The sequence below is a fragment of the Vicia villosa genome, unplaced genomic scaffold (assembly GCF_029867415.1).
Source record: "Vicia villosa cultivar HV-30 ecotype Madison, WI unplaced genomic scaffold, Vvil1.0 ctg.000506F_1_1, whole genome shotgun sequence".
Classification (NCBI taxonomy): domain Eukaryota; kingdom Viridiplantae; phylum Streptophyta; class Magnoliopsida; order Fabales; family Fabaceae; genus Vicia; species Vicia villosa.
Window position 1 is genome coordinate 125821 of NW_026705241.1, and position 72089 is coordinate 197909.

Genomic DNA, 72089 nt, shown 5'->3' on the forward strand with positions numbered 1-72089 from the left:
AAAAAGTTGAAATCTACTACTACATGACGATAAAACAACTTGTCTTTTCTAATAAAATTAAAACACAAATAAATTAAAATCTTCTCAAACACAAGTAATTAAAACTGGTAAGTTATATGGTTGCAAATTTCATGTGGTAACTAGTAACATACTCGTGCGTCTGTTCGAGTATACAAAAATTAGTGTAGTATTATAGAAAATTCTTTGCCCACCTCCCAACCTTTTAGGTCACCTCTGGTGAAAAACCACATATACCCCTGACTTCGGAAATGCATTTCCGAAATGCAAGAAAAAGGTGTTTTCGGAGATGCATCTCCGAAAGCGCCTTTTTTTTTTCTTCAAAATTTGACATATTTCGGAAATGCATTTTCGAAAACACCATTTCGGAAGTTCATTTCTGAAATATTGCGCGTTTTACAGATTAAGCAAAACAACCCCCTCCCCCATTCATTTACCCTAATTCAACATCAAACACAACCCTAGAGAAATTTTGTGCAAACACTTCCAAGGCTACATCAAAGGCTCCAATAACCTTGCTATACTACATTTAAAAGCCCTCCAATCTCTTCAATCGGTAAACATTTCGAGTTTTAGATCTATGATTAAAATTCATATTAAGGTGTTTACAAATAGCAAAAAATGTACTAGGTTAGGTTGGTACTGATATTTAGGTTGTTTAGAATGATTAAACATAGTTTTGAAGTTTGTTTTTGGGGTCTGCCATGGAAGTTGCAGAAAACTTCCTCGCAGGGGTGTTTTGGAAGTTCATTTCCGAAAACACCTCCATTCCCAGTTTCGGAAATGAACTTCCGAATTGTATCAAAAGTGCAGTTTTTTTTAGTTCTTTATGTTGTCTCGCATATTAATCGATTTCAATTGTTTTCAGGAACATGTCAGGCAACCAAGCACGCATCAGACAGGGTAGAGAGACCCAGACTGCGTCGGCTAGACGCGGGCGGGCGGCGGCGCAGCTGGCGTCGACACAGGGACGAGGGCAGGGCCGGGTACGACGTGTGCGAGTTCCCGTGGAGATGGACGAGAGTACCTCTACATCTGGATCGAGGAGTCGTCTGGCTCGGGTATCTTCTTCCCGCCAGCGAGAGGAGGAGGAGGAGGTGGCAGTGCCATACCACGAGGCGAAGGAGGTACTGGATGTTGACCCTCCACTCGGGGAGGAGGATGAGCAGGAGGAGGGCTACCCGGGAGGGCCCATTGACACTTCCGTGCTACTTACCTACCGCGAGCACGTCGCTCGGCGTATCTGGGAGGGAGAGATATTTTTTATAATTTGCCCGACTATATTATTTAACCGTTTATAATTTAGACGTTTATTCAATATTTTCTTAACGGTCTATTAACATACTTTTTTATTTGTTTTTTTGTAACAGGAGAGAGAGCCGTTGAAAATGGTGAACCACGCCCGGAAGGTTTTCAGTCTGTTTAAACCGAATGCCGAGTGATTTAACGACGCGTTGAAAGCTTCAGGGCTTAGTGGGCTCTGCTTGACGGGGTATTCCACCATCAGCCACAGCATGCAGGGGGCCTTTGTGGAGCGGTGGCACAAGGAGACGTCTTCTTTCCACTTACCAATTGGGGAGATGACGATCACCTTGCATGATGTGCAATGTCTTCTCCACCTGCCGATCAGGGGGCCCTGTTGCACCACTCCCGAATCCAAAGGATCGAAGCCAGTGAGTGGATGGCGCTCTATTTGGGTATGGAGCCCGAAGTTGCTGACTTTGAGTGCATCACGACCTGTGGGCCTCATATCAGGTTCACCATACTGAGCACTTATTTCGAGCACCACCTGGTGGCGGCGGCCGAAGTCGAGGATGCGGGTGACGACCTATTTACACATTATCACCGTGGCTGCACTCTCCGGTGCTGGTACATGCATGTGGTAGGCGCTGCGATCTTTGTGGACAAGAGTGTGAGGTACGTCGACGTGACCTACCTCCGCTACTTCATGGACTTGACCACCGTTCACCAGTGGAACTGGGGGGCAGATACTCTGGCATACCTATACCAGAAGCTGAATGAGGCCTCCAACTGGAGGACGAGGCAGTTGACCGGATCCTGCACACTACTTACGGTACGTTTCATTTTAATTGTTTCGTATTTATTTATGTTTCGTATTTATTTTTAATACATTATCGTGTTTGTATTTCAGAGCTGGATCATCTTTTACTTCTCCCGCATCCACGGCTTCCACATTGATCCTGAGTACGATGATGCCATGCCCAGGGCCGCCAGATACGTTCTCTAGAGGGGGAACAATGCAGTGGGATCATACCGTGGGTACCTGGACCGCACGATGCATGATGACGTCACTTGGAGGCCATTCAGCGACTACACTCATATTGTCCCCTTTGACGGCATATCTTTATATTCTGGTTGGTTGGCATGCGGGACCAGCACCATGGTTCGGTATCTCCCTGAGCGGTGCATGCGCCAGTTCGGATTTGTGCAGATGATACCCATGTCACCTTTTGAGGCTGCTCCCGACACAGTGACCCGAGTGCAGCTCACTGCCATATTTGAGGATTGGGAGCATCATGTGGTACCGGAGGAGTATCGTCGCATTCGGGTCATCCAGGACTGGCACAATGTGGAGGGATACGTCACATGGTTCTATCGGGTGTCACATCCTCTGCTGACACCCGACGCTCCCGGCGTTCCTAGGCCAGCACACGAGGAAATCCTGGAGAACCAGCAGGCCGAGGATGACCACGCCATTGATCTCCTGCCGATCTGCCAGCGGATAGAGATGCTTGGGCGGGACGGGTTGGATCGAGGTGTCGTTCATCAGGGCGGTCCAGAGGCAGTCGCCGTGATGGAGATGATCGTCACTGATGCGGGCCGTGCGGCGGCATACAGGTGGCAGAGGAGGTCCTAGGGAGAGAGGGTTAGGCATACCCAGTAGTCGGGTTTATTTTTTTTGTTTTCGGATTGTATCTTTCGCACACTATTATTATTTGGATTTGAATCGGCTTGTATATATTACTATTTTTATCATATTAGTATTTTATGTTGATATGTCGTTTATTTTGTTATGCGTTTTCGTAAAATTAAAAATACGGGACTGTTAAGAAAAACAAAAAAAAACACAGTTTCTGCATAATTCGGAAGTTCTTTTCCGAAACCCCCCAAAATCTGAAAAAATGTGTTTTCGGAAGTGCATCTTCGAAAACACCCTCTATTTGGTGTTTTCGGAGATGCACTTCCGAAGTCTGAAAAATTTTAAAAAAAAAAAACTTCGGAAATGCATTTCCGAAGCAGGGGTAAAGTGGGGTTTTTGCTGGGGGTGACCTCCATAGGGAGGTGGGTAAAGAAATTTTCAGTATTATTTGTCTTAGCATAACACGTCGAGAGATCACATATTTTATCTATATTTAGTCAATTCATACTATAACCACAAATTCATTAGGATGTGGGAATAGACTGGGCCGAGGTAGGCTTTGCCAAGCCTAAGCCTGACCTGCCAAAACAACCAAAGTCTAAGCCAGACCTGTAATCTATCATATGCTTATTTTTAGGCTTGAGTCTGGCCTTTTCGAATGTCTGATTAACCTACTTAAAAGTCTATTTCTTATAGACATATGTAAATATGTAATTCAAATAATGTTTAAATAGACTACTAAACTAAAAAACCAATGAAACTAAAAGTTTGTTTGCATTGACTTATCTTAACTTACCTATTATCATAAATTGTGAGATTATTACAACTTATGACATTATTCGTAAGGTGTTTTCATCTTATTTTCATATGTTCTTAAAGATAACTAAGTTTTATTTAAGTATTTTAATTCAAATTACAAAATATAACATAATGATAATAAAAAAGAATATTAATATTCATTTAAATAGACCGGCCTGATAGGCTTAACAGGTTTTTTTTATGGCATGAGGTCTAGCCTTTTAAATTAAATAGGCTTGTAAAAAGTCTATGTCTTTTTTATTTTAAAAAAAATCTGACCTAATCTAGGTTAGACCGTAGGCCCTAGAGCTGTCAATATAGGCTACTCGGCCCTAAACGGGCCGGCTAATATGGGCTCGAGATTTACTATCCGAGCCCGGCCCTAGATGGACTTCGGGCTATCCAGTCCTAAATGTGCTTTTTTATTTAAAAAATTAAAACAAAATCTCCATAATATTTAATATAAATAAAATTAAGAATTATGTTATTTTAAACATAATATATTTTTAAGTACTATATTATCTCTTATAAATACTATAATGTGTTTCTAAATACAATATATATCTAAATTGTATAAAATAATACTTGAATATTTATTATAAAAGAAAAAGAACCTGAAAAATATGGACTTTCATTTTAAGGCTCAAGCCTATGATTTTTTGGGCCTGACGGGCCGGCCCATATGAGCTCTAATTTTAATATGTTGCTTTGATGTTTATGACGTATATATGCTGCCTTTTGATTCAGCTTCTAATCTAATGGTCAAAAAAATTTAAAGGAATAAAATAAAAATATGAAAACTGTATTGAAAAGCAATCAATGGTAAATATTTGTGCAGAGGAGAGGATCCAGATTCTTAATAGTATTAGACAACAATATACATTATCGTAAATCTAATATATCACCTGATGACAAATCATATCAATATGGATTGTCATTCATTCATCATCATTTGCAAGAGGTGACATATCATTCTCATATATGCCAACGAAGAAGCACATGCTGACATTAACATTTTGTAGAGTCACAATCTAATTAACATTAAACACTTTTTCAATCACATGTTGTATATGGCAAAATTAACAAAAAAATTTAAACCAAACAGCCATATGGTAGTTCTAATAGACGAACTTCTACAAATCTAAAAATCTCAATTCAAACAAGTGACCATATGATCAATGGTTGGAATCTAATATGTCATAAACATCAAAGCAACATATTAAACAGCATAATGACTAAAAACAAAATGATTTCATTAACAAATGAAACACATAAAGTTACAAAGACAATAGCATTACTTTGCTTAGTATACATTGAATAATTCTCTGCCACTTGAGAGGTGCCTAATCTACGTTATCCACACATAACAAAAAGGATTAAATAAAACCTAACACCTAACATCTAGGCTTTCTTTGGGGATTTCTTGGCCTTAGATGGAGACTTGGGAGTACTAGCAGCAGTCTTTTCAGTCCTCTTAGGCAAAAGCACAGGGTTAATGTTAGGAAGAACACCACCATGAGCAATAGTAACACCAGCAAGCAACTTTCCAAGCTCTTCATCATTCCTAATAGCCAACAACAAATGCCTTGGACTAATACTCTTCTTCTTGTTATCACGTGCTGCATTTCCAGCCAACTCAAGAACCTGAACATCAAATAAATTTCAAAATTAGGGTTCAGATTCAATTTCACAAAATTCCAACTTAGTAGCATTGAAATACTGAAACCGAAGAGAGTTAATTTACCTCAGCGGCAAGATATTCAAGAACGGCAGCTAGGTAAACAGGAGCGCCAGTACCAACACGCTGAGCGTATCTACCTTTCTTCAAGAACCGGCCGATTCTTCCGACGGGGAACTGAAGTCCGGCTCTGACGGATCTTGTGACGGACTTCTTCCTTGGTCCTCCTCCTTTCCTTCCTCCTGCTCCTTTCTTCACCTTTGTGCTTGCGTCCATTTTGAAATGAGAAAATTAGCTTCTCGCTGTGAATTCGGTTTACTGTAAAAAATGCTGAGAAATGGAGATGTTGAGATAGAATTTGAATATGTGTTGACAATGTTTTATACTTCCATGGTGATTATAAGGATATTGCTCCGAAAGCAAATCCACCGTTAGATTAGAAACTATATTGCTTATCTATGGCTCACTCTCACTGACGTGGCGATCCATGTCTCCTATAACTGACCAATGAGAACCAGTTACGCGGTCTCGACTTTTTTATTATTAAAATTGGCTTTTTGAATTTATTTACTTTTATACGAGTATAAATTAGGCTGGATTCTTGCACTCTGTAAAATTTTGTCGGTAGAATTCAATTTATTAGGATTGTGTAACATAACAGCATCTCCAAATGCATGTTGTTTAGTGTATACGTGGAGGTAGAGCTGTCAAAATGGGCCAAAGCCTATGGGCCGAAAATAATTAGGACTTGGGCCTTATTTTTCGAGCCCATTTATATCCAGACCTTTTTAAGTCCGGCCCTAAAAAGCCTAAAAAATATGGGCCGGCCCGTATGGGCCATGTATAACCCGCCAGCCCGAAAAAAATTAAATTTTTTAATATAACTATAAATTATTCTTTCCTAATTCATAAAGGTATGCTATAAGCAACTTGCGTATTATGTATTTTAATTTATTTTTAGTATTATAAAGGTATAAATATCAAACAAAAGTTGATGGTTTGACTTAATTTCAAACTAAAAGGTTTCATCCTAATATAATTATGTAGACAGTATAGAAAAGACAGCTTGATATATTCTAATTAAAAATAAGGTTGAAATGAGATTTAAAAAGTTATGATGTAATTTTTTATGGTAGCATAGAGTTATAATTGTTATAAAATTTTATAACAGTTTGTTGTTATGATTGTTATAAAATTATAATTGTCATGAATATTTATATCTTAAAATTTGTTGGAACAAGTTATTTAATTTTGTGTGCAAAATTAAATATAATTTCTGATGTATTTTGAATAGATGAAATTAAGTTAATATGTTGTTTAATATTTTAATTGTAATTTATATAGATTATTTAGAAATCGTAATTTTAGATATGAAAATTGATATATATATATATATATATATATATATATATATATATATATATATATATATATATATATATATATATATATATATATATATATATAAAGTATCATTGCATGCAATTGTATGGTTATTAGAAAAATAAGGAGAAAATTTTATTTTTTTTAGAAATAGGCCCGTTTAGGTCCGTGGCCTATTTAGGGCCGGGTAGCCCGCAGTCCAGATAGGGCTGGACCTGGATATTGAAAATGGAGCCCATTTAAAAATGGGCTTTTAGCCTATTTTGACAGCTCTACATGGAGGTAATGGTGTCCTAAAGCTGTTCCCTTGGACTAAGGATTTTACTCCTTCTACCCTAAAGCAGACATCTGCTCAGGTGTGGATAAGGATCCATGGTCTCTCCCAAGAGTACTGGAGACCACGCATCCTCTTTACAATAGCAAGCAGCATAGGTACGCCTATTTGTATTGATTCTGCATCCACTAAATCGGTTTTTGATAGACCTTTTGGGCATTATGTTCGTGTGCTTGTTGACCTGGACCTTACGAAGGATCTGAGCTATAAGATTCTTGTGGAGAGGGTAGGGTTTGCTTTCTTTGTTGATATTGACTATGAAAAGATTCCGGCGTTTTGTAATTTTTGTAAATGCATTGGGCATTCTCTCGACAACTGCAAAAGAAAGGATCTTACCTTAGGTAAAGACAAGGAAAACATACAAAGACAAGAGAAACATATTTACATCCCTACAGGGAAGAAACTTAGCACAGGTGAGAACTCCAAAAGCAATCCGGAATCCCAGGTGGCTATGGGGGATAATGGAGCGAGGCCTGCACCTATTTCAACTCCTATTATTGACTGCAACACAGAGGTTCCTCCAGATAGCTCTAATGATAGAAATGAAGACTGTAATACCGATCCTATATTAGTTCCTGTTCTCTCTGGTGCTACTCACAGGCTCTCTGCAGATAGGGAGGAATCCTCTGATGGGGAGTTTGTTGATGCTACACAGATGGTGAATTTTGTTCCAGAAACACAATTAGATGAAAGATTTAAGAACCAAGTCACAAATTTTCTTCATGAGTCTTGGAATAACATGGCTGATTTGGATGACCCCGGGGTGGACTTGTTTCAGCAATAAGACTTCCAGTTGGTTACAAGCAAAAAGAAGAAAAACAAAAAGGCAATCTCTGCAGGTAATACTAGACATTTGTCTAGTACTAAAAATCTTTCCCTATGAAGAGCATCTTCTGGAACATCAGAGGTATTGCCAATGGCTCATCTAGATTGGCTTTGAAAAGACTCATTCAGTGTAACTCACCTGACTTTGTCTTCATTGCTGAACCGTGGATGGACTTTGACAACTTCCATCAAAGATGGTTACACAGGTTTGATCTAAAGCCTTTTGCGTTTAATGAAAGAGTAGGCTTGTTACCTAATCTTTGGTGCTTTTGTAAGTCTTCTCTTAATCCTAATATTATTTTAATTGATGACCAGCATGTTTCTTTCTCTATAGATATTAATAATAAAGTGTTTGGTTTCTCTGTCATTTATGCTTCTACCTGTTATATCTCTAGAAGGACTTTGTGGACTAATCTTAACAGAATTCTGGTTAATAATAAGAACCCCTGGTCTTTTATTGGCGATTTCAATGCCATTATTAGTGTGGATGAGTACAAGGGTTCTAACTCTCCTGCTAGCATCCCTATGCAGGATTTCTTTAATTGGACTGACACTAATCACTTAATCCATTTACCTACTTCTGGAAATTTGTTTACTTGGAGTAATGGCAGAAAAGGAAGACACCTTACCGAAAAACGCTTGGATAGAGTCATTTGCAATTTAGATCTTATGGACAGCTGCAGTAATGTGGTTTGTCACACTCTTTCCAAACTTAAGTCTGATCACTACCCGCTGCTGTATTCTTGCATCTTGGATAAAGTTCAGGTTAAGTCTCAATTTAAGTTCCTTAAGATGTGGACTCTTCATGATGATTGCGAGAGAATTATAAAAGATTCTTGGAATATTAAATTGTATGGCTGTCCCATGTATATCCTTGATAGGAAGTTGAGAATTCTCAAATCTAAACTAAAAGATTGGAACAGAGGGACCTTCGGGGATGTTAAGGCTAATGTGGTTGTGGCTGAAAAGGCTCTTAAGGATATCCAAAATCTCATCAGTATTAGGGGATATACTGATGATTTACAATCTGTGGAGGTCAAAGCGCAATATAAGCTGGAGAAAGCTCTGATTTTTGAGGAGGAATTTTGGAGAGAGAAAGCTAATATCAAATGGCATTCTGATGGGGATAGAAACACCAAGTTCTTCCATACTTATGCTAAAATCAGAAGAAAAAGCAGCCTTATTACCTCTCTAAACATTGATGATGTTGTCTCTACTGACCATAATGTTATTGAATCCCACTTAATTAATCACTTTACTAATCTTTTCAACAAAGATGTTTCTTTTCAGGATACAGGATTGGTGGAGAGAGTCATTCCAAATTTGGTCAATGATCACACTAATGCCATGCTTGCTGCTATTCCAAGTGTTGAGGAAATAAAACATGCTGTGATGAATCTCAAGTCTGACTCCTCCCCTGGCCCGGATGGTTTTGGTGCCCTCTTCTTCCAGAAATACTGGAATATCATTAATAAGGATGTGGTTCTGGCTGTTGAGCAATTTTTTCTGCAGGATTGGATGCTCCCTAATTATAATTCTAACACAATTGTTCTTATTCCTAAGCAAAATGAACCTAACACTCTTAACCATTTTAGACCTATTGCTCTTGCTAACTTTAAATTCAAAATCATATCTAAAATAATTGCTGACAGATTAGCCTCGATCCTTCCTTATTTGATCTCCAAAGAACAAAACGGTTTTATCTTGGGCAGGAACATCAAAGATAGCATTTGTTTAACCTCTGAGGCCATAAACATCCTTGGAAACAAAGGCTACAGTGGGAATGTGGCTTTAAAAATAGACATTTCCAAGGCTTTTGATACTTTAAATTGGGAGTTTCTCATTAAGACTCTTCAATGTTTTGGCTTTAGCTGTAAATTTTGTAATTGGATCACTACCATGCTAAGCTCTGCTAATCTTTCCATTGGGGTGAATGGTAAACAGGCTGGGTTCTTTAAATGCTCCAATGGCGTGAGACAAGGAGATCCTTTGTCTCCTCTGCTTTTCTGTATTGCTGAGGAAGTCCTTAGCAGGGGGATTTCTCATTTAGTTGATTCTAATCAAATTAACCTTGTCAAAGCTTCTAGGAATTCTTTTGTGCCCTCTCACACTCTTTATGCTGATGATATCATGATTTTTTGCAGGGGTGACCAAAAATCCATTAAATCCATTGATAATCTGTTGAAGGAATATGCTGTGAACTCTGGCCAAGTCTGCAACAATTCAAAATCCCTCATTTATGCTGGGGGCATGTCTGCTGCTAGACATAAGATCTTAGCTGATTTGTTGGGTTTTGCCATGGCCAATCCTCCTTTTATTTACCTTGGGGCTCCTATATTTGTAGGAAGACCTAAAGCTAATTACTTCTCTTTTATTGCAGATAAAATCAAGGTAAAATTAGCTCATTGGAAGGCATGCTTGCTGTCCATGGCTGGGAGGCTGCTCCTGATTAAAGTTGTTATTCATAGTATGCTCACGCACTGCATTACTGTTTACAATTGGCCTGCTTCTATTGTGAATCAAATCAGCAAATGGACGAGAAATTTTCTTTGGAGTGGAAATTTGGAGCAACGGAAACTTGTCACTGTTGCTTGGAAAGAGTGCTGCAAAAGTATGAAGGAGGGAGGTCTAGGAATTAAGTCTCTGTTCTCCTACAATCAGGCTTCCAACTTGCACCTGTGCTGGAATTTTGTGAAAGAAAACCAGAGCTGGTGTTCTCTCCTTGCTTCAAGGATTAAAAGGAAGAATAGGATCATTAAATACCACATTAAGTCCTCCTTATGGACGAGCATTAAGGACTGCTATGAGACAGTCTTAGATAATTCCAAATGGATTATTGGAGATGGATCTAAGATAAACTTCTGGCTGGATTCTTGGTTAGATGAACCTCTAGCTGCAAAGTTTAATATTCCTGTGGAGTTTCATAAGCACTTCAAAGTGAAGGTTAAAGATTGGTTGGCTGGCAAGGAGTGGTGCATCCCTAACAATGTTATGACTGCCTATCCGAATCTCTTGCATCTGATTTCCAAAATTAAAATTCCAGATGCGGACATTGATGACAGTATCATTTGGAAAGCAACTAGTAATGGTGATCTGAGTTTGAAACAAGCCTATGGCAGTGTCGATAAGAGTAATCAGGTGGTTCCTTGGGCTACTTTCATTTGGAACAATCATGTGCCTCCAGCTTATGCTATGGTGGTCTGGAAGACGATTTACAATAGGCTGCCAACCGATGACAATTTCACTATTAGAGGTTTATATGGCCCTTCTATTTGCTCTTTGTGTGGTGCCAATCCGGAATCCACATCTCACATTTTTTTGAATGTCGATATGTTATTCACATTTGGAACTGGCTGCTTGAGAAACTTCATTTTGCAGGGGCTGTTCGCAACTTTAATGACTGTTGGGACCTTATGCGTATTAATAGGTCTCCTCAAGCTAAAGTGGTTATGACGTCGTCCATTTGCAGCTTGTTTTACCATGTTTGGAGAGCTAGAAATGTTAAAAGATTTGAAGGAAAGATTATTCACTGGAAAACGTGCATCTCTCATATCGTGGCTCGGGCTAAATGGGTGGGGGACCATACCGTATGCTGTTCTTCTAATTCTATCTGCTGCTTCTCTTTTTTGAAAGGTATGAATGTTACCATTCATCCTAGAGGGCACTCTGCTCCTCTGGAGGTTTTATGGTGTCCCCCCTAAGGGATGGATCAAAGCTAATATTGATGGCGTGGTGCGTGGGAATCCGGTTCTTATGGCTTGTGGTGGCATTTTCCGGGATGATACTGCTGGGCATCTTGGAAGTTTTTGTGACTATATGGGAGAGGGAAGTGCTGAGTTAGCAGAGTTTTGGGCAGCTATGCTAGCTATCGAGTTGGCGGAAGTGAGAGGTTGGAAAAAGTTATGGATTGAATCTGACGGTATGCTTGTTGTCTCTGCTTTCTCCAACCCTGCCCTTGTTCCTTGGAGAATTAGATCTCGTTGGCTTTGTTGTCTTGCTTATACTCATAACATTGAGTTTATGGTTTCTCATGTTTACCGGGAAGCCAATTTTTGTGCTGATTCCCTAGCGAACTTTGGGCATTCGTGTAGAGTTTTTTGTTGGTTTGGCTATCTTCCCTCTATTTTAGTGAAGGATTTTAATTTAGACAGGGATGGTACCCCTAGGCTTAGGCTCTTATCTTAAGGGGTCTTGGTTTGGTCCCCCTTGTGTTCTTTGTAATCCTTCTTTCTCTTTTTTTGGTTATATGAAATTTTCTGTTTAAAAAAAAAAAAGTGTGTTGTCTATTATTAAAGGAAAAATAAAATATTGTTAACTAGTGAAATCAAATATTCCCTCCGTCTCAAATTATTTGTCACAGTAACTTACTTCGCACAGATTAGAAAACAATAATGAATAAAACAGAGAACGATAATTTTATCAAATTATCCTGATTAATTATTGGTATATTCGAAATAACATTAATATTAAGTGAAAAAATAATAAATTAAGAGTATTTATTATAATGTACAATTGAAAGATTAAATATAAAATTGAATTGATAATATACAGTGACAAATATTTTAGAATAAATTTTTTTCTTTAAATATAACATTTATTTTAGGATAAAGCGAGTATAAATTAGTAGTGTGAAATACAAATTGTTTATTATAATTATCAATCGAACAAAATAAAATAAAAACTGATATAAAAATTCTTTAAATGTAATACGACAAGTTAAACCCACAAGAAATAACTTAAACAATCAAAATTATTTTCCCTTTGGATATGTTTTTAGTAATTTGAGATCGTTGAAAAATGGTTTTTGTATGGTGAAAATGTTTACTTAAAAAGATTTATTTTTTTTAAATATCGGTCAACAAGCATAATCCTCTTATTTACATGCAAAGTGTTTTATTTTAAAAATTAAATTTTCTTATCATTTATTTTATTAAAATGTTAATAATTAATAATAATATTATTCCGTAAAGGGATTAGAGATGATCGGAAAGAGCAAGTTCATTGTCTGTTACGCCAGTTTGTTGTTTTTATGCAGTGAACAGGAGACTGACTTGCAAACATATTACTTCAATATTCAAATCAGTAAGAGAATGAGAAAATAGAGGTTGAACATAAAGAATTTAAATATTTGTGTGGTGACGCGTTTTCCTCTTTAAATAGGGGAAATAGTTGATGCATTGGTATATTTTCAACAATTAGTAAGGGTGACGTGGAAGGTGAACGGCGTTCATAGCACCTTCCAAATCTTTCGTTTACTGGATATGACACCCATTTCTCAAATACGTCGCTAACGTCTTGGATAAATAGCATAAAGTGTATAAGCATACTAAGTGACAGGTGTCAAGTCCACAATGGTTCAGAGATGTAGTCACGGGAAAATTAATCATACTCTCTTGAATAATAGGAGATTAATTGTCTCTTTCTCGCGCTCTCTTTGAGCGGTTGGTGTAAGTAGAGTTGTCAAAATGAGCTATCTGATTCTAAATGGATTGGCTTTGACGAGATTCAAACTTTTCAGAGTCGGACCAAAAGAGCACTATTGTAATATGAACTCAAGAATTACTACCTGAGCTCGACCATAAACAAGCTTCAGGCTACCCGACCCTAAACAGGCTATTTCTTAAAATTAATTTTAAACAAAAATTAAAAGAAAATCCCATAGATAAAATGTATTATTTTAAATATAATATATTTGTAAGTACTATATTATTTTTAAAATTTTTTTTTATAATATATTCTTAAATACAATATGAATCAAAATTGTATAAAATAATAATATTCAAATATTTAACATCAAGACTAATAGATATTATAGAATATGAGGAAATTGTGACGTAAAATAAAGAAGTACTAAATGTTAATTAGATTATATTAATGTATAGTATTTAAACGGGAAATATTGAATAGAATAGATATAAAATATAGTGAGGTGACAAAAATAAATGTGTTGTTTTGGAGTGAGATAATATAAAAAAATATTTTTTAATTTATAGTTATGCAGCCCTAATGGGCTACCTGCGGCCCATATGGGTTAGTCCTAATGGACAACAGACTTTTTAGGGCTGGACTAAAAAAGTCCTGAAAAATATGGGCTCTAATGGTTGGAGACGTAGATTTCCTATTTCCGGGTATCAAATGGTCCTGTGGTTAGTAGAATATTCTAAAAGTTTAGTAAATAGTTGATATGAATTTGGGTCGTTTTCACCTTATGGTGGTCGGATCCATGAAGGCATGGTCGGATCGAGATAGACATGACTGGCCAAGAAATATATATATATATATATATATATATATATATATATATATATATATATATATATATATATATATATATATATATATATATATATATATATATATATATATGTTTCAGAATCAAAACTAGTTGAAAATTGGTGGTTTTGGCGGATAAAAACAGGTCTAAGCTTCTGATGTCGAGCAGAAAAGGCCGACCTATAAGGTTCTTACTCCAATGCTTAAATAAGTATGTGGAGGAGAATAGTAAATACAATTTGAATTTGAAATTGTGTACATGAATTCGTCGCGCGTACTCTTTATATAGTATGTCGGTTATAACCGGGGACATATCCATGCATTACATATTGGTGTGGCTAAACATGAAAGAAAGTATGAACTAAATTATTTTGAAAATAATTTTTTTTAAGGAAGTACATTTACAATGAAAATCGCCTACTATCAATTTCTTGAAAATGAGATAAAGTAACATCTTTGTTAATTTTTCCAAGACAATCATTTAACGATTGATAACTTATTTTGTTACATAGTTGACTCTTTGCAAACTTCATTGCTAAAAAACACATTTCACGCTTGCAGTTTCTATAGGCAAGACTAAAGCCAACTTCAGAAGCTTATAAATTATATCAAATGTGTTGCACTTATTTGTTTCCACAAGTTTTGCACTTATTTGAAGAAGAATCCTAGATGTGGTTTGTTGTTCCATAGATCATCCAAACTTCAAATCCTAGGATACTTAAATGCAGACTGGGCTGGATGTATTGATACAATAAAATCGACACCAGGTTATTGTTTTTTCTTAGGATCGTCACTCATATCCTAGAAAGCCAAGAAACAACAAATTGTGTCGAGAAGCTCATTTAAAGTCGAGTATAGAGCTCGGGCTCAACTACTTTTGAACTGGTTTGGCTCCTATATGCGTTGAGAGGCTTACATGTTACATGCTCCAAGCCTCCAGTTTTGTATTGTGATAATCAAAGTGCACTTCACAGAACATCAAATCTAGTTTCTCACGAAAGAACGCAACATCTTGAGATAGATTGTCACTTGAGGCGTGAGAAAGTTCAACAAGGATTGTTGAGATTATTGTCAATCCCTCACAAGAACAACATGCCGATTTTCTTACAAAACCATTACAACCAACAAAGTCCGAATCATTTGTATCCAAGCTTGGCATGATAGATATTTATCATGCTTGAGCTTGAGGAAGGGTGTTAGAAAGTATGAAGATTAAGCTTGAGGAAGGGTGTTAGCATTATCAGATACATTACTTGTTAATCAAGCAATCAATAAACTTGCCACTTTGGGAAATTCTGGATTTGTAATTTAGTTACAGTTAGTTAGAACTTTCTGTTTTAAGTAACTTGTTTGTTAGTTGGTTAGAGAGCTTGTATATATAGTTGGTTGTAGTTTCTTTGAGACTTTGAGCTAAATCAATGCAATAACAGTTTATTCTCCATTTTATGTCTCATCTTCTTCATGCATTCATGGATTCCCTCAATGCATTCTCTAATATTCTAACAGCATGTTCTTCCAAGACTTTGGTAGGTTGGTTATCTTCTACATCTACCAAATTAGCCCACGATTCTTTGAGGAATCTCTCATGAGAGTTGGCCACCAGAGGTTGAGAGCCAAATTCCTCGTTGTCCTTGACATTGAACTGAGTAGCATCCACTAATTCTAAGGCTTCAAAACTAGAGTCACCATCAAGGCTCTCATTGTCTTGAATATGGTCTATACAATTGACCTCACCTTGGTCAACTTAAAGGACAGACATAGGTCTCTTGCAAAGTGGTATTCAAAGTTTCTTTCTCAGATATTTATCTATTAATTATCCTGCTTTGGCACATAAACTTGTTTGAGTTTAGGTTCTCTTTTAGATGTACCTTCATTCATATCCTTAACAGGAATGATTTTTTTGCGTGTCACAAGGTGACAAAAGATATATGAAGAAATTATATGATAATACTTTTGAAATTTTATAGATATCACGAGTTTTTTAAGAAGTATTATTTAATACATAAATAAGAGAAACCAAGTCCTGAATAATGCATGGTACAATAACAATCACACTCACATCAAGCAACATTCAGATAGATAGAGAGCATAGTAAGCATATGCATTTTATTTAGTTGCTGCCAATATTTAAATGGCCAAGTACACCAGAAAGTGTGAAAACACTCACACATGGATATGCACCAGTATAATATAATATTTATTCACTTGATTGGCTAGTGAAAGCGTATCTTGAAGTCCAGTAATTCTTTATATCTTCAGCAGTTCTTCCAGGAATTCTTCCAGCAATTAATGGCCACCTGATAAGGAATATATTATATTCAAAACTAGTATTATTTAATTATACAAAAGAAATATAATATAATATATATTAAACATATACTAACTAAATTACCTATCTCCTAGTAGTTTATACATCCTGATGATAAGAGCTTCCTCGTCTTGGGAAAATTCAGTCATGGAATTTACTTGAGTAATACTACTGGAATTGGAATTGGATTGATCTGCTAGAAATTTTAAAAATATTTATCTTTCGAAATAAATTTCCAAACATAAAACCCTAGGGTGAGTTCGGATCCAAAAAGGTACGTACCTATGGAAGAATCAGCAGGAACTTCCTTAGAGGTTTGTTCCATGTTGGCCATATATAACAAGTGCGAGGTTTTGGTGAGTAAAATATATTTGCAGATGAGGAGGGGCTAATACTAATAGATAGGTGGCACTAATATAGGGCAAGTAATATGAATGATCAATGGTATAGAAGAGTACACTAGTGTGAAGAATGGGTGGTGTGGAGGGTGGGAGCAAAGTAAAGTAAAGAAAAGACTGAAGGTTGGGGTTGACTGTTTAACTTTGTTCCTATAGGTAGTTGCACATGATTGTTGGATGAATAATATTACTTTTTTATTAGTAGTTAGGAAGTTGCTTGCTTAGTCGGTGTTTTGCCATTAAAATGTGTTGAAGAGTAATTTTTTTAGGGATATATATATATATATATATATATATATATATATATATATATATATATATATATATATATATATATATATATATATATATATATATCCTCTTAATCTCAACTATTGTAGTAGTTTTTGTTTTTATTTGTTTATAAGTGAATACTAAATGATCTATTCCTTCAGTTTCCTTAAAAATTAAGAGATGACATAATCAGATTTTACTATAAAAGCACTCGTTAAACAGATTTTACCACAATCCTAACTTATGCGTCGCTGCCCCAAACTCGCACGCATCATTCTTTTGGATGGATTGCAAGAGAAAAAATTTCAATGTTCTTCTATCCTTGAACAAAACATTTTTCTACCATTGCAATTTATCTCACATTATGATGTTGATGTTGTATTTTTAGAACAACTCTCTGTTAAAGAATATTAGAAAAGTTCTATATAATACATTGCAAGTGCAGAAAATCATTTCTGCTTCCAGGTTAAATAAAGAAGGTTGTTCAACCTTTGAAAAGATATATGCAACAAAATCTGGAATTGGCGATGATAATGAATCTGAATTTTTTTAATATTCTGTGTAAATAATGTAATGTTTAAAAAAATAGATATTATTCACTCCAGTTTTATTCTAAAATTGAGGGACTTACTTATTTTATTTTACTATTTAAAATAGAAAGTATGTTTTTCCTTAGTTTTTTTTAACAACCGAGAAATATGTTACATAACTACAATCTCTACCCTACATTCTTAAAGGAATAACACTCAAGATATTGTCAAGATATTAATCCACAACAAACTATCTACATCCACCAATATATATATATCTTTCTTGTGAAAGCATTTGCCTTGATAATATTTGCTCAAGATAATGAAATTTTGGAACTTGAAAAAGCTTGGAAAAGTTCTCAATGATGGATTGAAAATGGAGAAAAAACATTTTCATTGTTTGGAACTGATATTTTCTTACTTTGAGCAAATAGCTCTTTAAAAGTTGGTTGATTGCAGTCCATAGAAATTTAAAATAATGAGCATAAAATATATTAAATAGGATCTGAATTAGAGCAAAGATGTGTTGTTCTCCAAGAACAACAACTACTATGATAACACTACATTTGTTTAGTAATGTAATTTAATATTCTATGTAAACAATGTAATGTTAAAAAAAACTTATACATATTTTACCTCGATTTTTGTCAGAAACTGAGAGTATTATTTTGGCGTGATAATTTAGAATATTAATTACCGTCCTTAAACAAATTTGTGTCATCTATTTCATGAGTATCAACGCTGTAGACACTTCCATTAGTGATTTGTGTGAAACTTGACATACATTCATTATAAAAGCATTCTGAATATTAAAATTGTTAATGAAACATATAACATAGAAATTTTAAAGAGTAAGAAACTCGATAAAGTTCTCTACGATAGATTGCGAGAGCAGAAAATAAAGTGTGTTTAAGGTTTGTGTTCTTCAATAATCAATTTTTTGACGATGTTCTTCAATAATAATGTATTCATTCTTTTAACTAACCCTTTTCTTGTTTTACATCAGAAATAGATAAATGCAAAAGGGATCTGAAATATGTTGCATCTAACATTTATCTTCTCTGACATTTTCAATAAAACGAGGATCCAAACATCTGATCTTCACCAACAGTGATGACGATGAATCTAATTTAAAATCTATTTTATATATTTACAGAAATATTTTGTGTAAACAATGTAATATTACGGATAAACAATTAATTAATAAATATTATGTAATTTATAATGAATTTAAAAAACTATAAATCTTACCCCTTGATGTTATTCATAAACTGAGAGGTTTGATGCGCTAGTTTTGAAAATATTAAAAATGCAGGAGTCGGGGTTCGAACTCATGTACATAAGCATTTTCCCCTTGGTGTTTTAAAAACCGAGGGATAAAGTTGATACTTTTCATGACGCCCTTCGTTACCTCACTTCTTTAGCCGAAGTTAAATGTATTTCGCGTTCGAGGTGAAATGTGTTTTTTGTTGTATTGTCATCAATCGACCACTCAAAGAGAATTGTTATTCGTCTATATTATATTGTTCGCGATATAGGGGAATTACTCTATAAAATACTACAGGTGATTTAAATCCATAATACATTCAACAACTCTTTGCATCTCACGCCTATGAAATAGGGGTTGTTATAACCATGGACGAATTTATGTTGAGGTAGGGTGCGACTAAAGCCACACTAGATTTTATATATAATTAATAAAGAAAAAAAATCACCAAATCACTTCTTTCTCTCTCTCTCTCTCTCTCTCTCTCTCTCTCTCTCTCTCTCTCTCTCTCTCTCACACACACACACACACACACGTACATACACACGCACATACACACACACACACACTTTTTCTTTCTCTTTGAAACCTCACCGTCACCATCTCCCATGTTAGTATATTTCTTTCATTTTTGGTAATCCACCACTTTCTTTCTCTAATTATCTCACTTGGTTTGATTGTATTTATTTATGAGTGATTGAAATTCAAAAGTAAAGCGAGTGTTTCAATTTTCACTTATTCTTTTCTCTTTTTTTAGTTGAACCTAAAACTCCAATTTATTATAAAAAAAAATTTCTCTATTTTTCATAAATGGTTTTCTCTATAATAATTTGATTTTAAATGGTTTCATTTAATCGTTCTTATTATAGGATGAAGAAATTTTTCATGTGTTTTCTAGAGACAAGCTACTTCTTCTTCAAATTTAGAAGCATCGAAAACTAGACATCCTAATGAGAGTATTAAAGTTGTTGATTATGAATTGTTGGAAATGAATTCAGGAATATAGCATTCAATTTCAAGCTATCATCCTGAAATCCAAAATAAGGTAGGAAAAACTTATTTAAAAATAGGTTTTCATCAACCTCCTCACAGTTTTATTTACCCTTAGTCTATTCATAGTAAACAAAGACGTCGATTTTGCAAATTAAAATTGATTTGATTTGTATGACTGGATTGATTATAGTGAATATAAAGACCTAGCATTTTATTTGCCATATTTTTTGTTTAAAAATGTCTCTAAATATGGGGGGTCACTTTGTGGGGAGAGGTTTGATGACTGGAAGAATTCTCAAAGATTAGCTAATCATGTTACTTCTTTTAATAGATCATGACTGCCCCTAAGATTCAAAAGGATCTTGTTGTTGCTTGTGCATGTGAAATAACTCAACAAATTATATATGATATTGTGGATGATGTGTTTTGTGTTTTGATTGATAAATCAGGTGACATTGTCGGTAAAGAACAAATGATTGTTGTTGTTCGCTATGTTAACAGTGAAGGTTCGGTAAAAGAAAGGTTTTTCTTTGGCATTGTAAGTGTTAAAGAAACAAGTTATAAGTCACTTAAGGAGGTATTTGAGAAGTTGTTGTCTATAATGGCTTGAGTTTATCTAGCATTAAGGGGGCAATGGTATGATGGAGCATGCAATATGCGAGTTAAGTTTGGTGGTTTGAGAAGTTTAATCTAAAATGAGAATTCATCTGCTTGTTATGTGCATTATTTTGCCCATCAATTTCAATTGGCACTTTGAACCAAACAAACCCTAAATGTATGCTAAATACATTAAGAATGAATAACAAGAACGAAATTAAATATAGGGTTTAATATACTTCACCCCCTGCCAATATAGCGAGTTTCGGTTTGGCCCCCTGAATGTTTTTTTTACTAAAAGCCCCTTATAAAACAAAAAACTTGGATTTACCACACCATTTTACCCTCTTTGCTGACTGGACATGACTTAATTGATGACGTGGCAAAATAATAATAATTTGTAGAATAATAATTGTAAAATAGATTTACCACACCCACAACAACAGCGCCCCTGTTACTTTCCAAATTCCTTCATCATGCATCCATGTGGAAGCATCAGCAACCACTGCATGATCTTCTTTCTTCGCATCTCTCTTCTTGTTAAACATCTTCAGTCCACTTTGTGTTGGTTCCTTCTCTTTCATTGCTGCCCTCATCTTTACTTTTACGCTGTAATACGGTGAACTGACTTTTTATTAATCGGAATGTCGCGGTAAGCAAGAGTCGCCACCGACTTTTATTTTATCCAAACAGATTCGGAAAGGCAAAAAGAAACAGAAAAAAAACCTTTTAAAAGAAATCTAAGTTCGGGGGGTAATTTATGCAAAGGGAAGGTGTAAGGCACCCTTTGCATCCATGGTTTTCCATGGGCTCTTAATTGCTTTGCTTGCTCGTTTGTTTAGAAAATGTAGATGAAAGAGATAGGGACTTTAGCTTGTGAATAAGCGTTGCCCTTTTGAAAAATTACGAGAAAGAATATAATAAAAAGGTTTGAGCATTGCAAGGAAATTAGGGGCAATTACCTTAAACTCAGATGATAGGTCTCTTTTTGCCTTTCAGAATGAAAGGGTCTATCCTTGCCATAAGAGGGCAGGAAGCCTTTCGTTTGGAGGTTGAAGGGTCATCGAAGCATCCTTTGCCATAAGACTGTCCCATGCCATAGAAGGGCAGGTAGTCTGAGGCAAGGATCAGAATAAGCCATTTCGTAGGCAGCCAGAAGATACCTCAGCCTTTTTCGTAGGCAACATCCGAGGGTCGAGGTTATGTTAGTGTACCGAAGGCAGCATCATTTTTAGGGTCTCATAACCTTTATTCGAGGCAACATGGCTGAGGTATCCTCGAATTCGAGGGACGAGGCTTACTCTGCAAAAACACAAAGGCAACAGGCAACAGGCAACAGGCAACAGAGAGGGTTACCCAAAAAGCGTGCGTGTGTGCACCAATCATGTGATTCAATTCAGATTATATTATCTTGTGTTTAGTTATTCTAATTGATTCAGAGTTGCACTCCCTAAATTACTAACCACGCAGTTATAAAGCAATAAAGGGAAGGGGAAAATGAAACCAGCGGAGGAGAGGGGAATTGTAACCAGCGGATCCCTTAATAGGGTTTGACATAAGTAATAATAAAATAAAAAAGAAGAAAAGATTTAGGGTTACCAATGACATAGCTTTGGCATTTGACAAACCCTGAAAGAAAGAAAAAATGGCAAACAAAAGAAGGTGAGTGCATTATCGATTCGAGGGCAGACTTCATTAATTAAGAAAAATAAAATAATGAACTAAAGGTAAAACAGAGAGAATGTACTTAGCTTTGGTGTTTGCCTGACAGGGTTGAGGGCAAGGGTTTGTCAGAAACATTGACTCTGATCATTAGAACAGACAAGGAAACGGACAAGGCGTGAGTGTATTATTAATTCGAAGATAATCAGGGTTAACGTAAATAAAATGAAAGAAAAATAAACTAATAATGAATAAATAGGGAATACTTAGCTTCGATTCGAATTTGATCTGATATGGTTATTAGGCGCCTTTAGGATTGACCCTGAAACAAGGCAGAAAATAGGTGAAGGCAAAGCAAACCCTAAAAGTAAATTAATTTAAGTATAATTAAAATTAAATAGAATAGAATACTTATCTTTGAGGTTTGTTGAAGGCGCGCACTCGGGGCGAATCATGTTGCTAATCCTGAAAAAGGCATAGAAAAAGAAATATATCAGTGTATTGGAATGTTCGTCACAAACCCTGATTAGGGCGAAAATTGAATTAACGGGACACAATCGATTTAATTAATTATTGGTCTCTCGACCTAATTAATTAAATTGAAGTAAACAATAAAATCGAAGGTAAAAATGATTTTTGTGAATTTTTAGGGGTTTAAATAAAATAACTATGAATTTTTATAATTAAATCAAACAAAATCTATTTTATAAATAATAAGTATTAAAATGTTTTTATAAAATTTTTATATGATTTATATATATAGAACAAATTTATTTGAAGACAAAAAAAAAAAGAAAAGAAAATAATATATGTATGTATATTAAAATAAGAATAGAAAAGGCTATATAATAAAAAATAAAAAAAATTGTAAAATTCTTAACTTGCGATCCTATGCTACGCGCGCTGAGGGACTATGATGGACCTGCCTGTTTTGGACGCGTTGGATTGTAAGATGAGACAGCTGGACGGCCTGGATGACGAGGGCACATGATAAAGCGTGTTTCTTAACGCGCTGGATCCTCCTGTGTTTGAAACAAAACGCGCCAAAATCAACCAATAGAGGAGCGACACGCAGTCGTCTTCAACCTCTAGCCAGGGTTTTAATAGCGCTTTTCTCCAAAGGCGCTGTAAAAGGCTTCTCTCTTGTACCTGAAAAATAGCGAACAGGGCAAAACGAACAAAGAAATATGGCGCGATACCATGGACAAATTCGTCTTGCTCGTGCGAATTCGATGGTGGTAGTCTCGTGGCTTGATTTTACCTGAGTCAAAAACCCCTAATTGTTTCTAACAAACCCTAACTATGGATATTGGCTAAAACGCGCCCAGAATTTCGATTAAAGCTCCAGAAATATCAAACACACAAAACTAAACACAAATATGCAATTAGTTTATGATATACATGCGTGAATTTATGCAATCGAAGAAAATTAGAATCGGACCAAGTGTGACTTACAGTGCGTAATTCTTGAGGTTTAGTGACTCGAAAACGATTGGGAATCGTTTAATGGTGCTTGAGGAACAATTCTGGATCAATTGCAATGCTTGAATCGACCTAGATCTCCAAATTGACACTTGAGTTTCTTTGTGAATTTTTGGCTCGGGATTAGGGTTCTTTAGCTGCAGACTCCTCCTTCTTTAGGTCTGAATTGCTTCTATATATATATGTGATGGATTTAGGGCAACAAAACTGAACCAAATCCTTATGAATCTTTGATTTGCAAAGTTGGAAAATTTGATTGAAAATTATATTTTGAATGAATATTTTTTATACAAATCTTACTATTTTTGACCAAATGCAATCTTTTTCTTCACTAATCCTTTTGTGCACGAAAATTGAGTCATTAATATAATATATTTGATTGGAATCAAGGCAAAATAAGATCTCTAATTATTCTTATTATTTTATGTATTTAATTTATGATTTAAAATGATAATAAACCATAAAATAAATAATAAAAGCTTAAAAATTAAAAAAGATCTTATCTTAGGGTGTGCATGGGCTTATAATGTGGATTGGGTGAAGAAAACATAGGCCCATTTGGAGATTTTTGGATTTTGAACCTTTTCTTTTCATATCTTTTTCTCAAAAATAGTCCAACTTTGACAAGATGTACCTCCCTCAATTCTTGAGGTATGGAAATGTTCTTGGACTTTTTGGAAACCTTAGAGAGTCCTCTAACCAATGTCTTTGGTCCCCTATCAAAATCATTTTTCATTCTCATTTTATAAGCTTTTGAAAAGAATGTCTTTTCGTTGACTTTTGAAAAGGACCTATAATGTATGAAGCCATATCTCTTAAACCATTGACCTATGGGCTTTGATTCTTGGATCATTGAACAGAGGGATGAATTCCCTTCAAAATGAGCTTTGGTGGGAATTTTTCTGACGAAGTATGAATATTTGGTGAATTTTCAAAGTTTGGTTGACTTTTTTAGTTCATGCCCAAAATAGTAACTCTTGACTTTTGACTTCTCTGATCTTTCCTTGCATCATCATGATCAACCCTTGATCAAATGATGATTTTAGGGTTATGAGGATGTTGTTGACCAAATATCTTGAGCTTTGACTGCATATTGATTTGAAATGACTATTTTGCCCTTGAGAGTCGACTGTTGACCTAATCAGGATTTAAGGGACTAAATTTGCTCTGTTTGACTTGAAACTTTATATGGAGATACTTTGGGATGTTAGTGACCCTATGGAACCACCTTGAGCCATTGATTCAATGATTTTCCATTGAATTAATCAAACCCTAGTTCAGAGCTTTTGTATAGGAGAGTGTGTTTTGGAGCTTTGTGTTTTGATTTGATTTTGTGTATGGAAAATAGCATGGGCAAATTTTGGGGTATGACAGCTGCCCCTGTTCAATTATCTTAAACCTGAAGATGTAGAGTGGTTGGTATGCCAGTCGGTATCTGAAGGTGGAAGATGATTGAACACAAAAATACCAAGAAATTTGCCCTATTTGAAGCAGGGACTTTTGTCGGGGATGGGCTTGTAGATGCCATCTGGTAGTTGTTGGAGTATGGATTGTTGCAAAATTTCTGCTTTTGTTGTCTTCCCCTTTTTTGGATGTTGAGGAACCGTCAAAGATATCGACTCAAATCTGTGTTGGGTTATTTAAGGAACCGTCAAAGGTATCGACTTAAATTTGAAGCATATTGTTGAGGCACCGTCAAAGGTATCGACTCAGATATGCAGATAGATTGTATAAGGAACCGTCAAAGGTGTCGACTTATATCTGAAGTGTGTTGTTAAGGAACCGTCAAAGGTGTCGACTTAACTTTGAAGCATATTATAGAGGCACCGTCAAAGGTATTGACTCAGATATGCAGATAGATTGTATAAGGAACCGTCAAAGGTGTCGACTTATATCTGAAGTGTGTTGTTAAGGAACCGTCAAAGGTGTCGACTTAACTCTTGATGTATTAAGGAACCGTCAAAGGTATCGACTTAATATTTGAGAATAGATTGTTAAGGAACCGTCAAAGGTGTCGACTTAACTCTTTTGCAAATAGAGATAGTAATATCCTGAAAAGTAAAGGTTAGTTTTCTTATGTCATGATGCATGTGTTTATGTAATGAGTATCTCAAAATAAATGAGAAACTTTGCATGTTATGGATTTGTTATGCAGCGATGTATGCGATGTATGAATATGTTTGTGTCATATGGTATGCAAATATGATTTAGTCGAGAAAGTAAATTTCTAGGTCTTTGTGATTTTGATGTTTGATTTCGTCTTGAAAGGTGCTCAGCTGGGGATTTGTGATTTCTGCTTGGGGTATGATCAGTAGCTTGATAAAATAGGGATGTAAACCGTGTTTGGGGAGCCATGCCTTTGTTGTTGGAAGACATCTGCTTAATGATTGCTCTGTGGGGATATATCCATGTCAATTGATTTGTAGGAGGATTCTTTGACTACCTCGGACATTGTCTCTTTGCCTTTCCTACTAATAATCTAATGGATATTTTTATGGACGAAAATAAATGATAATCTCATTCATATGCATATGTTCATTCAAAATTATCATTGGGCGTTTGCGTATTCGAAAAGACAAAAAAGAAAATGGATTTGAAAGAAAGAAGTAAATTGTATTGAGAAGAGCCATAAATAGGCGAGATAAAACATATTGTGTGTTTCTGAAAATGTACAAAAGACAAAAGAAAAAGTAGCTATGTAAAAATAATCCTATTGAGTTTCCACTCTGCTATTGCTATTATGTCTTCGAGCATCTCATCCCATGCTTGTCGGAGAAAGATGACTGAGTTGATCTGAGCCCTTTGAACTTGTTGTTGTAGATACATCTGATTGATGGATGATATGAATGAGACATAGTCGTACGCTTAATCCTTAACTTTTGCCTAGACCGCCCTTTAAGGTTTTCAGTCTAGCAGGATACCCTTTTTTGCCCAAGTCGCCCTTTCGGGTTTTCAACTTGACGGGTGTACACATTTTTTGTATATATATCCCTAATTTTTGCCCAAACCCTTTTGGTTTGCCGGGATGCCCTTACTTTTGCCTAGGCACGTCGACCTAGCGGGTCATGTTTATGCGTAGTATTTTTTGACTATGTCTGCGTTCACAGGTTGTGGGAAGTCCTCTCCATCCATAGTAGTGAGTATCATTGCTCCTCCAGAGAAGATTTTCTTGATGACGAATGGCCCTTCATAGGTGGGAGTCCACTTGCCCCTAGGATCGCCTTGTGGCAGAATGATTCTCTTTATGACCAAGTCACCAACTCGATAAACTTGTTGTTTGACCCTTTTGTTAAACGCCTTGATCATACGTTTCTGATACAGTTGTCCATGACAAACAGCCGCGAGCCTCTTTTCGTCAATCAAGTTTATCTGATCTAGTCGAGTCTGGATCCATTCATCTTCATCTAGCTCTGCTTCTTTCATGATCCTTAATGACGGTATCTGAACTTCAATTGGTAATACAGCTTCCATACCATAGACTAATGAGAACGGGGTTGCCCCAGTTGATGTACGTGCGGAGGTACGGTAACCATGAAGAGAAAATGGCAACATTTCATGCCAATCTTTGTAAGTCACAGTCATTTTCTGCACAATCTTCTTGATGTTTTTGTTGGCGGCCTCTACAGCGCCATTCATCTTTGGTCTATAAGGTGAAGAATTGTGATGTTTGATGTTGAATTGTGTGCAGAGCTCAGTGATCATCTTATTGTTCAGATTGGTACCATTATCAGTGATGATTCTTTCGGGAATGCCATACCGACAGATGAGGTTGTGTTTAATGAATCGAGCCACCACATTCTTGGTTACGGAGGCAAATGAAGCAGCTTCTACCCATTTAGTGAAATAGTCAATGGCTACTAGAATGAAACGATGTCCATTAGAAGCGGTAGGCTTAATTTCTCCGATCATGTCAATGCCCCACATTGCAAAGGGCCAGGGAGCAGTTAGTACATTTAGAGGAACGGGAGGCACGTGTACTTTGTCGGCGTATATCTGGCACTTGTGACAAGTTCTTGAATGGTGGTGACAGTCAGTCTCCATTGTAGACCAGTAGTAACCTGCTCTTAGAATCTTCTTGGCCATAGTATGTCCACTAGAGTGGGTCCCAAAAGTACCATCGTGCATGTCCTCCATGATCTTTTCAGCTTCCTTCTTGTTCACACAACGAAGCAGGGTTGAATCATGGTTGCGCTTGTATAAAGTCCCATTGCTCAGAAAGAACTTGGATGCGAATCTTCTTAGGAACTTTTTGTCATTAATGGATGCCCCTTCAGGGTATTCTTGAGTCTCGAGGTACCTTTTTACTTCGTAAAACCATGGTTTCTCTTCAGCCTCGTCGTCAAATATCTCATAACAATATGCGGGTTCGTCATGTCTTTCAATGATAACTATGGGAGCCTCATTATCCCATCTGACTTTGAACATGGACGACATAGTAGCTAACGCATCTGCCAGTTGATTCTCTTCTCGGGGAATATGTTCGAAAGTAATCTCTTCAAAATATGGAATTAGAGATAGTACAAACTCTTTATAGGGTATGAGATTAGGATGTTTTGTATCCCATTCCCCTCTGATTTGACTGATTACTAGGGCTGAATCCCCATACACTTCCAAGAATTTGATCCTTAAATCGATAGAAGCTCTGAGCCCCAAGATACACGCTTCATACTCAGCCATATTGTTGGTGCAGTCGAAACATAATCTTGCGGTGAATGGGGTGTGTCCACCAGCAGGAGAGACAATTATGGCGCCAATGCCATTACCAAGTGCGTTTGAAGCTCCATCGAAAACCATAGTCCATCGGGATCCTGGTTCAGGTCCTTCATCCGGGCCAGGTTGTTCATAGTCGGTAACAAGCATCACATCTTCATCTGGAAATTCGAAATTCATCGACTGGTAGTCATCTACCGCTTGTTGTGCCAAATGATCTGCTACCACACTCCCTTTGATCGCTTTCTGTGTTGTGTAATGGATGTCATATTCTGTTAGTATCATTTGCCATCTTGCTATTCGTCCAGAGAGAGCAGGTTTCTCGAATACATACTTGATGGGATCCATTCGAGAAATCAACAAAGTGGTATGGTTCAACATATACTGTCTCAGTCGGCGAGCAGCCCAAGCCAAAGCACAGCAAGTTTTCTCGAGCAGTGAGTATCTTGTTTCACAGTCGGTAAACTTTTTGCTAAGGTAGTATATTGCATGCTCTTTTCGACCAGACTCGTCATGTTGCCCCAGTACGCACCCCATTGAGTTCTCTAACACTGTTAAGTACATAATTAGAGGTCTTCCTTCTGCAGGTGGTATCATGATCGGCGGTTCTTGTAGGTACTTCTTTATTTTGTCAAAGGCCTCTTGACATTGGTCATTCCATTTTACTACTTGATCTTTCTTCAGTAACTTGAAGATTGGCTCACAAGTAGCGGTCAGATGGGAGATAAATCTAGCAATGTAATTTAGTCGACCCAGGAATCCTCTAACTTCTTTCTCGTTTCGCGGAGCGGGCATTTCTTGTATGGCTTTTACCTTTGCAGGATCAACTTCGATACCTTTGCTACTAACAACAAAACCCAACAGCTTGCCAGACCTTACGCCAAAGGTGCACTTGTTTGGATTCAATCTCAACTTGTACTTCTTCAACCTATCAAACAACTTCTGTAAATGGACCAGATGTTCTTCTTCAGTGTTGGACTTTGCAATCATATCATCAACATAGACCTCTATTTCTTTGTGGATCATGTCGTGGAATAAGGCTACCATTGCACGTTGGTAGGTTGCCCCAGCATTCTTCAACCCAAATGGCATAACTTTGTAACAGAAAGTGCCCCAAGGCGTAGTGAATGTTGTCTTCTCCATATCCTCGGGTGCCATCTTAATCTGATTGTAGCCTGAGAAACCATCCATAAAAGAAAAAACCTTGCATTGTGCAGTACTATCAACCAGGATGTCGATATGTGGTAACGGGAAATCATCTTTAGGACTTGCTCGATTCAAATCTCTATAGTCTACACACATTCTGACTTTTCCATCTTTCTTCGGTACGGGCACTATATTGGCGATCCATGGCGGATAACTCACTACCTTCAGGAACCCAGCATTGAATTGTTTCTCGACCTCTTCTTTGATTTTCTGAGCCATGTCTGGTCTGCTTCTTCGCAACTTCTGTTTAACTGGAGGACTATTCTCTTTGATAGGTAAACGATGAACCACAATATCAGTATCGAGCCCAGGCATGTCTACGTATGACCAAGCGAAGATCTCAACATTGTCTCGTAACATCTGAATCAACCTTTGCTTGACAGCATCCTCTAATTCAGCTCCTATCTTGATTTCTTTCTTTTCTTCATCGGTACCTATGTTCACAACTTCAATTGGCTCTTCGTGCGGCTGTATAGTCTTTTCTTCTTGCTCTAGTAAACGGGCAAGTTCTCTAGGCACTTCACAACCTTCCTCACCTTCATCCTCAGCTTGATAGATCGGATTTTCAAAGTCATATTTAGCAATAGCAGAATCGTTATCAACAGGATCCAGAGTGAATGTGGATCTGCAGTGCATTACGTGGGTGTGTGTGAGAACGCATAGCTATAAAAAGTAAATAAAAGAAAAATAGAGGCAAACACACAATTCGAATACGAAACGTCCAATGTTTTATTGAATGAAAATATGCTTATGAAATGACAAGCCCTAACAAATGGACCATTGTGCCTCGGGCAGGACACATGGCTTTAGAGTTTATTGTCTTTATTGAAGTACAAGAATTAAAATTGGAGAATAAAAGAAAAGCAGGAAATAAACTAAGACTGGCAATTACTCCTGACTATAGGAGATAGAAACAATGTCCTCGGCCTTCCAGTTGTCTAGCCCTTTGTCTGATGTAGGGGAGATCCATTTGTCCAGGTTGTGATTATCTTCGTCTTCTTCACCATCAGAACCTACATGGCTTCCTTGATTGTTCTTGACACTGAGATCATCTCTCTCTTCATCTTCCTCATTCTTAGGGATTTCAGCATCTTCGGCCTTCCTGGGACGACCTTTGAACCTTCTTCCCAGATTGATCACTCCTTTGGGCTTCTGAGTCTTCTTCTCCTTCTTAGTCAGAAGGGCTTTCAGTTCATTTTGCCCATTGGCCAGGTTCAGAATCAGAGCTTGAAATTCAGCATTCTGAGTTTGGAGAGCTTTGACAGATTGTTCGAGATCCATCTTTCTTACTGAAATAAACAGCGGAAAGATGAGGCATTTGTTTTTATGAAACCTGTGATGCGATGTTTTATGAATGATATGATTATGCATATGCAATGTTTTCAAGGACCTTAAAATTTAAATTCACTTTAAACAAGAAAGAAAGAACAAGCTTTGTTAGTAATAATAATAATAATTAAATTGTACTTTAGTTTATGGTTCTTTGCCATTTTGGCTTACAAAAGTAAATATGTAAACAACTAGGAATAATAATAACAATAAACTAGAATTTCTTCAAGCTTCCCATGGACGCTTCCTCTTTGATCCGATGAAGTTGTTGACGTTCTGTTCTGCTTGAAGTAGCCTTGTGAGTTCTAACACTTGTTTCTCTTTGGCGCGGAATTGAGCCTCAAAAGTATCCCTTTCTTCTTTCAATTGAACCCATGACTTTTGTAGTTCTTCTAGATCAGTGGGCATGTCTGGATGGAGAACAACCAAAGGAACCTTTTCTTCACATTCAGGTTCAACAATCACAGGTCTAACATAAGGGTATGGCATGACAAAGCGTTGAGCGCGAGTGCGTACCCATCTAAGATAAGGTTCCGAGGGAAGGGAGTTCTTTTGCCCCCAACTTTTGCTATCCACCCTGTACACCTTGTTCCAAGCGCGTATGAACTCTTGGCGTTGATTACGAACATCTTCTTCATAATTGAAAACAACCCCTTCAATGAGCAAGTGATGAGGACCATCCCTTCGAGCATAACCAAATTGTCGTAAAGCTAATGAAGGATTGTAGGTGATTCCTCCTCTAATGCCAAGGAGAGGCACATTAGGGAATTTCCCACAATGATCGATGATAGTGACGTACTCTTGAGACATAACATGCCAACGAATATCTGAGTGAGAAAGTGACATGATTCTTCGAGACCATTGCATCTTTTGATCGTTTCTGACTACTGAGCGTGGAAGGTGCGAAATAAACCACCTAGCCAGCAAGGGTGTGCAACACATAAGAGTCCCTCGCTTCTTCATGACACGAGAGTGAAGGGAATGTAGAATATCTCCAAGTAGCGTAGGCACGGGGTTGTGAGTCAGAAAAATCTTGATTGCGTGCACATCAATGAATTGATCAGGATTAGGAAACAAAACCAAACTATATATTAATAAAGCCAAAACATCTTCAAAAGCATGGTAGCTCATGGCCTTCAGAAATTGTCGAGCTTTTCCAAATAAGAATTTGGATGAGAGACCTTCTACTCCATTCTTGGTGTCCCAGTTGGAGGCGATGTCTGATCTCTTTAGGTGAAGTGCAGCAGCAATAGTCTCGAGTTTCGGAGTGCTTTCCAATCCAGTAAAGGGCAGATGCTTAGATATAGGTATACCAAGTAAGTTTGAGAACTCCTCCAAAGTAGGTACCAACTGATAATCCGGAAAAGTGAAGCAATGATGCTCGGGATCAAAGAATTGGCATAAGACTCTCATCATATCTTCTTCAAATTGAGAGGTGACCAGTCGAAGAAGATAACCATGTCTTTCAGCAAACTTAGAGTCTCCAGGGACTTCCAAGGCGAGCTCCTTAAGCTCAGAAGGTATCCCTACAAAGTTGAGTCGTACATAATCTCTGGTAGAAAAAGCCATGTCCTACAAAACAGTGTAAATATAAATTTCTCGGTCCTTGAAATTTGTTAGTGGTTATGATATGTCATGATGTTATGATGTTATGATGTTATGATGCCAAGTAGATAACAAACACAAACAAGTCACACAATTGCCTTAAGGGTAGGCTTGCATGAAGTTCATAGGTATATACCCTTCTTCCTTTCGTTTAGTTGGTTCAACCTGTCCTAAAAAGTAACCAGGTTCTATGGTGCTCATATCCCTGATCTTTCTCGTGGGCATTGTCTCAACATAGCACTCAATCGGCCAGCCAAAAGCATCCCTTGAGTCCAATCTCAATGAGTGTAGCATCGAGTATCAACCGGCTTCAGTCAGGAATCCGAAGCCAGCCATCTCGCTACTTCTTATAAGCCAAAGTCAAGTTCGACTAAGGTTCTAAGGGCGAATTAGTGCTCATGACACCACGCGGTAGCCAAATGTCTCCTCGATCAGATTCAAGGGCCATCAGGACAATCCAAAGCGTCGCACTAACGGTGGCCACCAGTTCAACCGTAACGATACATGTCGTACAGCCTCCCTGGTCTCATGCCACATACCTAAGGTACTCAGATCCGGGTTAGGATCTTTCACACAACAGAATACCCAAAACAGCCCTGCAAAAGTAAAGCAAGCAAAACAAGCAATAGAAAACATTTAAGTGAATCCTAAACCTTTAAGGTAACCCCTCTTAATCGAAATTTCCCCAGCAGAGTCGCCAGTTCTGTAATACGGTGAACTGACTTTTTATTAATCGGAATGTCGCGGTAAGCAAGAGTCGCCACCGACTTTTATTTTATCCAAACAGATTCGGAAAGGCAAAAAGAAACATAAAAAAAACCTTTTAAAAGAAATCTAAGTTCGGGGGGTAATTTATGCAAAGGGAAGGTGTAAGGCACCCTTTGCATCCATGGTTTTCCATGGGCTCTTAATTGCTTTGCTTGCTCGTTTGTTTAGAAAATGTAGATGAAAGAGATAGGGACTTTAGCTTGTGAATAAGCGTTGCCCTTTTGAAAAATTACGAGAAAGAATATAATAAAAAGGTTTGAGCATTGCAAGGCAATTAGGGGCAATTACCTTAAACTCAGATGATAGGTCTCTTTTTGCCTTTCAGAATGAAAGGGTCTATCCTTGCCATAAGAGGGCAGGAAGCCTTTCGTTTGGAGGTTGAAGGGTCATCGAAGCATCCTTTGCCATAAGACTGTCCCATGCCATAGAAGGGCAGGTAGTCTGAGGCAAGGATCAGAATAAGCCATTTCGTAGGCAGCCAGAAGATACCTCAGCCTTTTTCGTAGGCAACATCCGAGGGTCGAGGTTATGTTAGTGTACCGAAGGCAGCATCATTTTTAGGGTCTCATAACCTTTATTCGAGGCAACATGGCTGAGGTATCCTCGAATTCGAGGGACGAGGCTTACTCTGCAAAAACACAAAGGCAACAGGCAACAGGCAACAGGCAACAGAGAGGGTTACCCAAAAAGCGTGCGTGTGTGCACCAATCATGTGATTCAATTCAGATTATATTATCTTGTGTTTAGTTATTCTAATTGATTCAGAGTTGCACTCCCTAAATTACTAACCACGCAGTTATAAAGCAATAAAGGGAAGGGGAAAATGAAACCAGCGGAGGAGAGGGGAATTGTAACCAGCGGATCCCTTAATAGGGTTTGACATAAGTAATAATAAAATAAAAAAGAAGAAAAGATTTAGGGTTACCAATGACATAGCTTTGGCATTTGACAAACCCTGAAAGAAAGAAAAAATGGCAAACAAAAGAAGGTGAGTGCATTATCGATTCGAGGGCAGACTTCATTAATTAAGAAAAATAAAATAATGAACTAAAGGTAAAACAGAGAGAATGTACTTAGCTTTGGTGTTTGCCTGACAGGGTTGAGGGCAAGGGTTTGTCAGAAACATTGACTCTGATCATTAGAACAGACAAGGAAACGGACAAGGTGTGAGTGTATTATTAATTCGAAGATAATCAGGGTTAACGTAAATAAAATGAAAGAAAAATAAACTAATAATGAATAAATAGGGAATACTTAGCTTCGATTCGAATTTGATCTGATATGGTTATTAGGCGCCTTTAGGATTGACCCTGAAACAAGGCAGAAAATAGGTGAAGGCAAAGCAAACCCTAAAAGTAAATTAATTTAAGTATAATTAAAATTAAATAGAATAGAATACTTATCTTTGAGGTTTGTTGAAGGCGCGCACTCGGGGCGAATCATGTTGCTAATCCTGAAAAAGGCATAGAAAAAGAAATATATCAGTGTATTGGAATGTTCGTCACAAACCCTGATTAGGGCGAAAATTGAATTAACGGGACACAATCGATTTAATTAATTATTGGTCTCTCGACCTAATTAATTAAATTGAAGTAAACAATAAAATCGAAGGTAAAAATGATTTTTGTGAATTTTTAGGGGTTTAAATAAAATAACTATGAATTTTTATAATTAAATCAAACAAAATCTATTTTATAAATAATAAGTATTAAAATGTTTTTATAAAATTTTTATATGATTTATATATATAGAACAAATTTATTTGAAGACAAAAAAAAAAAAGAAAAGAAAATAATATATGTATGTATATTAAAATAAGAATAGAAAAGGCTATATAATAAAAAATAAAAAAAATTGTAAAATTCTTAACTTGCGATCCTATGCTACGCGCGCTGAGGGACTATGATGGACCTGCCTGTTTTGGACGCGTTGGATTGTAAGATGAGACAGCTGGACGGCCTGGATGACGAGGGCACATGATAAAGCGTGTTTCTTAACGCGCTGGATCCTCCTGTGTTTGAAACAAAACGCGCCAAAATCAACCAATAGAGGAGCGACACGCAGTCGTCTTCAACCTCTAGCCAGGGTTTTAATAGCGCTTTTCTCCAAAGGCGCTGTAAAAGGCTTCTCTCTTGTACCTGAAAAATAGCGAACAGGGCAAAACGAACAAAGAAATATGGCGCGATACCATGGACAAATTCGTCTTGCTCGTGCGAATTCGATGGTGGTAGTCTCGTGGCTTGATTTTACCTGAGTCAAAAACCCCTAATTGTTTCTAACAAACCCTAACTATGGATATTGGCTAAAACGCGCCCAGAATTTCGATTAAAGCTCCAGAAATATCAAACACACAAAACTAAACACAAATATGCAATTAGTTTATGATATACATGCGTGAATTTATGCAATCGAAGAAAATTAGAATCGGACCAAGTGTGACTTACAGTGCGTAATTCTTGAGGTTTAGTGACTCGAAAACGATTGGGAATCGTTTAATGGTGCTTGAGGAACAATTCTGGATCAATTGCAATGCTTGAATCGACCTAGATCTCCAAATTGACACTTGAGTTTCTTTGTGAATTTTTGGCTCGGGATTAGGGTTCTTTAGCTGCAGACTCCTCCTTCTTTAGGTCTGAATTGCTTCTATATATATATGTGATGGATTTAGGGCAACAAAACTGAACCAAATCCTTATGAATCTTTGATTTGCAAAGTTGGAAAATTTGATTGAAAATTATATTTTGAATGAATATTTTTTATACAAATCTTACTATTTTTGACCAAATGCAATCTTTTTCTTCACTAATCCTTTTGTGCACGAAAATTGAGTCATTAATATAATATATTTGATTGGAATCAAGGCAAAATAAGATCTCTAATTATTCTTATTATTTTATGTATTTAATTTATGATTTAAAATGATAATAAACCATAAAATAAATAATAAAAGCTTAAAAATTAAAAAAGATCTTATCTTAGGGTGTGCATGGGCTTATAATGTGGATTGGGTGAAGAAAACATAGGCCCATTTGGAGATTTTTGGATTTTGAACCTTTTCTTTTCATATCTTTTTCTCAAAAATAGTCCAACTTTGACAAGATGTACCTCCCTCAATTCTTGAGGTATGGAAATGTTCTTGGACTTTTTGGAAACCTTAGAGAGTCCTCTAACCAATGTCTTTGGTCCCCTATCAAAATCATTTTTCATTCTCATTTTATAAGCTTTTGAAAAGAATGTCTTTTCGTTGACTTTTGAAAAGGACCTATAATGTATGAAGCCATATCTCTTAAACCATTGACCTATGGGCTTTGATTCTTGGATCATTGAACAAAGGGATGAATTCCCTTCAAAATGAGCTTTGGTGGGAATTTTTCTGATGAAGTATGAATATTTGGTGAATTTTTAAAGTTTGGTTGACTTTTTTAGTTCATGCCCAAAATAGTAACTCTTGACTTTTGACTTCTCTGATCTTTCCTTGCATCATCATGATCAACCCTTGATCAAATGATGATTTTAGGGTTATGAGGATGTTGTTGACCAAATATCTTGAGCTTTGACTGCATATTGATTTGAAATGACTATTTTGCCCTTGAGAGTCGACTGTTGACCTAATCAGGATTTAAGGGACTAAATTTGCTCTGTTTGACTTGAAACTTTATATGGAGATACTTTGGGATGTTAGTGACCCTATGGAACCACCTTGAGCCATTGATTCAATGATTTTCCATTGAATTAATCAAACCCTAGTTCAGAGCTTTTGTATAGGAGAGTGTGTTTTGGAGCTTTGTGTTTTGATTTGATTTTGTGTATGGAAAATAGCATGGGCAAATTTTGGGGTATGACATACGCCATCATCCAAACACATGGAAGCAAGGAGATATTTTGACCCTAAATAATTTCATAGATCACCATCCATCCTTCGATACTCCATCTCAGAACTTCTCCCTCTTCCATTCACGCCTCTGCATCATCATCACATCCTCACCAATAATCAATCTTCATCTTCTTCACCTTCAATTATAGAGGAGTAGAATCATAGAGTATCAAACAGAAATGAAGAAAAGAAGAGAAAGAAATTGATTCAAGAAAGAGAAGAAGAAATCGAGCCAAAAACGAAGCTCAAAGATATGGATGCTTAATATTACCTTGTCTCTGGCTTTCTTCAATAATCATCTTCAGCTCGCACTCCCAGGTAACACCCCTAACGCATTCAATCTCGCATCTTGTGCTATGCTATTATGATTTTGTTCAATTCGGAGACGAGAGACCGAGGAGGATACAAGCTCCGTTTCGTTGTGGTTCATGGCGGATGGAGGTCGATAGAGTTTTTAAGTGTGCTATTATAGAAGTGATCTTTTGTTTGATTTTTAAAGATTTTAACCACTTTACTACAACGTGACACTACAATTGGAATATATTTTTCATATCATCCAAGGTTAATGATTTTGCCAAACAACCTGACTATGTTCATTATTCAGTGTGATACAAAAACTATGAGTATGTTCTGGTAGTAGTTCAGCTAAGACATGGAACTTTGTAATTGAAAGATTTGGATCTGTTGCAACTTCAGCTAGGTAATTATCCAGGAGCCTGCTGATATTGAATTTTCCAGACTTTTGTTGTTGTTGTTGCATATGCTGTTTTTCATGCAATCTGTTGGTGTGTGCATTCATCAAAAGAGCAGGTGTTCATTTATCATATATGAATTTGTATTTCTAAAAGAGCAGGTGTGTCTACTCATTCAAATACACGCACAGACCGCACTCGACATAAATTTCTTGTACAGGCACTATAATTCCACTAATGCTCAAATGAGACTGGATAAAAAGGATTGAGTTCTTGTACAGTTTATAAAGATAATTTTGAATACTATATTTAATTCAAGCTATGGATTCAAACACCAACTGTGTACCGTTTCTATTTGGATTGCAACTCAATCCAATTCCAAAAAAATTACATCAAGGACAAACTCCCTTTGATTTTATGTATGATATGATATTATAACCAGAAAAGAGTGTATTTAATATTATTAAATTATATATTTTAATATTATTAAATTATTAATGTAAATAAAAAGCAATGTATTTATTTTAGATATCTTATGAAAATTATTAATGTAAATTATTAATGAAGAAAAAGTCAGCATCGTAAGTGCTTTAAGGTGAATTTTTTGATGCTGTTCAGCTCTGTTGGTGAATTTTTTGGCCATCTTATTTTTCTGGCCTTTGTAATGTCTTCATTGTTGGTTTGAGCACCATTGGTTATCAAAAAAAAAATGCTTTAAGGTGAGAAACAAAAACTATAATATCCAACTAAAACGTTAGAGGTGGAGCATACAAGTTTTTTTATACGCACGAGACATGCTAAAAGCCTAATTTGGAAAAGAATATAATAGCCAAATATATGTTGGAAATATTAAGAATTGGAGATGGATTGAAGATGTGGGTTGGTTTTTGGTGATTGTTGTTGTTGTTGTTGTTGTTGCTGATGAGGTAGGAAGTGAAGAAATAGAGAGAAAGATGGAAATGGATTGAAGATGAAGGATGGTGAGAGGTTGAGAGAGTGTTTGGTAGTTGAGAGGGTGTTGTTCTGGTATGGGAAGAAGTGGAAGGAAGAAACAATGATGGAGGAGAATGGATGTTATGTTAAATTAATGTGTTATCTTTAATGCCTTTAAATTCAATTAATTATTTATACAACCCTTTTGCCACATCATCCAAAGTCAAAGCCCAGTCAGCAAATGTGGTAAAAGGGTTTGGTAAATCCAAGTTTTGGATTTTATAAGGGGCGTTTCGTAAAAAAAAACATTCAGGAGGGCCAAACCGAAACTCGTTATATTGGCAGGAGGTGAAGTATATTAAACCCTTAAATATATTAAGAATGAATAGTTGCAATTTAGAATAGAATAGGTTACATGGCACAATTTTCAATAAAACCAGAACTTTATTTTTATATGTATAATAGACTGCATATAAGGAAAAAAAAATTGATTTTAAGTTTTTTTTTTTGTATAAGCAAGAATTATATTAACGGGAGAACTAAGGGTTCTCCAACCTTGATACACAAGACCGGCACAAAATCGACAAAAAAAGTGATATTACAAAATTATTAAGTATTATATACTCCTTTAAAAATTATTAAATGGATATTTATATCAAATTATTATCATTTTTAGAATATTTTAAAATTAAAACTCTCTGTAAGTTCTCATAAATTGATTTCCTTTTACATACTCAAATAAATAAATAAAACAGTTAGTCTTACGAGTATATTTAAAATTTTATTCTTTTAATAGTTTTATTTATAATTAATTAATAACGCTTAATTTATATAATTTTAATCTCTTCTATCGTGGATACAATTATACAAAATTTCCTAGACATATGTAGATAAGTTAAGTAGAAAAACATTTTTATTGAGCATTTCAAAAACGGACTAGTACCGATTGATCGAATTAGAAATTAGAGGGGTAATCATTTCAAATTAGCTATTGGATCGATCGATTATGCAATCAAATTAATAGGAATAAAAACAAACCAACCGAAATTAGAAAAATGAATGAATACAGCATCAGATCTTATGACATAACAATATAAACAAAATACAACATCTTTTATCACACTATATTATAACCAATTACCAAAATCTAAAAACCAATATGGGTTAAACATCCAAAAAAGTGGTCAAATTTTTCTTTTTGAAAAATCATGATCTCTTGGTTGACAAGGTACTTTTGCAAATAAGCTCTTCGAATGTTATCTTGGTCATTTGGATGATAATATGAAATTTGTTTCCTCTCTTTTGGATTAGTTGAAAAAAAATTTTCAAATCAACTTCTAAAAATCTCTTTTTCCCATCCATAATTACCTTAAAAGTGTTGGTAACTTTCTACTTTCAACAACTTCTTGAGACTCTGATTTAAATTCTCTTTTAAAATATTTTATCATTTTTAGCAAACTAAAAAAATATTGAAATTTATATCCAAAAATGAAAAAGAACATTAACCTTAATTCAAATACTCATGGTTAACAAAGTTAAGTTCTTCTTAATAAACACCAAATAAAAAAACTATTTCTATAATTTTACAATGTTAAATAAGAATAAAAGATAAAGATAAAATTAATTAAGAAAAATATACCTCTAAATATTAGTTGTAAATGACTCAAATGGTAGTGGTAGTAAACAAAGTCACAAAATCAAATTAATGTTGAATTTGAACGCTGAAAAAAGATAATGGTGGAAGAAGAAACAAAAAATGAAAAAAAAAATTAAATAACCATGTTTAATAAAAAAAATACCAAAAAAACCATGTTTTCAGCGTATTTACCAAACTGTCTAGGTTTGGGATATCAGATAAGTGAATGCGCCAAATGGTTTGGCGCATAAGTGTTGATTTTTGGTGCATGCGCCAAACCATTTGGCTAACACCTAAATTAAGTGTGATTGCGCCAAATGGAATGGCGCATAAGTTTAGGGTTTTTCCCTAATAGCCAAACCATTTGGCGCATTATGGTCCCTCTATTTTTTTTTCAAATTTTTTTATTTGCTAAAATGTGTTTATATATTATTTTCAAATTATTTTTTTAGTTTTTATAATTTAATGCACAAAACGTAAAACGTAAAATTGCAAAGCGTCTGTCTCGTCATGGTGGCATCTTGTGACAGACCTAGATCAACGTGCGTCTGTCTTTTATGTTCAATTCGGAATCTTGGGACAGACATAGATCAGCGTGTGTGTGTCTTGAGACAATGCAAAGCTGTAAGAAGCACCATATATAAGACAACCAATATTTTCTAAACATTACAACTCACACAAGCAATTTTGCCTAATCTGACTTGATCTTACAACACCTAAACACTTCCCCGTCGAAATGACTTCATCTACCCAGTACCTTGTGCATGCCCATCTAAACAGTGAGACTTACTCACATGAAATAGCCAGTTTTGTGATGAGAAACACTCAGGTTGTTCCATTGTTGTTAAGCAAAAGAGCAACATTTATATACTTCATTCATCGACTATACGCTAAGATTGCAATGGGTCCTATTGCAAACGTTTTTTTACCAATGTCCCTCTTTCAATGGCGACAACACCGTCAAGTATTATGAGATGGAGATTGCCACTGACGAAGACCTGCAAGATATGTTTACTACCCACGAATACTCTGGCTTGGATTCCATCGAGCTGTACGTTACTCTACAGGTTGGGACACAAGAAACTCATGTTGTCCAGTCGTAAGTTATAGACCCACCAGTCAACGAGCAAGAAGAGGTTGATGTCATAGACGAGGAAGAAGAAGATCTGGAAACTGAATTTTATGACATGGTCAACGAGGAATCCGACGACGAGCAACACACGTTGGTGCCTCCAGCTCATGTGTACGCACCTCCAGCACATATGAGTAACTTGAACCTGCAAGGTGACGAACCATCATCTGACATCTTCTTCACACCCTACATCCAAAATGATGATGAATTAAAGGAAGAAGACAAGTTTCCTTCTAAGGAGGCTTGTCTTAGAACAATAAAAAAATGGCACATGGCGCACAATGTTGATTTCGACGTAGATTGTTCAAACCTGGAACGGTATGTAATCACTTGTAAAAATCCAGAGTGTGGGTTCATACTGTTGGCTTCTTATAGGAAGAGAAGTAATGCATGGAAAATAGGGTCGATTATGCAGCAACACACGTGTGTCAACCCTAACACTTCCCAGGATCATACGAAACTCAGTGCCGATCTCATATGTCAGGAGATCTTGCCTCTAATAAGCTCTTTTCTGTCTCTGAAGGTCAAAAATATTATCTCGCATATCGTTACAACCTTCAACTACACTCCATCTTACAGAAAGACGTGGGTTGCAAAAACAAAGGCAATTGAGACAGTCTACGGCAACTGGGAGGAGTCATACAAAATTCTTCCCCGATACCTCAATGCGCTACATAGTTACGCACCTGGCACTGTTACTATTCTAGAGACACTGCCCGCGCATGCCCCGGATGGAAACCCTGTCCAAGGAAATAGAATATTCCATCGGCTTTTTTGGGCGTTTAAACCTTGCGTACGAGGGTTTGCACATTGTAAACCCATACTTCAAATTGATGGAACATGGTTATACGGCAAATACAAAGGAACCATGCTCATGGCGGTTGCACAAGACGGGAACAACAACATATTTACAGTGGCGTTCGCAATCGTCGAAGGTGAAACTGCGGCGGCTTGGAGTTTCTTTCTAAGGAACCTCCGAGAACATGTTGCTCCTCAGCCTGACATCTGTTTAATCTCTGATAGGCACGCTTCTATAGAGAGTGCTTATAATAATCCAGCAAACGGATGGCATGACCCCCCATCAAAACACGTCTATTGTATTCGCCACATCGCCCAGAACTTCATGCGGGAGATCAAGGACAGACATCTAAGAAAGGCCCTGGTCAATGCTGGTTATGCATTGACCCAACCAACATTCCAGTATTATCGGAGTGAGATTGTAATGACAAATCCAGAGGCAGGTAGTTGGGTAGATAACCTTTATAGGGAGAAATGGACAAGGGCTTACGACAAAGGCGTGCGATGGGGCCATATGACGACAAATCTCGTGGAATCCATGAATGACGTTTTCAAAGGCATTCGTAACCTTCCTATCACAGCACTAGTGGAGGCTACCTACTTTAGGATGGCTTCGCTCTTCTCAACGAGAGGCAGGAAATGGGGTGATGTTAGGCAATATGGTCAACTATTAAGTGATAGTTGCATGAAATTTATGCAACAGCAATCGGCAAAAGCAAACACTCATCAAGTAACTTCTTTCGATCGATTCAATCGCACGTTCAGTGTGCGCGAAACAATTGACCACAATGAGGGTTTGCCAAGACAACAATATAGGGTTCTTCTGGACGAAGATTGGTGCGACTGTGGAAGGTTTCAAGCTTTTCGTATGCCTTGCTCGCACGTCATAGCTGCATGTGAGTATGCGCACCGCGACGCAAAATCACTACTGTCTCCAATTTACAAGACTCAGACATTGCTCCGAGTTTACAGTGCTGCGTTTCCAGTGGTAGCCAAGGAGGATTACTAGCCTGAGTATGATGGAGAGGTAGTTTGGCATAACGACGCAATGCGGCGAAAGAAAAAGGGTCATCCCAATAGTACACGGATTAGAACTGAAATGGACGTCCACGACAAAATAGAACGAAAATGCAACATTTTTCGTCAGGTGGGGCATAATAGAAAAAGATGCCCTAGTCGTGGCTCAACCTCGTCGCAAGTTTAATCTACTCTGTATTTTTTTTTTACGACAATGTAACAGTTTCGCTTACCACCTCTTGTAACCTTTCCTCAGTCTTTCATCAATAAATTTTGCTTTAGTGAAAAACCGAAATCGACAACGCAAACATTATTTAGGGTTAGTAAGAATTTTACGAACTCGATTTATCAGACGTTTTTACGAAAATAAAAGACCGGAATCAAAAACGGTGCGCGAAAATACACAAATGGTTTTTTTTTTTTTTAAAAAATAACCCAACACATAGGAGCCATATGAAATGGCGCCTATGTGTGGAATGGTGAACTCATGCGCCATTTGAAATGGCTAGAATTATTTTGCCCTAATTTTTGTGTGTTTGCGCCAAATGGTTTGGCTTGCAACACATGAATGCGCCATTTCATTTGGCGCATCCACTTGTCTGGGGTCTCAAACCTAGACAGTTTGGTAAATACCCCGAAAACATGATTTTTTTTGTATTTTTTTTATTAAACCTAGTTATTTAAATTTTTTTTTCACAAAAAATATGTTAAAAGAGAAGATTGATTGTTCGGTAAAAATAATAAAATGCAAGTCAAATTAAGCGAGAAAATGGGTGGAGATTGTAATTAGATTTGAAAAAAGTCAAAATGATTAAAAAAAATAAATTTTATTAAATTATAAAAAAAATTGAAGAGTTAAAGTTGTAGTGGGTGGATAAATATAAGTTAATGGGGTAGTTATTATATGGGGTTGAAAAATAATTAATACTAATTAATTAAAGATTTTTTGTGTGGGGGCAATAGCCCCCAACACCACATAAGTGGATCCGCCCCTGCCATTAGACAATTAAAATTTTAAAAATTCTATACGACAAAGAGAGTACTATCCTCTCATACTCACTTTTACTGAAGACAATTTCTCTGATTCTACCATATACACCGTTCCCATAATATTTGATTATTCTTTAATATAATAATATGCTATTAGTTAAGTTGAATCTATCCTATCTATTTAAATCTTTCACCAAATAGTTAAATAGCAACACATTTTATCAAGTATTTCAAAAACTGACTCGTATCAATGGATAAAATTAGGAATTAGAAGGGTAATCATTTCAAGTTAGCTGCTGGATCTATTATGCAATCAAATCAATAGGAATAAAAACAAACCAATCAAAATTAAATAAATTGATGAATAACTAATTTCTATAAATTAGAAAGATTAACGTCTATTCGTTTTACCCTCAGAAGTTGATTGAAGTTGATCTATTGACGAACGCTTGAAACTTAATAAGGTGTTTCTATCAAGATATTACGTTCAAAATTTACTTGGAGTTAATAATTACTATGTTAGATCAATCCATACACAATTTTGTTCTCTCTTCAATTGGATTTTTGATAGCGGAAGATGTAATTGTTCCACTAGATTAATTTGTCAAAATTGAATTCTTAGTTTTCAGTTTTTTTTTTAATAAAAAAATTCTCATTAATAGTAAAACAACATTATTTCATTATTAGTTTTATTTTAAAAACGAACAAAACTTTAAAATATTTTTTTTAGCAAATAGTAAAAAATAGAATCTCACCATTATTTTTTTTTAAATTTATTCAAAAAAGAAATTAAAAAAGAGCTTGATAGATAAAAAAAAAAAATTAGTTTATAATATAATTTTGACATTTTCAAATGTCTTTGTTTTAAAACATGGGGTTTAAAAAACGTTCATCCGTTTCAACCTGATATAATGTTTATACATCTTTTTTATTATAAAAACTTAGTTATGTGATCAAATAATTCAATTTTATTTGAATGAGTGGTAAGGTTAAATCAATGTTTTAAAAACCATATTGAATCGATCGATTTAATCGGTTGTATTGTGAATCAGAGATAAATTTAGTTGGTCCAACCTTTCAAAACCGTTAGTGGGTCAAAACTGGAATATAACTAAAAAAACCGGATTAAATCGTCCAAAACCAATCTAACCATAAGTCGATTTTGTAAAACCGTTATGTTAAAAAAAAATGCATCAAATTGACCATTCTTTTATTTTATTTTTTTAAATTTGATATATAAATATCAAAACTTAACATACATTCTCCCATCATAAAAAAGAACTCTGTATTTTTATTACAAACATACAAATTTTTAAATTTTGTCACCCCATTATAATTTTTTTTCCAACCACACTCTATGATATATTTATTGTAGTTCACCTCGAATTTACTTTTTGTTGGTTAATTAAGTGTATTGTATTCTTTGGTATTATTAATTATTTTAACTTTATTTTAACTATATTATCTTCTATTATTTTTCTTTTTGTCTGAATTAGTTTAACTTAATTTATTGGAATTCTTTAATTTGCTTAAATTAATATTAAATGAAGGTTGAAATGAAGTGTATAACTATGTTGTGTTATTATATGTGACCGTACCTGATCAGACTGTATTGTCAATGGCCTGCAACAGCTGGACTTCGAGTGAATGGGGAGGGGTGAACATGCAAGGTACTCCGATGCCAAAGTGAGAAGAGAGCAATCAGAGTGCAAATACAAAGTAAGAGGTGACAATGAATGAAGTTACCTGACCCTCTAGTGAAAGAGGGTATTTATATCTCCGACGTTGAGCCAAGATCTCCACTTCAAATTGGATGCCCAAGCCCAAAGTGGAGAATGCCAGGATTTACGTGAGTAATTGAGATCAACACGTGGTCTCGGTCCCGGACCAATTACTGCAAAATATCAAGAAGGACACAGTCTTTTCGGAAGAGCGAAGCTCTTTGTTATCAGGAGCGTTGGGAGGTGGAGAACCCTACAAGGAGGAGGGTCCTCGTTTACGGCGGGCAAGTGGAACAACTCCCATGTTGTTCCTGCCCGACGTATTGCTCGGTGTGACGGTCACGACCTTAATCGTTCCGAGTCATAAGTGACCCTGCACTTTGTCGGGCAAGTGGACACACGCTCGGGCAAATTCTAAACGCGCATTTCCTTTGTCTTATGCTGGATTGAACATTACATTATATTTGGGCTGAGTGTCGGCCTAGTCCAGAACAATATGTACTATCGATATTATTGTATAAAGGTTGTAACTGATTTTTAAAATATTTATTTTATTAATTCATGAATATATAATTATGTGTGACACATAATCAAAACTTAATTTATTTAATAAATAGTTCGACTATAAATTTAACCCGTTGAACCAATTAAACTTTAAATCAAAAGTTTTATCGGTTTAATCTCCGTTTTAATTTTTAAAACATTGGGTTGAACTAGGGAGTTTTTAATTTGAAGATCCAACTTTGACCGCACCTACAACTATGCACTATCAGATTCAACTTTGACCGTACCTACAACTACGCACTATCTCTTTCTAAAACTTTAGTTTTATTGGTGTATATTCATCCTCTCCCGTCTTTTTCTCTTTGCATTGACATCATATTTCTCTCTCCTCAAACACACAAATCACAATTCACGAGTCACCACAAATAGATCTAACCACCTCACAACAAGAAACATGCAATTCGCCATCAAAGATCTCTCACTTCTCTCTTCTAACCATACATTAACAACAAATTCTAACCTCTTCAATTCAAGGTATACTTTTTTTTTTTCCTTCTTCTTTTCTACCTGCTTCTAAATCTTCAAATTCATTATACTTTTATTATCATCACTTTCAGATTTTGATTTTGAAATATTATATTCCTGCTTCTTCCCAGATCTTATCACTACGCTGTTTGATTTTTTTTTTTTTGTTCTTAGATAAAAATAAAAGTATTAAGAGCTCAAAAGCTTTGTGGAGATCATAAACCATTGATTTTGTGCCTTTGATTGCGGCTTTGTAAATTTTATTTTGGATGATTTTATATTATATAATTGATTTTGTTGAAAGAATATTTAAATCAAGTGAATCTATATTTGGAATTTTTTTTCTCTCAAATAAATTTACATTGGAATTTTATATACTTATGCAATAATTTATTTCTTATAATAAATCGATTGCACATCATACTTAAAGAACTCTCAAATCCGAAAAGGAAAACAGTTTCAATAGCTTACGAATTCAGTGTAGAACTTTAATACTTAGGTTTTCACTTTTTATTGCTTGTTTGAGCATTGGTTAAGTTTTTGCGGTGACAAAATTTGATTTTAATTGAATTAATTTTGTAAAACTTGATTCGGCCTAAAAGTGAATTGAAGGTAAAGTGATTTATTTTAAAGAAATTTTGAGATTTCAATACCTTCCTCTTTGTTATCATGAAAAGTTTTGGATATGGATCTTTATGATTTTACAATTGGATTGTGATTGAATTATATGAGCTGTTCAAGTTGCTATTTGTACTTTCATGAATTGGCTTTAATTTTGATAGCATGAAATTTGTTCACATCTACTACTGTGGAATATTGGAGTCATCTATCAAGAAAAGGTATGAAATTCTGAAAGGTGAATATATTTGCTTCTATATGACTATATGTGCCTTATTGAAAAAAATTAAAATTCAGATTCCTATTATTTAACAAAATTATTTTTGATGGTTTTGATTGAAGTAATGTTTGGAATCACAGTGAGTTTGTTGAAATTATAGCTACAGGTTTTGCAAAATCATGATATCTAACTGTGATTCTGCCAAACTCACTGTTGATTTTAGGTGTTATATTCAGCAATGAAAATACCAAACTGAAGAGTATTGAATGGCTTCATTGCGCCCGTTAAGCCCTATGGATGTTGAAGTATAAGTGAGAGCATTGTAAATGGTGAAACTCCATTCCCTCTTTTCTTCTCTCTTCATGCCATACATGCCTTCAGAACTTTAATGTCAGTTCCCTGTTTTTCATGAGATCTACAATGGTAGATAGAGGGTGTGTTCCACTAGTAGTTGGTATGGCCATAAAATATCCCAAGGCATTTTAAGTATTATGGAAGATAAATAGGATATTGTATGATGATGGTGTTCCACTAGTAGGTGGTATGGCCATAAAAAAATCTCAAAGCATTCTAAGAATTATGGAAGATAAATAAGATATTGTATGATGATAGTGCAGGATAGTGGCAGAAACCAGCTAAATATTTCGGGGGAATGGCAGAGTTGTGGATGGGTAAGTTAATAACAGAAAATCACGAACAGTTAGAACTTAGGAGATTGTTCCGGCAGCTGACACTCTAAGGCGATTTACTTGGCCTTATCCAGTTCGCCCCTCCATAGGTAGCCCTTTTCGAGCTGCTACCAAGTATCTAAGAACTTGGCAAACCCTCCCTTAAAAGCTAGCTATCAATGGGGAGTAACCAAACCACTTAAATACACCGTCGAGTATCCCTAACTACTCGATGAGATACTTGGGCATCCTGTAATGCTTAACTCTCTATCATAGCGCTGCCCCTGAGAGACGGCCGAGGCTCTACGGCGTTTTTCTTGGCCTTATGCAGTTAGCCCCTCCATACTTGGCCCTTTTCGAGACATTAAGTATCTAAGAACTTGGCAAACCCTCCCCTTAAAAGCTAGCTGTCAATGAGGATGAACCAACCCACTTAAATACACTAAGCTAGAGCTATTATTATAGAAACAGACAGTATGAAAGCAAGTTATTTGATTTTGTATTTCTTGCTTTCGTCCTCTGCACCAAGATATTAACCAATGAGCAGAGGATTATATAAAAGGCTATTCTATCTTTGACATCTGTTACCTCAATTGACAAAGAGATTATAGAGCTGATAAGGTTAGAGCAATGGTGGAGGGGAGCTACCTCATGTGCTTTAAAGATTCTCCTCCACTGATCACGAATGTTTCTAACAGAAAATGATAGCCATAAGATTTCTTTCTTCAACTTATAAGTTATGCCTCCATTTGGAATATATTTACTATTTCAAGGTTTCTTCTGATCATTCTTAACCATTTTGTTATTGAGATATGTAACTCAACTTCTGAGCACATTACCATGCTTTATTTCTCCTGTAAATATATCAATCATTTACATACAAAATGATACTTCTATGCACTTCCATATACATCACTTTGATTAACTTTCTAGTTTTAGCTAAACCTATTCAAGCAATATAACCTACATATGCTTAACCACCTAACTACTAGTTAATGGTGATTCCTATCAAATCACTGAAAGTCATCAATGCTCTCAAGTATATGATAGCCATCAATTGCTAAGGTGCATTTTTTTCCATTGATATTCAGTGTATAAAAGTTGACATCTTACTATGCATTAACAGTGCAAATATGCACAGAAAGCCAATTCAATGAAGTTTTTTCTAGGTAAAAAAATAGAGATACCATAAACAATGGTATACTACAGTGTCAAATGTAAGTTTTCATGCACTTGAAAAACAATAAGAATATGAAATTATGAGATTTCTTTTGTGTGGAAGTTACTTTTCTCTTCTGATCACTTCTTCCATGGTTTGAAAACAGCGAGAACTATAAAGATGGCAATGAGCAGGATCAATACAATGGCGATCATCATGCATTTTCTTGACTTCTTTTGCAGGCTCTTTGCAATGTGGAGAGAGTCGTTACCCGATTTCACATGATCAGTTGCATTTACCACCTGGTTATATCAGAATATCATTTTGTCAACACAAAATGATTACCAGAATGAAATAATAAAAGGAACTGGTGTAATATATCAAACAAACTAATAATTCACAAATATAAATAGCTGATATGACTATATATAAGTTTTTTATTTGACTATATTAAGTTTGATGGTAGGAAAAGAAACTGATTTTATAAGCAACTAGTTAAAAACCTGTCAAAATGGTTTATAATAAACAAGTTTCAGAGGATGATTTCTGCAAAATAAATTGACTATTTCCTGCCAAAAATAATGTTGTAAATATGTAAAAGAAACAATAGATAGACTGTCACTGATTATGCAATACATGTAGGATTATTCAAATGGTATCACCAAGAACTTCAATGGTTCTCATATTGGGTTACTTAAAATGCACTTACTTTCAATTTATCCTTTCAACAAAACTAACTTTCAATTTATCCTTTCAACAAAACTAATGGAAACCAGAACAGATAGTTGAAAATATTTGTATCAAATTGTATATTGAAACATAAAACTAAAATGAACCAGAAAATCAAATGGATTCCACTCAATCATATAAGACTCACATGAACTTCAACTATTTTGTTATCTTTTTTCCATTTCTAATGGGCTGATAATCAAAAGTTTTTTTATAACACTCAAACATAATCACATATACACTGTCAATGTAGTGTAAAACACAAAAATAGAACATGAGAAGTTCAAATCCTCTTCATTTTTATTTTATTTTAAAAATGAACAAAAGTCTTTATTTTTCTTTAATTCCACCTAATTTAAGTGAAATGACAAAATAATCCATATAACTTTTACAATTTTATATCTCTTTGAATAATTGAAAGCAACTCGTTAGATGATCACACACTAGAGCTAATAGTTATAAATAACACATTTTTTTATATAAAACAAGAAATATGTTGATAAGCAAATGAAATTTATTTGAAAACAGTACACTGATGATGCACAACATCCTACAAACAGATGGCAGCGTATGAAGAACATTGAAGTTGTAGGCGTGGTTAAAAAAAAAATCAGAAGTAAAACTTATCAAAGAACCAAATATGTCACTGCATATTTGGAACTACAATGTATTTTTCAAAATCACAGGAGCTCACCGTGATTCTGTCAAAGTCACTGCGAATCCAAACATACACTAAAAAGTGAGTTGTTTTTAACTACATATCGAACTTAGAATGGCCTTATAAAGAGGAACAAAATCGAAGAAACGGGCTTTAGAAGAAAAATAGAAATGCAATATTTGTCACAAGCAAATGGCAGCAAAACCAGCTTTAGAATGGTACAATACACAATGTAATAAGAGGCCTAATAAACATTTGTGGGCTACAAAGAATAAGAATTTCATAATGTGAGACACACCGATGTATTACTAAGTCAGAAGACAACCACACCACACAAATCAAGCATGATACAAAAACAAAAAAAAGTCTTATAAAATCCTGTTCTATGATGCTCCCGCCGACACATGCAAATGCTTTCGCAACCAACCAAGCCAACACAACTCATATATATATGGACAACGGACAAAGGGACTCAGACTCAAGCGCCCTTGTTATTCTTCCAAGGTTTGATAACACCGACAACTATGATAGCTACTATTATTAACAGGATGATGATGGCAATGCACATCCATTTTCGAGAATTCTTCTGGAGTTTCTTAGCACTTTGAAGTGCCGTTGTCCCTCTCTGGACATGATCTACTGCATTGTTGACCTGAACAAGCCTCTTATTAACGCAAATTGAACTAAACATGCGCTGCATTCTACATACAAACATATATATACAGAAAAATCAAGGATGCGAGAACACGAACAAACCTGGCTTTCAATGTTGTCTAAAATTTCTCCTTGAGCATCAACTAAGACCGCCATGTCCAGGTAAATCTGAGAAATAATAACATAGGATTAGACATACTCACTATTACTACTATCGTTGTCGACCGAATAAATATTGAAAAATATGTTCTTGCAAGTAAGTAAACCTGATGTAAATCAAGAAGTTTTTTCTCAATTTCTTTCACAGCATCGTGTCTCTCCTGAATTTCTTCTACTGTGTTCACTACCTGCAACGACCCAAATTTTCCGAATCAAGCTTTTACTTTAAGAAGTTTTGATTTTCCACACAAGCAATGACAAATAAAGAACCACAAATCAAGTACCTGTCCTCGGCCGGCTTCAAGAATTGCTTGTTGGAAGATTTGCTCGCTGTTTCCAGTTTCTATCAGGTGGTCAATCGTCTAACACAATCATTAAAAAACCAGTTACACCAAAACTAAGATTTATCCGATATCTCATCTGAAGTAACGAATTCATGAATCAAACTCACCTCATCATCTGGCCTAGATCCCGTGACTGTAGAGTCAAGTCAAACAATCACAAAGTTAAAAACACAAGGACATGATGACTATAGTACTATTGTGAGTAACACGGCTAACTACATCAAGGGGGCTAAAATGTTCAAACCTGTAATAACTCTTCTCTCCACAACCTCACGATATTCATCTTGTATTCTTTGTCTGAGAGTCTGCAACATAAACATTGATGAGAAGATAGACATAAATATGGAAAAACAGCTTCTAGCGATAGGTGGTTCGGATTATAAAATACCTGAAACTCTGTCATGAGATCCCTGAATTTCTTAGTCAAGGAACTGCGATTGCAAGGAAAAGTAGATATTTCAGCTTCTCGCGATGTTTTATCAAGTAAGCTAATAAATATATGTACTATAAATTTACTTTGTCATATTCATCCTTGCTCTATCGATACCAGTTCCCTTCTCACAGCCAGGCTTTTGTCTATTGTTTAGATTCTGCACACAAAAAACATTCCGATTAAATAACTCCTTTACGGTTTACGCATCTGAAATTTATTTAACATACTGACATATACTAAAAAATATCCATCTGGCATCCCCTTACTTCTCTGTTGATAGCTTCGATTTTCGCTTTGACACCATATGCAATCTTCCCAACTTCATCGATATCTTTTTCCATCCTCTTCTTTATAGCTGAGAATGATGTAAAAGGTTTATTTAGTCATATAAAGAGCATTAAACTTCATCTACACACAATGTCACTATATCTAGCATGATCTTATGAGTTATTTCTCAATTTGAAGTGTTTTAAACTAAAAACATTACAGAAATTGCGTTTCAACAATACCTTTCATGGCAGATGCCTTTGTAACAGCTTTTGATTCCTCATTAGCTTCCTGCAAAAAGTGCATTTAGCGACAGTTATAAACGAGACGGTGCTGCTACAAAGTACTAAATGATGAAGATAATGGATACCTTTAGCTTTTGAAGTAGCACAGATAGCTTCTCAATTTGTTTATCTGCATCTTGGATCTTATAAAGAAATAGAGAAACATCAGTAAACTTAGGATATTCAATTGACGTACTTAACAAAAACAGCTTGAAGCAGCAAAACTTTTCACGTTTACATGCGTTTGGTTTCACAGTAGGAGGAGTCAAACGTGATTCCAGACACATAAATGACAAGTCAGATCTGAAGCTAATCTTTGTAGCTTTGATGGAGCTACGATAAACAATGTTTTAGGACACGAGAAACGAAAATCCAACACAGTTCCAAACATATGCAAAATTGATTCAGAATATGTTTGGGTAATATTGATTGGAATTGATTTTGCCTAAAAAAACTTCTAACTTGAAGCTGAAATTAATAGCTTTTGACTCAAACTATGATTTTTATACTCAGAGTCAATTGTTGAAGCTAAAATCAATCATACAGAATCAATTCATTCAAAATCAATTTCTATAACCGCATAGCCAATCGCACAAATACAAAAGGCCAAACCAACATTTCGAACCATAAAAGATTAAAATGAATCAAGTAGCAAAAACATAGTGTACCTGTTTATTAAAAGCATCCATTCCCATATCAGAATTGCTTCCTGGACCCTGCATTCCCATTTCAATATCCCCATGTCTAGAAGGCTGCCCATTAGTAGCCTCACTAACAAACGAATCCTACAACAACAACAACAAAAAAGGGTAAAACAAAAATCATCCTTAAACTTTGATCCTAAGAAACTTTGATACTTTACTCAATCTAAGTCAAATCAAAAAGCCAAAAATCAAAACACCTAAAATCTACATAGGGATTAACTATGATCCAATCCAATAGTGATAAAATCAATTATAATTTTCAAAAGTTGGAAATCAAAACATGATTAGTCCAAGATTCAAAGCTAAAAACTGAACCTCAATTAACAATTCACAGCAAAAAAAAAAAGAAGTTAATCATACTATGGCACCTTATAGTATACAAAGTGTATCAAATCTGAGACTGAGATAGATGAATTTGTGAAAAACCCAGTGATAAAAATTGAATTTTTTTGGGTTTAAGAGAGGGAATTAGAGATAGGAACTTACAGTAAGAAGGTCGTTCATGTTGAATTCAGAGAGAGAGAGAATGTCCAAAGAAGAGACTAAAACGGCAACAATAATTCTGTAAAACGACAGCGAAGTTATGCTATGAAAAACGAGGCAACCCACGAACTCTCTCACAACAACAATGCTTTTTGTTTTTGTTTTTGTTTTTTGTCTTGTTTTTATATTTATATTTATTTTGAAATAAGAGGATTTTTTGTTTTGTTTTATGTTTTCAAATTTCAATAAAATTAATTGTTAAAAATGTAAGAGTAAATGAATTTCCAATGTAGTTATTTGACTTTTTGACCAAAAGAAAAATATTTCATGTGAATCTTTAGTATGGCACGCAATTTATTTCCCTTTTCTTTCGGTAACATTTTTTAAGCAATAACGCGTGAGCATTTTTATTAATCAAGATCTCTTAATTTTCACTCTTACTCATTTAAACAAACTTCGTTAATCAATACCCTACATTCTTTCACGGGATTGTTGCATTTGAAGAATATTCAACGACTTTAAGAAATTGTTTACTCCAACTTTTTATTTTTTTCTCTTATAAAGATATGGAGGGCCAAACATATTTTTTATAAACTCTTTTAAAAAAAAGTAATTTTTTTAAGACAAAAAATTGAATATAAGGAGCTTGTGAAAAATAAGCGTTGAAACCAACTTTTTTAGAGCTTAAAATATGTGTTCGCGGTTTAAATTCCAATAAAAGTATTTTTCTTTTAAAAAAAATGACGCTAGTGCAGTAGACGGCAACTTTTCAATTTTTTCTACGGATCATAACATGTAGAGTTATGTTTTATTTATTCTTTTTTTCTTCTTCAGTTTACATCACCATTTTTGTAGATATTAGTATTGTCCAACTTTTTATTCATTTTGTATATTATATCTTGTTTTATTGTGTAATAATTTTCAATAATAATATTATTAATTTCTTATACTATACACTAAATTATAGATGTTAATACAACAATTAATCAATACGCATTATTATATATATATATATATATATATATATATATATATATATATATATATATATATATATAATAATAATAATGAATCATTACGCATTATATAATTTTTCCAAAAAAATTTTAAATTAAAAATAACTTTAAAGTTTAAAAAATAATCATAACTAAATAACTTTAATTTTATTTTAAAAGCTCTTATTTTTAACTTTAACTTCAAAGTAATTTTTAAAACTTAAAAAGTTAGACCAACCGCGCTCTAAACATTAGATCTCATCTATTGTTTTGTTTTGAAAAAGGGTAAATATATTAGACTTTAAACAATAGACTTGAGGATTAAGTTTATGCAGACTCTAATATAAGAAAAATTATTGTTCTGGAAATCACCAAAATATTCTTTTGTTATTTTAGTCTAAATTAATAATTTAGGGGCAAATAATGTCTTTTGTTGATTTTTTTCAACTAACTTTTTACTTTTCAATCCATTTTTCACTTTTCACTTTTTACTTTTTCATTTTTCACTTTCCAACTCACTTTTCATTTTTCACTTTTTCACTTTTTAATACTTTATTATTATTATTTTTAATAAATAATTAATCAAGATATTCCAATAAATTATTTTTTTAATAAAAAGATTATTATGATCATATTAAATGATTGTTAATTTACATTTAAAATAATATTTAATTTTTAAAAATTAACTTTAATAATTGAATATTAATAACAAAAAATTATATTTTTGTAAATGATACATAAACAAAAATAATATATGTATATGAAAAAAAATCTATTATTAATCTAAATATTTTTATATACAAAAAATTGTATTTATGATCCAAAATAAATTTTATTCAAAAAGGTATACGGAAAAAAATACTATTATTGATCTAAATATTTTTATCTAAACAATTCTAAATATAAATAATATTTGTATATGAGAAAAATATATTAATGATTTAATATTTTATATATAAAAAATGATATTTATGATCCAAAAAAATTTTATTCAAAAAAGATATACGGAAAAAAAACTATTATTGATCTAAATATTTTTATATATGAAAATGATATTTATGATTCAAAAATTTTTTATTCAAAAAACGTATACAGGAAAAAAAACTATTATTGATCTAAATATTTTTATATACGGAAATTTACAATTGATTCTGATATTTTTGTAAACGATACTTAAACATAAATAATATTTGTATATAGGAATAATCTATTAATGATCTAAATATTTTTATATGTGAAAAATGATATTTATGATCCAGAAAAAATTTATTCAAAAAAGGTATTCGGGAAAAAATTATTATTGATCTAAATATTTTTATATACGAAAATTTACCATTGATTCGAATATTTTTGTAAACGATACCTAAACATAAATAATATCTGTATATGGGAAAAATCTATTAATGATCTAAATATTCTTATATATAAAAATTGGTATCTGTGATCCAAAAAATTTTGATTCAAAAATGGTATATGGGGGAAAATCTATTTTTATATACGAAAATTTATTATTGATCCAGATTTTTTTCTAAATGATACCTTAACATAAATAATATTTGTTTATGGGAAAAAAAATTATTATTGATTTAAATATTTTTATATACGAAAAATGATATATATGATCCAAAAATTTTAATTCAAAATTTAATTTTGATTTAAAATAAAATATATTATCTAAACAAATGTGCGTACCAAACCAGAACCCGTACGTATGCACGAGTTTGTTACTAGTTTTTTAGATTTAATCTCCGGATATGAGATATTCATTATATCATATTTGTTAAGATTAAACATTATCTTTGTGTTGGGTTTGATAAATGTAGGTATGTGTAGAACCAATAACAATATAAAAATATAGACAATAATTTCGATATATTTGTTGATATTGTCTCTTGTATTGTGTGAGTATAAAAAAATGTTAGAAAATTTATGATCAAATCGGCGAGAATTAGTTTTTAAAGAAAAATCTAGCGAAAATCCTTTTTATAAGAACCCGTGACTTAAGATGAATCTTAAAAACTCTAACTCATTTCCTATGTGAAATTTGAAATAGAATTTCTTTATTGACCCCCTAATTTTTTGGTCATCTGCGGCGGAATTTTCAGAATGCTACTATATTTTAGAAATGCATCTTCGAAATCATTTTTTTTTGAAAAAAATTGATTTCGGAAGTACATTTTCGAAAACACCAAAAAAAGTGATTTCGGAAATGCACTTCTGAAAACACAAAATAATTATTGATCTAAATATTATTGATCTAAATATTTTTATATACGAAAATTTACCATTCATTCGAATATTTTTGTAAACGATACCTAAACATAAATAATATCTGTATATGGGAAAAATCTATTAATGATCTAAATATTCTTATATATAAAAATTGGTATCTGTGATCCAAAAAATTTTGATTCAAAAATGGTATATGGGGGAAAATCTATTTTTATATACGAAAATTTATTATTGATCCAGATTTTTTTCTAAATGATACCTTAACATAAATAATATTTGTTTATGGGAAAAAAATTATTATTGATTTAAATATTTTTATATACGAAAAATGATATATATGATCCAAAAATTTTAATTCAAAATTTAATTTTGATTTAAAATAAAATATATTATCTAAACAAATGTGCGTACCAAACCAGAACCCGTACGTATGCACGAGTTTGTTACTAGTTTTTTAGATTTAATCTCCGGATATGAGATATTCATTATATCATATTTGTTAAGATTAAACATTATCTTTGTGTTGGGTTTGATAAATGTAGGTATGTGTAGAACCAATAACAGTATAAAAATATGGACAATAATTTCGATATATTTGTTGATATTGTCTCTTGTATTTTGTGAGTATAAAAAAATGTTAGAAAATTTATGATCAAATCGGCGAGAATTAGTTTTTAAAGAAAAATCTAGCGAAAATCCTTTTTATAAGAACCCGTGACTTAAGATGAATCTTAAAAACTCTAACTCATTTCCTATGTGAAATTTGAAATAGAATTTCTTTATTGACCCCCTAATTTTTTGGTCATCTGCGGCGGAATTTTCAGAATGCTACTATATTTTAGAAATGCATCTTCGAAATCATTTTTTTTTGAAAAAAAAATTGATTTCGGAAGTACATTTTCGAAAACACCAAAAAAAGTGATTTCGGAAATGCACTTCCGAAAACACAAAAAAAAAGATGTTTTCGGGGATGCATTTCTGAAATTACCTTTTTTTAGGGGGTGTCTTCGGAGATGCATATCCGAAATATTCCAATTTTTGATCTTAAAATGTTTCGGATATGCAATTCCGAAAAAAATCGATAATTATTAAAATCAAAGTGAATCAATACAATTAATAGTATAATTAATTATATTAATTAAAATATATTATTAAATATATATCATTATAATCAAGATATAATAATAATATTAACTTAATAAATATTTAAATTAACATTTTATTTTTATATAAAAAATTAATAATAATAATAGTAATAATAATAATAATAAAGATATTTATTTTCTATTTTTCTTATGATAAATAATTTTATAAATTAATTTTCAAAAACAATTTTATAGTTATTAAAAATTATTTTATAAACAAAATTTCCTAAATAATTTTAAAGTGCAAACCGATAGCGCCGCAGAAGTAGGAATAATGGCACCAGAAATAATATTTTCCATAAAGTAGAGATCCAGAAACAGGCTCACGAATACCATCAATATCTACTGGAGGTGCAGCAATGAAAGCGATAATAAATACAAAAGTTGCGGTCAATAAGGTAGGGATCATCAAAACACCAAACCATCCAATGTAAAGACGGTTTTCTGTGCTAGTTATCCAGTTACAGAAGCGACCCATAGGTTTTCGCTATCGCGTCTCTCTAAAATAGCAGTCATGGTAAAATCTTGGGTTTATTGAAATTGAATTATCAGGGTTAAAATTATTTTACAAACAAACTTATATAAATTAAAAACATTCTAATTTTATAAGTGAATTTTGAATTATATAAAATTAAATATAAAATTTATTTACTAAATAAAATTAAGACAAAATCTTCTTTTAATTTTTTTAACTAAATGAAAAATGATATTTTTATCATAATTAATTATGAAAAATATTTTTTTTTATCATTATTCTTACTTGATCTATTTCATTTTTATTATAAACCGTAGAAACATGAATTGAAATTATTTATAACTACATTTTAATAATTGGAATTATTTTAATTTTTTTGTAATTGAAATTATTTTTAAATTTAAAAATATGAATTAGAATAGAAATATACAATAATTATTATTTATAAGTCATAAATTATATCAAATTTATGATATGTGAATTAATTAATATCCCAAAATTTTTAATTTTTGGGATTTTTTCAGATATGCATATCCGAAAAAAAAAATTTTGGGATTTTTTTTGGAGATGCATGTATGAATTAATTAAAATTCCAATTTTTGGGATTTTTTTCTGAGATGCATCTCGGAAATCTGAGAAAATCTAAAAAAAATTACTTCGGAGATGCATCTCCGAAACAGAGATAGTTTGAAATTTTCGCTGGAGGTTTTCCCATAGGGGTCAATAAAGAAATTCTCAATTTGAAAAGTTTAAATATTTGCATGTGTTTAGTTGTTTTGAAATTATTTGATCTCAATATTTTTCATATAAACAAATTATTTGAGGACAATTAGTAAATGAGTAACTCATGTATATGTTCACTTAAGTTAATTCTGTTGGTAGTTGTCCAGACACTTATAAGTTATAACTAAAAGAATAAATTCAAGTTCACATGATCTTATTGAGTTCGCCAATGAGAAGGTTGGAACCATCTCTGGTTGGAAACAGATTCTACGACGGTGGTCTGTGCTTTCAATCCTTCTTTTGCGGTCCCCTGGCAAATTCGTAATAGGTGTCTTAACTGTGTCCATATTACTAGTAATATGTCTTTTGTAGTCTCTCACATATACAGAGAAGGGAATAGCTGTGCAGACTCCCTTGCTAACTTAGGTCTTACTATCACTGACTCGGCTTATTATAGCTCTATTTCTCTATTCTTGAGGGCATATTTTGTAAAGAATAGGCTTGGTCTGCCTTTCTTTAAGTTCTCTTCTTGATCGAGAGGGTTTTGGTTCGGTCCCCCCTCTCTTGTTTTGTTCTATTTCTTTTTCTTTAATATAATCTTATTTATAAAAGAAAAATCTTATTTATTCACTTTTAAGAAACATTTAAACTTAAAATATATTCTCTCCGTCTCACAATATGTGTCTTTTTTGAGATTTTCACGCTTTTTAAGAAAATGATTAATTATGTTGATTTCAAAGATAAAATGAGAGTTATTTATTAAAATAACCTTATTAATAAAAATGAATCAAAATACAATAAATAAGGGCAAGTTAATGAAAAATAATAATAAATATAGTATTGGTATTGTAAATTGACAAATAATTTAAGACAAATAAAAAAAAAAGATGACACCTATTGTGAGACGGAGAGAATGTATAATAATTGCCAAAAATATTTTTTAATAGTTAATTATCTTATGATAATAAAAAGAGCAATACAAGTAAGGGTTAAATATAAAAAAATTTATGTTTTTTTATAAGTCTATTTAATTTAAAAGGTTAAGTCATAAAAAATCTTTTAAACTTATCAAACCAACATGTTTGAATAAATACAAATAATTTTATTTTTATTTTTATTTTTATGTTATATATTGTACTTTGAATTAAAATATAAAAGTAAAACTTAATTATTTTGAAAAAATAGGTTAAAAACACCTTATAAACAATATCATAAGTTGTTTTCATAAGCTTTCCTAAACAAATAATCTCATAAATTTATGTTACTATAAGCTCAAATAAATCAATGCAAATAAATTTTAGTATCATTGATCGTTTAGTTTTTTAGCTTATATAAACATTAGTTGATTTATTTATTTACACATGATCAAATAAAATAGACTTTGTAATTAACAAAACAATAAAATAAAAAATAAAACAGACTTTAAAATAGGTTAACAAGTCAATCAAGTCTTCTAAAAGGTCAAACTTAAACTTAAAAATAAGATTATGATAGACTATAGATCATAGTTAAGCTTTAATATTTTTAACAGATTAGATTAAATTAAGCTCGACGTAACCTAACTCGCCATAGTATATTCTCTGTTCTAAATACGAACTTATGTTATATATTTGTTGGAGTAAAATTTAATTCAAACTGGTTAATTTAGTGAATATTTCACACCTATAAAATTTTAAAAATAAATAAAAAGGCACTATACAAGATCTTTTTGATAAAGAAATGTCACTACTTCTTCTAAGAGAGTTGGTGACCTTTTGGGAGATAATTGCGGAAGGAATATAGTGGCTAATGGACATATATATATAATTTTTTTGCTAAATGCCAGCAATATTTTTTTGTAAAATAATCATTGTTTAAGTAAAAGAAGTGTTTGTTAGATAATTTCAAGGGTCTATTTGTTTGATACTCAAAATATAATGCTATGAGCATCATTAATTTAAAATATAACATATGAGTTCAACTGTAAAATTTTAATGTTATAACTTTTTTATGGATGAGTTTAAATTCAGTAATATTATCATTTTCATTAATAATATTTTATATGTTAACTAATTATTAGTGTCATTTTAAATTGATTATTAGTGTTATTTTAATTAAAATACAATTTTACTTGTTTACGGACGATTTTAAATTGACTAAACATTTTAATTATTAATATTTTTATTTCTATTTTAAATATAATAGATAGTAATAAATTGGATAAAAATAAGATTTAATAGTGACTATTTATATCTACAAATTTAGATATTTTTATTAGATCCTAAGAAGGGATAATATATATAAAAAAAAAGGAAAGTCAAGCACACTAATGAGGGTGAGCTACCCCTTGATATGGGGCATTAGGCAACCTAAATTCAGTGAAATACTGTCTTATTGGGTTTGGACCGTCCCAAATAACTTTCACATATCCGATAAACATAGGTGATGACGTGTTTCCATATAGTGAATGACTGAATAAAGAGTCAATACGAAAAAGAACGCTTTACCTATGGAAGCAAAGAAAACTATTTTTCGGTTCTTCAGCCAGCCCCAAGGAGCCTTTATAAATACCTTAAACTTAGGGTCAAAGAGAAATCTCCAAAATTGCCAACAACATATAATGTTTCTCATGACTCCGTGTGAGCTAACCCCAAACAATGTGAGAATACCCTAAGCACCACAAACAACTATACAAACATAGAGTTATCCTTAGTATACTTTTATTAGCAAGTACCATTGGCGTCCACTGAGGGGTTTGGTAAAACTTACCTGGATCTCAAACTTAGTCAGGGCCGCATAAAAGAATACGCCTCAAAACTAATTCAAATTACGAAGAAAGAAATTAGAATAATAGAAATCGCCACATGATCTGAACATTTTCATTAATAAGACCTTGGAGTTGAAGGGCAAGGTTACAAAACCCCTCTAATGGGTCGATGAAACGATTAGTACGAAACCAGGGGCCTAAGTGTAATACCCCAAAATCTAGAATTCTTTATTTCAATGATTATTTGTGATTTATTGTGAATATTATGTGATGTGTAATGGTATGTTGTGGGGTGTTGAACGGTCACCATTTCTACCTAATTTCCGTCATGCATTCAGTCTAAATTTATCGATTCGGTAACACTTTGAGTTGAGTTTTATTGTTTTTGCTTCAGTATTTCAGATTTGTTTGTTCTTTGTGATTAGTTTGCATCATGTTATAGTTTAAGTTATTTTGATGCTTTTGATGCCTTTTGGTTGGTATTGTTCATGTTTCAGGTTTAGTTGAAAGGTCTAAGGTTAGTGCAACGACGGATGAAGATTGGAAAGGTTTAAAGTTGAAAAAATGAAGAACTGAAGTCCAACACGGCCCGTGTTACCTGACACGACCCGTGTCAGAAAGCATCACTTTCTCCATACAAAAACCAGGGAGCTGACACGACCGGCCGTGTTGCCTGGCACGGCCCATGTCAACAGGTCTGAAGGAAACAATTTAATTCCAAGTTTGAAGAGCCAACACGGTCGACCGTGTTGCTTAACACGGCGCGTGTTGGCAGGCGTGTGAAAAGTTTTTATTTGACTTTTTTAGTCTTTTAATTTATTCCCAGGAGTACTTTAGACATTGAACTAGACTGAGATTTGTACTGATACTATTTAGGTTACTTTTTAGAGGAGGATTGAGGACTTTTTGCATCATACGATGGAAAATCACACAAGAGAGAAGATAGCTTCATCAAGAGTTTTGGAGACGGAGGGATTCAAGGATTTCCACCATTGAAGATCAAAGTCACCATTATTTTTGAGTAATGTCTAAATTCTTTATTATGTCTTTCTTGAATATTATGAGAGGTTAAACCCCCCAATGCTAGGGGGTGGTCCTGATTTGGTTTTGTAATAACTATGACTTTGTGGTTTCATCAATACATTGGTTTATATGGTTCAGTTAAATTATGCAATGTTCTTAATGTTTCTTTATCAGTCAAATAAGGATTAATCTACGGCTAACAATACAGGACTGTAGTTGTTAGGTTTTGTGCATAATTTAATTATAGTAGATATCACCTAGGACTAGTGATACCCTATAATTACCATATAATCTTAATAAAATAAAGACTTAGTTTCAATTTAAGTTCCTAAGGACTTAGGATTTAGGTTGGAAGACCAAAGGTTTTCTCACTAAGGGTTTAAGAGAAAACATACTAAGGACGTGGTAACTAAATATTATGAACTTGTTGAAGAGATCTCAATTCAGAGTGTTACAAGCCAAATCACCCACTCACCCTAACATTTCATATATTTGATAATAAAAACTAATTTATTTTCGCATTCTTGTTTCTTACCAAGGATTTAATCCAACCAAACCAAAACCTCAGTTTTTGTTCAATTGGATCAATACTAAAAATCGGTATTTCCTACGTAGTCCTCGAGATCGATATTTGGGTTAACACCTGATTACTACATCGGTGAAAATAGTACACTTGCTATTTTTCCGATCAAGTTTTTGGCACCGTTGTCGGGGACTGCCAAAAATACAGATCTTTAATCTTAGTTCGATTGAAATTTTGTTGCTCGTAAACTAAAATTTTATTTTTCGTATTGTATTATTTATTACTAATAATTGTCGAATTTGTTTATGGGAGGTAAGACCTCAGCTGATTTTCCTGTTGACGCAGAACTAGAAAGATCATTGCACGCTAGGCTAAGGCAAGCTAAACGAGAAAGACTAGACATAGAGGAGGGAGAACCAGTAATACTAAATCGAGAGAAAGACGAAGAAGAAGTAGTTTCGGTTCATTTCGAGCATTCTGAGTCAGAAGATCATTGAAGCAATCGCCGCAAACGAGCATTTAGAGCTATATGACAGGGTTAATAGCAAACCAGAAGGAGTAATTGATTTAAAGCTGGAAGCTAACAAGCAGGTGAAAATTGAAGAGACCGTTGCTGTAGAGGTGGAAAAGAGGTTGAAGGCGCTGAAAATAGGTACTCGGAAAGTGGCTCAAGTCCAACAAACACCGAGAAATATTTGTGAGATTTGTAATGGACCACATAAAACCGTTCATTATCTTGCAACTCTACAATAGATTGGGGGGATAAAGTTCTTGAAGCAGAATAATCCTTATTCTAACACCTACAATCCAAGGTGGAAGAATAATCACTTAGAAATGATGTATAAATGTGTGTATATATATATATATGTGTGGTGTTAGAAAGCAATAACAGAAAAAATTGGACTTACAAAATCACATTTTTGGACAATTTTAAGTCAAGGAAATTGACCCATTCGAGTTGGGAGTCGACTCCAAAAGCCAGAAAAGTTTTGATGAAAAAATGTTTCAGTGGGAGTCGACACATTCAAAGTGGGAGCCGACTCCTAGAAGTTTAGGAGTTGACCCATGCTGCCTGAGAGTCGACTCCAAATGGACAGAAACAAAAGAATGAAAAATGCTACATAAGGAGTTGACTCACAGCTCGAGGGAGTCAACCCATTCATGCTGTATGTTGACTCCTAAGATCAATGTGTCGACTCATTCACCCCAGAAAGTTTTGTTTCAATTTTTCTTCAGAAGGAGTCGACTCCTAACATGGATCTGTCGACTCCTAACATATTTTTTTCATAAAAATCATGTTTTTGACTTGTTCATCAGATGCTTTTGACTTGTTCTACAAGTGTCCTAAGATGAAAATGCAACCTAGACATAGTAAGATAATACCCACGGTACAAATACTACATATTTCTAGTTTTGACATCATTTGAAACATCTAAGAGAGGATATTGCACTCATATACTCCCCCATTTTGATGATGGCGAAACGCACAATGTATTTGTAGTCCTAATCATATCTCCTCCCGAACATGTGCATCTCCCTTTTTAATATTTGTAAACTAGACTTTGTTCTTAGTTCTTGCATAGCATCTCCCCCTTTGACAACATCAAAAAGAAGAAAAGCCACAAAACATAAGAAGCATTAAATAAAACACACAACCACATGTATACCATTCAGAGGTGTTGCAAAGATGAATTGATCAACCATAACAACACTCACTTAGAATGGCATTAAAGTGAAAATGCATAAACATAAATAAACAACAACTCAAACAAAATGCAATATAAATTCATTACAAATTTTCTAGAATAAATTCACAGTAGAATGATATAAAATAACATGCTAAAATACAATAGCATCCAAATGTTCAAAATTTATATAATGAGATACTCAAATACAGTGGCATTCAAATGTTCAGAATTTATATCATGAGATACATATGATGATGAAATACAAATAATTAAAATATGAAGTCACTATAAGCATATAGATTGAAAATATTCATAGGTTAACAATAAATATTTTAGAAGTGAACATTCATGATATTGCATCATACATCAATTATATCACATAAACATACAATCAACTTTCAAGAGACATAAATAAGGAACACTAGAAAAAAAATTTACAAAACAAAGAGATAAGTGACACGATATTACCTCACCGGATGAGAAACAAAGGATGCACTCAAATGAAATAGAACTTTTGAACGGAGGTTAAAACCATTTTAAAAAGAGTGCATGCATCAAAGTATTTAGGAAAAATTTGAGATATCGAGAATGCCTAATTCTCGACAAATATTGAAAACGGCTCAGTCGCAAGAGGTTTTGTGGAAATATTAGCAAGTTGATTTTTGCTATCAACATGCTCAAAAATGACATCCCTTTTCAACATGATCACGTAGACAATGGTGACATATCTCAATATTTTTAGTACGAGAGTGTAGTATAGGATTTTTAGTTAGGTTAATAGCACTTGTATTATCGCACATTATAGGAATACGTTGAAGTTTAATGTCGAAATCAAGTAATTGTTGTTTAAGTCATAAAATTTGAGCACAACAACTGCCCACTACGACGTACTCCACTTCAGCAGTTGACAAGGCAACGAAGACTTACTTATTTCTATGACAACTAACTAAATAATTTGAAAATAAGTGGCAAGTTCCACTAGTGCTCTTCCTATCCGATTTACAACTAGAAAAATCGGAATCGGAGTAAACAACTAAACTACAACCGCCTCCTTTGGGATACCAAATCCCATACTTAGAAGTAAAATGAATTTATATAAGGATGCGCTTTACAACTTTTAAATTGAATTCCTTATGAGCATATTGATGTCGAGCTCACATGCACACACTAAACATAATGTCAGGCCTAGATGCAGTTATATTTAAGAGAGATCTTGTCATAGCTCTATACCTTTTGACATCAACATTCTTAGCATTTTCATGTTTGTCCAAGTTTGCATTTGTGGGGATTGGAGTGTGAATTAACTTTGCATCTACCATTTTGAAAAGTTTAAGCAACTCTTGACAATACTTTGTTTGACAAAAAATGTCCCTTCCTTGAGCTATTTAATTTGATGTATGAGAAAGTAGTGTAAATCTCCCATTAGACTCATCTCCTTTTCCCTCCAATCTCGCAAACAAAACCCGGAAGGGAAGGGGGGAGGGGGCTTTGAAAAATAGAAAGAATTGGGTGAAAAAAATAGAAAGATTTTGGCTGGGAGGGTTAACTTTTTTTCATAACACCAAAAACCCCATAATTTTGGAGAATTTGAAATTTGAATTGAAGGAGGGTTTCAAGGGGTTTTGGAGGGCTTACATAAATTTTCCAAATATCTTTTATGTTGTTATAGTATTCTAAAAATTAAAAATATAGTAATGATAAACATTATTTTATCATTCTATACAAAATCATTTTTTCAAAAAATGTCAAATATTTTCCTATATTTTTTAAAAAAATCGTTTTCGGAAGCGTTCCCCTCTCCTCCCCTCCAAACTCGCAAACAAAACCTAAGGGTTTTGCACCTTCTAGAGCAAATTAGCCGAAGTCGACATATGCTAAGTGAGCTTGGATGACTATAACCATAATGGTCCGATATGCTTAATTTTGTAACGGTTATACAATAATACTACAAATTAACTATAAGGAAGGGTTATGGAAGAACAAGAATGACTTTGTTTGGCACAATGAGAAGGAAGACACATCTAAGCTTGGTTGGCTAGCCTTCCATAAGTGGCAAGATTGGTTTCTAGCCCAAAATCTTAGGGAAACACAGGCCGATAATGGGGAGTTGGTTAATTGGAGCCTGCCTTCTATTGGTCGATTTAAATGTAATGTCAATGTCGCCTTTAATCAGCGTGTAGGGACTACGAATCGAGGTTGGTGTATTCGTAACGATCAAGGTAACTTTATAGCTGTAGGTACTGCTTGGGATGGATGCGATTTCTCCGTTTTGGAGGCGGACGCCTTAGCCCAGTCAGCCATTACGTTTCACAATGTACCGGCGATTTTTTAGAGTGATTCCCAACAAGTGGTCAAAGTTCTTAGTTTCAATTTGAGGGGTAACTCGGAGCTTATTACAATTGTAAATTATGTTAAGTCGTTGTTATTAGAGTTTTCTAATTTTGAGGTTAAGTTTATAAAGCGTCAAGTAAAATGATTGTCCATACCTTAGCTAAGGAGGTCAATTCTTGGACTCGATGTTGTATGTTTGATGAGATTCCGCTTTATATCATTTTATATTTGATTAATGAAAACAGTTTGTTTCTGTAAAAAAAAAAAATCATATAAATTGATGGCTACAATCTTTAGTTTGTTCTTTTAATAAAAAAATTAAATGAGTCTGAGCTCCAAATATCCGTTAGGAGTGGATCTCAAGCTCAAGAGGCTTTGTAGAGGTAGTTACAATTTAATTATTATTAGTAACTAAAGTTAAACCTACAGCTTTTTAAATAATTGTCTAAAACTTTGTTTTAGGTTGGTTGTGTGCGTTCTCATTTCAATAATCAAATTAAGAGTCATTATTTTGGATGAAAATATTCATTATAACTACTCCAAATTTTTAATTATTTTAAAAATTTAATTAAAATATATTACAATATAAAGAAGTTTTACACTATCAATAAACTATCAATAAATCATGTAATATAATCGTTAATTATTTATAAGTATTTAATTTTTTATCACATAAATAGTACTTACACTCAGTATATAATAATTATTCTCCTTTTTGAGTTAACACGTTCCTTTTACTTGAGATCAAAATTAAATGGAAAGGAAAACAAAATTTGATATACATAATTATCTCATAAATTCAATTAAATATTGAAACTTTAATTTTAGTATATTTTGGTGTAAATATTTTAATATCATCAATAAATACAAGAATAGGCCTTTTAAGGTAATTATATAATTTCTTAAAATTGGAGAAAAAAGAAACTATTGCTACTTTTGTCTCCAAATATTTATATATTTTTAAACTAAATTAGTTATGGGAAATATAAACGAGTGTTCGCATAGTACCGGTTAAGAGGTTGAAAAGGTAAGTTGGACATTCTGTAAGAAATTAAAAAGATAATTTAAAAAAAATGTATATTCAATGTATTAAAAACATAAATATTTTTTTTTTAAAATATTGTGTGTATTCAATACATTTAACATTTAACATATAATATTTTATTTATTTATAATTTTCGGCTACATTCTCGTTAACATGACCCATTCATTATATATTTATCAACAAACTTTTTATATATTTATTATTTTTATAATCAAGAATAAATATTATTATAGAAATATAATTTAACTTTTTTTAGGTATAAAATATAATCTAACTTTATCTTAAAAGAAAATGTTGTAAAAATAATACTCTTAATTATTAAAAAATTAAATATTACTTATCACTTTTATAATTCATTAATTCATGTGATTTTGTCCTGTAAAAGTTATATTTGAGGCGAAATAATTTTAATTAACCTAGCAATAATGACAATTTTATAACGGATTCCAATAGAATTTGAACTTTTCAATATTATACATGTAACTCTTTATTTTACTATTTAATTTTAATTAGTACATCATGAATGAGGACATCCTCTATAAATTTAATCCAACGGTCAACTTTGTTATTTTTAATCAATTTCAATAAAATAATATAATTTATTTTTTATTTAAAGATATTGCATGTTAGTGTAAAACAATTTTTCACATACAATCAATAAAAAAATTTATATTTGTTATGTCATTTCAGTATTTTAAAAATAAAATTAAGATTTATTATATGCATACCCCTCATTTATTGACAGTATAAAAGTATTTTAAAATATCAGTGCATTAATATAACTAATTAAATGCTATAATCATTCGGAGATTCATAATTAACAATGATGTACAAATATTTTTATTCAATGTGTACATAAACTGTTTCCTAAATTAAATCTCTTAAAATTATAAAAAATTATCTTAATTTAATTATTATTATTATTAGAAATATAATATGAGCCCATAAATCAACCTTATCCATGCACATAAATTATTTCCTAAATTAAATCTAAAATATATACTAATTTAATTATTATTATATTATATTATATAAGTCCAATGGTCTCAACTTTCACTATATATATTACATTACATTGATCCACAATCATCAGCATTACATATTACATATATAGATAGGTATCAATATTTTCACCATGGTGTCTAGAAACCTGAAAATCTGTTTGAGTGTATCTGCATTGGTTCTCATTGTTGTCTCAGCCATCGCTATAACTTTGATTTTTACAGTTTTCAAAGTGAGAGATCCATATATTATTGTCGAACTTTCACGTGTGAATTTCCTTAACCCAGATATAGGTCCAAATATAACTATACCCGTTTTGGTTATAATAAAGAATTCAAATATTGGGAAATTCAATTACACAGATTCCTTTAGCTATATCACTTTTCAAGACACTGTTGTAGGTACCGTTCCACTTCCTGCACAGCTTGTTCCTGCAAGGGGTGGAATTAATGTTACCACTCATGCAAATTTCATGGTTAATGAATTGATTCTAAACCCTAATTTTTTTCTTGAACTTCAGAATGGAGGCAAATTTTCATTGATGTCAAAAGCTGAACTTCCTGGTAAAGTGATTGTTATGGGTTTTATCAAAATGAAGGCTATGGCTACTAACCAATGTAACATCTCTGTTAGCATTCTTTCCAATGATGTTGTTAGCAATTGCACTTCTCATATCAAGATTTTTCATTAGTATTTTGGAAGCAAGGGTCTATGAATATGTATTTAATTTTATGTTAGGATTTTTTTATATTTAATTTTATGTTTGTTTTATGTAATTTCATATTTCAGTATAATAATGGAATAATTCAGTATTTATCTTTTAATTGAATGCATTTTAATTTTAGTTATTAGAATATATTTTATTAAAGTTATCGTTGTAAAAAATGTAAATAATTTAATGCACATTTATATTTAATGTTGGACAGCATTTATTTAGTTTAAATTTCTCATATATGACTAAAAGAAACGTATTAGGTAAGAGGAAATTAAGATCAGTACCTTTAATGATGAGAGAAGCTTTGTTATCGAAGCTCTTAGGACCACTCGTTGTAAAACGGTTAGAAAAGAGAGAAGAATAAGTGATCGAACTCAATCCTTATACATTTTTGTGTTTATATAGAGGAATCATAATTTAATAACCTCTAACTGAATCATAAATAAATTATGCATGGGTATGTTTCTCTATAGTGTGTCTACACTAAGCTAACATGATCCATCTTTGAAGTGCACAAGTTCAACGAAATTATGATATTTTGCATGCTTAGCTTGCCATGCAAGTTATTACTGCAACAATGCTTCAACACCCTCCCTCAAACTTAATATGGTATAAGTCAAACATGTTAAGCTTGGAAATGATGGAATTGAAACTCTTTGGAGGGAAGAGCTTGGTGAAGAAATCAACAAGTTGCTGCGCTTGTGATGACTTGACATGCAACAACTTGAAGATATCTTGCATTAACTTGTCCCTCACGAAATGACAATCAATCTCTAAATATTTCATGCGTTCCTGGAAAACAGGATTTGCTTTAATGTGGATAGCACTTTGACTATCACAATATAGCATTGGTGGTTTGCAGCATTGAACGCCTAAATCGTGTAGCAAATAAAGGAGCCATTGTAGCTTGCAACTTGCAAAAGATA

At 33.8% G+C, this 72089-nt stretch overlaps 5 protein-coding genes across 7 annotated transcripts; 2 read left to right on the forward strand and 3 right to left on the reverse strand.

Annotated features, from left to right (window-relative positions):
- Positions 1-4929: 4929 nt before the first annotated feature.
- LOC131629085 (histone H2A.1-like) lies at positions 4930-5719 on the reverse strand. The gene is made up of 2 exons (XM_058899886.1): positions 5442-5719; positions 4930-5341 (listed from the first exon to the last, which is right to left on the reverse strand). Exons 1-2 carry the CDS (start codon positions 5649-5651, stop codon positions 5099-5101), a joined length of 453 nt encoding a protein of 150 aa, XP_058755869.1. The 5' UTR covers positions 5652-5719; the 3' UTR covers positions 4930-5098.
- On the forward strand, positions 5703-7876 carry LOC131629071 (uncharacterized). The gene is made up of 2 exons (XM_058899870.1): positions 5703-5768; positions 7016-7876. Exons 1-2 carry the CDS (start codon positions 5703-5705, stop codon positions 7874-7876), a joined length of 927 nt encoding a protein of 308 aa, XP_058755853.1.
- An 8292-nt stretch (positions 7877-16168) lies between these two features.
- Positions 16169-17010, reverse strand: LOC131629086 (MYB-like transcription factor ETC3). 2 transcript variants are annotated; one of them, XM_058899887.1, is made up of 3 exons: positions 16781-17010; positions 16583-16694; positions 16169-16487 (listed from the first exon to the last, which is right to left on the reverse strand). In XM_058899887.1, exons 1-3 carry the CDS (start codon positions 16830-16832, stop codon positions 16388-16390), a joined length of 264 nt encoding a protein of 87 aa, XP_058755870.1. In that variant the 5' UTR covers positions 16833-17010; the 3' UTR covers positions 16169-16387. The 2 variants fall into 2 exon arrangements, with proteins under 2 accessions (XP_058755870.1, XP_058755871.1); XM_058899888.1 differs by having other exon boundaries at positions 16583-16691; positions 16781-17008.
- A 32786-nt stretch (positions 17011-49796) lies between these two features.
- On the reverse strand, positions 49797-54681 carry LOC131629057 (syntaxin-132-like). 2 transcript variants are annotated; one of them, XM_058899854.1, is made up of 13 exons: positions 54524-54681; positions 54002-54118; positions 53420-53476; positions 53292-53340; positions 53049-53137; positions 52866-52939; positions 52738-52780; positions 52594-52654; positions 52457-52482; positions 52290-52367; positions 52113-52193; positions 51949-52014; positions 49797-50107 (listed from the first exon to the last, which is right to left on the reverse strand). In XM_058899854.1, the coding sequence occupies exons 1-13, from the start codon at positions 54539-54541 to the stop codon at positions 49946-49948; spliced, it is 921 nt and encodes a 306-aa protein (XP_058755837.1). In that variant the 5' UTR covers positions 54542-54681; the 3' UTR covers positions 49797-49945. The 2 variants fall into 2 exon arrangements, with proteins under 2 accessions (XP_058755837.1, XP_058755836.1); XM_058899853.1 differs by lacking the exon at positions 49797-50107 and adding an exon at positions 51331-51844.
- A 15900-nt stretch (positions 54682-70581) lies between these two features.
- LOC131629073 (uncharacterized) lies at positions 70582-71139 on the forward strand. The gene has a single exon (XM_058899871.1). The coding sequence runs from the start codon at positions 70582-70584 to the stop codon at positions 71137-71139; it is 558 nt and encodes a 185-aa protein (XP_058755854.1).
- Positions 71140-72089: the final 950 nt, after the last annotated feature.

Excerpts from the sequence above, each read along its gene's own strand:
- LOC131629085 (XM_058899886.1), bottom strand. The coding sequence starts at position 5,651 with ATGGACGCAAGCACAAAGGTGAAGAAAGGAGCAGGAGGAAGGAAAGGA. Across the intron at positions 5,342-5,441 it reads TTGAATATCTTGCCGCTGAG|GTTCTTGAGTTGGCTGGAAA; the intron begins GTAAATTAACTC and ends TTTGATGTTCAG.
- LOC131629071 (XM_058899870.1), top strand. The coding sequence starts at position 5,703 with ATGCTGAGAAATGGAGATGTTGAGATAGAATTTGAATATGTGTTGACA. Across the intron at positions 5,769-7,015 it reads CAATGTTTTATACTTCCATG|CCTATTTTGACAGCTCTACA; the intron begins GTGATTATAAGG and ends ATGGGCTTTTAG.
- LOC131629086 (XM_058899887.1), bottom strand. The coding sequence starts at position 16,832 with ATGGCCAACATGGAACAAACCTCTAAGGAAGTTCCTGCTGATTCTTCC. Across the intron at positions 16,695-16,780 it reads TCCTGCTGATTCTTCCATAG|CAGATCAATCCAATTCCAAT; the intron begins GTACGTACCTTT and ends TAAAATTTCTAG. Across the intron at positions 16,488-16,582 it reads TATAAACTACTAGGAGATAG|GTGGCCATTAATTGCTGGAA; the intron begins GTAATTTAGTTA and ends ATTCCTTATCAG.
- LOC131629057 (XM_058899853.1), bottom strand. Across the intron at positions 53,341-53,419 it reads TGCTACTTCAAAAGCTAAAG|GAAGCTAATGAGGAATCAAA; the intron begins GTATCCATTATC and ends CACTTTTTGCAG. Across the intron at positions 51,845-51,948 it reads TAGACAACATTGAAAGCCAG|GTCAACAATGCAGTAGATCA; the intron begins GTTTGTTCGTGT and ends AGGCTTGTTCAG.
- LOC131629073 (XM_058899871.1), top strand. The coding sequence starts at position 70,582 with ATGGTGTCTAGAAACCTGAAAATCTGTTTGAGTGTATCTGCATTGGTT.